The sequence below is a fragment of the Lucilia sericata genome, unplaced genomic scaffold, assembly GCF_015586225.1.
Source record: "Lucilia sericata isolate MDLA Ls3-8-SP2 unplaced genomic scaffold, ASM1558622v1 Contig000116F_arrow, whole genome shotgun sequence".
Classification (NCBI taxonomy): Eukaryota; Metazoa; Arthropoda; class Insecta; order Diptera; family Calliphoridae; genus Lucilia; species Lucilia sericata.
Genome location: NW_023994148.1, coordinates 499,522 through 571,090, shown reverse-complemented (window position 1 = coordinate 571,090; position 71,569 = coordinate 499,522). Strand labels below are relative to the sequence as shown.

General features: G+C 29.7%; 8 protein-coding genes across 38 annotated transcripts in view; 4 read left to right on the top strand and 4 right to left on the bottom strand.

The window, feature by feature from the left end:
• LOC119600534 overlaps positions 1-2,124 on the top strand; it is a 6,526-nt gene extending 4,402 nt beyond the window's left edge. The window contains exons 2-4 of the mRNA XM_037950799.1: positions 459-852; positions 1,253-1,709; positions 1,947-2,124. Coding sequence (XP_037806727.1) covers positions 459-852; positions 1,253-1,556 — 698 coding nt within the window. The 3' untranslated portion in view covers positions 1,557-1,709; positions 1,947-2,124. The remainder of the gene's footprint in view (positions 1-458; positions 853-1,252; positions 1,710-1,946) is intronic.
• Positions 2,125-9,932: 7,808 nt separating this feature from the next.
• LOC119600533 (ATPase family AAA domain-containing protein 3A homolog) lies at positions 9,933-13,755 on the bottom strand. Its single transcript, XM_037950798.1, has 7 exons — positions 13,414-13,755; positions 13,034-13,188; positions 12,853-12,965; positions 12,584-12,790; positions 11,679-12,503; positions 11,016-11,214; positions 9,933-10,952 (listed from the first exon to the last, which is right to left on the bottom strand). Exons 1-7 carry the CDS (start codon positions 13,619-13,621, stop codon positions 10,887-10,889), a joined length of 1,773 nt encoding a protein of 590 aa, XP_037806726.1. The 5' UTR covers positions 13,622-13,755; the 3' UTR covers positions 9,933-10,886.
• A 2,881-nt stretch (positions 13,756-16,636) lies between these two features.
• Positions 16,637-29,647, top strand: LOC119600506. Its single transcript, XM_037950756.1, has 20 exons — positions 16,637-17,233; positions 17,295-17,677; positions 18,090-18,624; positions 18,703-18,731; positions 19,702-20,051; positions 21,091-21,233; positions 21,296-21,657; positions 21,709-22,811; positions 23,414-23,452; positions 23,554-23,717; positions 23,775-24,097; positions 24,657-25,624; positions 26,117-26,149; positions 26,218-26,387; positions 26,449-26,602; positions 26,676-26,827; positions 27,048-27,052; positions 27,451-27,598; positions 27,654-28,021; positions 28,330-29,647. The coding sequence occupies exons 1-20, from the start codon at positions 17,075-17,077 to the stop codon at positions 29,528-29,530; spliced, it is 6,789 nt and encodes a 2,262-aa protein (XP_037806684.1). The 5' UTR covers positions 16,637-17,074; the 3' UTR covers positions 29,531-29,647.
• On the top strand, positions 18,386-20,204 carry LOC119600514 (zinc finger protein 2-like). 2 transcript variants are annotated; one of them, XM_037950773.1, is made up of 2 exons: positions 18,386-18,525; positions 19,449-20,204. In XM_037950773.1, exon 2 carries the CDS (start codon positions 19,538-19,540, stop codon positions 20,090-20,092), a length of 555 nt encoding a protein of 184 aa, XP_037806701.1. In that variant the 5' UTR covers positions 18,386-18,525; positions 19,449-19,537; the 3' UTR covers positions 20,093-20,204. The 2 variants fall into 2 exon arrangements, with proteins under 2 accessions (XP_037806701.1, XP_037806702.1); XM_037950774.1 differs by having other exon boundaries at positions 18,414-18,525; positions 19,452-20,204.
• Positions 23,422-26,975, top strand: LOC119600513. The gene is made up of 7 exons (XM_037950772.1): positions 23,422-23,717; positions 23,775-24,097; positions 25,958-26,052; positions 26,117-26,149; positions 26,218-26,387; positions 26,449-26,602; positions 26,676-26,975. The coding sequence occupies exons 1-7, from the start codon at positions 23,565-23,567 to the stop codon at positions 26,867-26,869; spliced, it is 1,122 nt and encodes a 373-aa protein (XP_037806700.1). The 5' UTR covers positions 23,422-23,564; the 3' UTR covers positions 26,870-26,975.
• A 1,133-nt stretch (positions 29,648-30,780) lies between the features above and the next one.
• On the bottom strand, positions 30,781-33,561 carry LOC119600512. Of its 2 annotated transcripts, none has more exons than XM_037950770.1 (9): positions 33,404-33,561; positions 33,246-33,335; positions 33,097-33,189; positions 32,775-32,903; positions 32,627-32,704; positions 32,024-32,569; positions 31,781-31,980; positions 31,552-31,714; positions 30,781-31,481 (listed from the first exon to the last, which is right to left on the bottom strand). In XM_037950770.1, exons 1-9 carry the CDS (start codon positions 33,462-33,464, stop codon positions 31,000-31,002), a joined length of 1,842 nt encoding a protein of 613 aa, XP_037806698.1. In that variant the 5' UTR covers positions 33,465-33,561; the 3' UTR covers positions 30,781-30,999. The 2 variants fall into 2 exon arrangements, with proteins under 2 accessions (XP_037806698.1, XP_037806699.1); XM_037950771.1 differs by having other exon boundaries at positions 30,783-31,481; positions 31,781-31,968.
• A 1,253-nt stretch (positions 33,562-34,814) lies between these two features.
• LOC119600550 (vacuolar protein sorting-associated protein 45) lies at positions 34,815-37,022 on the bottom strand. Its single transcript, XM_037950828.1, has 3 exons — positions 36,792-37,022; positions 36,529-36,727; positions 34,815-36,470 (listed from the first exon to the last, which is right to left on the bottom strand). Exons 1-3 carry the CDS (start codon positions 36,882-36,884, stop codon positions 35,035-35,037), a joined length of 1,728 nt encoding a protein of 575 aa, XP_037806756.1. The 5' UTR covers positions 36,885-37,022; the 3' UTR covers positions 34,815-35,034.
• A 23,874-nt stretch (positions 37,023-60,896) lies between these two features.
• The window catches only part of LOC119600552 (casein kinase I), a 90,885-nt gene continuing 80,212 nt past the window's right edge, over positions 60,897-71,569 (bottom strand). For 12 of the 29 annotated variants that reach the window (XM_037950832.1, XM_037950834.1, XM_037950844.1 and 9 more), the window contains 2 exons: positions 63,484-63,590; positions 61,174-61,542 (listed from right to left, as the gene is read on the bottom strand). In XM_037950832.1, coding sequence (XP_037806760.1) covers positions 61,491-61,542; positions 63,484-63,590 — 159 coding nt within the window. In that variant the 3' untranslated portion in view covers positions 61,174-61,490. Of the gene's footprint in view, positions 61,543-63,483; positions 63,591-64,169; positions 64,450-71,569 lie in introns of all 29 variants that reach the window. The other 17 variants (XM_037950839.1, XM_037950850.1, XM_037950838.1 and 14 more) reach the window with 5 other exon arrangements.

The window sequence follows — 71,569 nt, the reverse complement described above, 5'->3', positions numbered from 1 at the left end:
TCGGATAATTTTAATCGATTATTCGAATAACATTCTAAAGCGTTTTCCGTTATATTTGCCGAAAATTCAAGTTGTTTAATAAATTCGAATAGTATGAAGCGATTAATCGAATAATTTTTATTCATTATTCGCATTATAAAGGGAAGTTTAAGTATTCTTCACATTTTTATTTTATTGTAATTTTAATCGATTACTCGAAAAAATATTAATTTTATTTTGATTATTTTTTGCAAAAACTGCTACATATTAATCGATTAATCGAATAAAATTTTACACATTTTTAATTTAATTTGCAAAACATGTTTAAAAGCGATTATTCGAATATTTTTTTAAACATTTTAGGATAGTTTCAAATGAATAGACGGAAATATATTATTCGATTATTCGAAAAGTTTAATAATAATTTCTTTTTAATTTGTTCAAATATTATTATTAAATATTTTTATTATATCTTCCAGAAATTTGGGAACAAGATCTAACCGATACCTTTAAAATCGAAGGCTCCGATCAGGGCATACAGAAAGTCAACCTCAAATGTGGTTCCGATTCCATGCATGTCATGTTGGAAACCGAAAAACCCTTCACCGGTGTCATGTATACCAGAGGAAGTTTCTATAAACAAGCAGCTCCCTGTTTCGTTAAACCCTCAACGAATAGTGCCAAAACTCTAGAAATGAATTTCAGTTTAGATCAGTGTCAAACCCAAAAGGAGGGAGAACTCTATTCCAATATCGTGGTCATACAAAATGATCCAGAGCTCATAACACCCGGAGATTCGGCTTTCTCGTTGGAATGTGATTTTAGACAACCACGCAGTGTGGATGTAGAGGCCAATATGCAAACCAGAGACAGGTAAATATTAGAGTTTAAAGCTGTTTAATTGTAATGTAAATATATCAATAAAACTTGCTAAATTAGACAACCACAAAAGCTACGAGGAGCAAGCCGACAACGCCAATAGATATTTTCTAAAAAGCAAATAAACTATAAAAGCTCAACTAGTTAATTTAAGCACAAAACAAAAGCTTGTTGTATGTTAAAAAAAATGAAACGATAAAATATGCCTTGAAATTGAAACTGTAAATATGAAAAGGTATTTGAAACTTGAAAATTACCAAAAAAGTTTTATAAAGCTAAACTTAGCTAAAAAAAAGCTTTAAATTTAAAAGCATGTTACTAAACTTAAACTTAAGTTATAAGCTTAACTGTATAACTAATAATATATTTTTTAAAATTTATTTAAAACTTACAGAATAGTTTATGCTTCAAAAATCTCCCTAACCAGTCCAGATCCCTCACAGGCTACACAAAAGAACACTTTACACACCACCGTCACTAGTGACACAGAAACAGTCACTTATATACCCAAACACAAGAAGTCCACAGCTAAACCAAAGAACACTAAACCAAAGTTGCAAGAAATTAAAATTAAAAATCATGATCATAGTCTTTTGGACGATGAGAATGATAATCTTGAAGATGAGAAAACTTTACACTTGGGCACCGTAGAAGATGTTACACATTTGTATTCGAATTCCAGAAAAGAAGAATTGTAGACTTGTTTAAAGAAATTTAACAAGATTCAGAAATAATACATACAAACACGCACATTTACTGGTAGTTGTAGTAAAAGCATGTCACTTTTAAAAGCTTGCACGTAGAGCTTTATCCCTTATTTTAAAACTTTATTTTAATTAGTAAATTTTAAGGTGAGAGGTGTTGATTTTATTTTTTTTTAATACTTTAAATTTATTACAGAACGTTTAATCTTGAAAATTATTAAGAATTCGATTATCCGGCAAAAAATTACTCAAAATAATCTATCAAAATTGGAATTCTTTCTGCAATAAATTTTCAAAATTTTATATAATTTTACTTTTGCCTTTACATTTAATAAGTTTTAATCGTTCTTTTATCTTTTTCATGCCGTTCTTTTTCCCCAACAGAAATTCTACAACCACAACTTCAAAGCCCGTTAAATCGAAATCATAAAATTGGATTTGGATTTTTTTTTTAATTTAAATATTTAATTTTGTAAAATAATTGTTATTCTTTTCTATGTATTATTTCTAATCCTGTGATATCTCTAAGTTTCAAATCCAAATAAAACAAATGAGAAAATTAAAGAAAAAAACTCTTGGTATTTGTGTTTACTTTGTACAAGGAATGGGCTTTTAAAATGCAATTAAATTATAAGATTATTGCTCCAGAACGACTAGAGGCGAACAAAGTTCAAACATTTTAAACAGTTGTACCAAACCCTATCTATCTATCTATCTATCTATCTATCTATCTATCTATCTATCTATCTATCTATCTATCTATCTATCTATCTATCTATCTATCTATCTATCTATCTTCTATCTATCTATCTATCTATCTATCTATCTATCTATCTATTATCTATCTATTATCTATCTATCTATCTATCTATCTATCTATCTTCTATCTATCTATCTATCTATCTATCTATCTATCTATCTATCTATCTATCTATCTATCTATCTATCTATCTATCTATCTATCTATCTATCTATCTATCTATCTATCTATCTATCTATCTATCTATCTATCTATCTATCTATCTATCTATCTATCTATCTATCTATCTATCTATCTATCTATCTATCTATCTATCTATCTATCTATCTATCTATCTATCTATCTATCTATCTATCTATCTATCTATCTATCTATCTATCTATCTATCTATCTATCTATCTATCTATCTATCTATCTATCTATCTATCTATCTATCTATCTATCTATCTATCTATCTATCTATCTATCTATCTATCTATCTATCTATCTATCTATCTATCTATCTATCTATCTATCTATCTATCTATCTATCTATCTATCTATCTATCTATCTATCTATCTATCTATCTATCTATCTATCTATCTATCTATCTATCTATCTATCTATCTATCTATCTATCTATCTATCTATCTATCTATCTATCTATCTATCTATCTATCTATCTATCTATCTATCTATCTATCTATCTATCTATCTATCTATCTATCTATCTATCTATCTATCTATCTATCTATCTATCTATCTATCTATCTATCTATCTATCTATCTATCTATCTATCTATCTATCTATCTATCTATCTATCTATCTACTATCTATCTATCTATCTATCTATCTATCTATCTATCTATCTATCTATCTATCTATCTATCTATCTATCTATCTATCTATCTATCTATCTATCTATCTATCTATCTATCTATCTATCTATCTATCTATCTATCTATCTATCTATCTATCTATCTATCTATCTATCTATCTATCTATCTATCTATTCTATCTATCTATCTATCTATCTATCTATCTATCTATCTATCTATCTATCTATCTATCTATCTATCTATCTATCTATCTATCTATCTATCTATCTATCTATCTATCTATCTATCTATCTTATCTATCTATCTATCTATCTATCTATCTATCTATCATCTATCTATCTATCTATCTATCTATCTATCTATCTATCTATCTATCTACTATCTATCTATCTATCTATATCTATCTATCTATCTATCTACCTATCAGCTAGTGGGATCTTTTGCATTACCGGTACATCTAATCCGCCGGGATTATAAACTGCCCGCAAGTTATTGTCAATATTTCGCATATGTTCGTTGCTATAGCCCACAGTGGGGCAGAATGGAAATTTTTTGGAAATAAATCTGGCATTTCTAAACGGCTGATCCGATCGGGATAAAATTGGCGTGAGCGTAGCCAAGGAGTATTCGAGTTTAAGTTTTGAAGATGAACCCTGCAGATGCCCCAGGGACGGCGCTGTGGCGGCTCAAAGTAGGGTACCTACGACATGTAAAATTTTTAAACTCGTGCCATTTTTTTTGTTTTTCACCCAAATACAAAGATTTTTATATTTTGTGAAAGCGCTCGACGAGATCTTGAAAAAACATGCTTGGACATACTACTTATCTCTTATAATATCCGAGTTATAGGCATTTAAAAATTTAGTGATACAAAATTTACCATACCTTGGTCCGCCTTTTTTTGAATACCGGGCGTAATTTTGGACCAAATGGACTCAATTTTTTCTTGTTAGTTAGACAACAAAATTTCCAATAATATACAAAAAATTTCAGATCAATATCGTTTACAGATCCAAAAATATACGTTTTTTAATTTAAAAATTCAAAAATTTTTAGATTTTTGGCGTTTTTTTGCCAAAAATGTGTCTTAACTCTTTTATTAATAAAATAAAATTTTTATTAAGAACATATAACAATTTTATAGTTTTCTAAAAGGTATCTTTACGCAGAACGCTTTGGCGTAAAAAACTAGTCCTATTTTTTGAAAATGTTGCCACTGCGTCCTTCCGAATATGACCTATTTTTTATCAAAACTTCAACTTTGGGCGACATGTTCTAAAATCCCAAAGCTGGGATCAGAAAACTGAAAGCAGTTCTGGAAACCTCAATATGTTTTCTATTTACTCCAAAAGTATTTTCCCAGCCCTGAAAGAAATGTGGACCCTATGGGCAAAAAAATAAAAAATCCCATTTTTGGGATTTTCATTCCTATTTTTGGGAATTGCGGGATGCCCTTTGACCTTTTCAATTTTTTTTTTGTATATTCTTATTTGAAATGACAAATTTAACAAGCGTTGAAAATTTCATTGAGTTTTGTTCATAAATAAAGATTTTGTCATATATTACATATTTGTTTAATTTCTAAAACTATGATTTATATCAAAATTTTAATAGGATCGCAGATAGCTACAACAATTTAGTCCATATTTATCCCTTAATATAATTTTTTAGTTAGATATGGAAATTCTCGACCCTTTACAAAAAATTTCAAGCCAATATCTCAATTACATTCAAAAATATGTTCATTTAAACCTGTGTCCTTTAATTTCATCTTTTTCATATTTTAGTATTAAGTATGACAGAACATACATTTGGTGTTGAATAAAATATTTGGACAATTTTTAAAAATTATTTAGTTAATTATTTTATTATAATATTGTATATTAAATAAAAAAAATTATAATTTTATTATGAGCCACGCACAACAACACCTAAATCACCCCACACAAATTACCTTTCCCGCCCACCGAAATATAAAACACAATTTAATACAATATCATCAGTTAGTATAATAGCTTTTTTTATTTGAACTGTTTATCTTAAACATAATACAAATAATTCTTACAACCTACTTATATAGTTAATTCCTAACACTACTTATTTTCTATAAAATAATCTGTCATATCGGTATACATATCCAGAAGGTAATATAAGTCCTTTAAATCTTCCTTGTTTTGAGATGATAGAGTTTCATAACAAATCCATCTTTTTCGCATAGTTGAAAGAACAGGATCAGAAGATAGAAGTAAACTATTAAAAATATCTTCATTCTGTGATTGCCTGGAGCATTTTCTTGAGCTGAATAGTTGAACATGCTTAAAATCTCGATTCCTCGCTTCCTGGGCTTCTTCTGTTAACTCTCCAAGTGGAAGAATATTCGATTCAATTATTATTTGACCATGACACAATACTTTGTGTACTGTTGGTGTTAGTTCCCTCCATGGATACAGAGATACAAGTAATTTAGAAATTTCAGATATATATTCCCCAAATCGATTTCCATTAATTTTATGTTTACTATTCAGTGCCATTAAAATAGTGTTAACTCTTCGAAGCAACTCCTTGTCGATTCCAGTTATTTTTGAAGTAATTTCAAAATCACGAAAAAACCTTCTCGACGTATTACCGTCATTTGTACTACCGCAACTTGAAAGTGGTTTGTCGATGTTTAATCCCATCTGAACTTTAAATTCTTCTTGGATTCTGCTTTTTTTCGCAGCTCTCAGTTCTTTCAATTCTTCATTATTTTTTGTTGATTTAGTAGGATAGTTTGTTTTTTTTTCCTGGATCGCCTTGTATGATGGTAATATATTGTGTCCTTTTTCATGCAGAGCTTTTCTTAATATTTGGTACTTATTTCGACTGAGACCCAGTTCCAACATAAGCGCTATTGCTTCCTCTTCAGTAAAATTTGATTATGATGTTGGAGTTGGTATACTTTCCACAATTCGCTTAAGTCGTTTTGGTGATGCATTAGGAAGAATAGTTGCAATATGTACGACATCCATATGTTGGTTTTCCTTTTTCAGCATTTCGTTAAATGTATCAGCAATTTCCTCATTTGAGATTGAAAAAAGTTTTTGTGTGACCCTCTTTTTTTTGACCTTGAACATAAGTCTTCGTATGACTTGCAAGGCGCTCCTATTGATGTGTTGTAAGTTGAGATTTCCGTAGTAGTTTCCGTCCAACTACAAAATTTTAATCGAAATTTCTTTTGATTTCCATCCACAGACTTACTTTTTACATCAAAAAGTTTTAAAAAGTTTTAAATTTTTGATATGCCTGTTTTGTCTACTATATGTAGTTTCTATATAATTTGAAATGTCTTCAATTCTTTCTGGCCCTTTTGAAGATATACTCCATAAAACGGAACACAACTCTTCGTACTTTAATGTAATCTTCATTGTAGATTTATTAAATATCAGAGAAGTTTACTTATATACCAATTCTTGTCATTTCCGATACAGGTATTCCAAAGTAAAAAATTACGAATTGTCTACCTATTAACATTTAGGACTATATTACTATAACCTGTAATTCAGTCATTGATATTTCTTATTAGTGAATGAATCGAAATTATCATTACCTGTACATTTTTACCTACATGATCATAAACGAAACAGAACGAAATGATCTGTCGAAAAAATTTAGGTAAAAAATAGTTATAAATTTTTGAAAATTTAAGCATAATAGGACCTTTCAATTATAAGGATAAGCAAACAAATAGAAAATAGGTAAATATAAGATTTAAATATGTGCTGTCATACTTAATACTAAAATATGAAAAAGATGAAATTAAAGGACACAGGTTTAAATGAACATATTTTTGAATGTAATTGAGATATTGGCTTGAAATTTTTTGTAAAGGGTCGAGAATTTCCATATCTAACTAAAAAATTATATTAAGGGATAAATATGGACTAAATTGTTGTAGCTATCTGCGATCCTATTAAAATGTTGATATAAATCATAGTTTTAGAAATTAAACAAATATGTAATATATGACAAAATCTTTATTTATGAACAAACCTCAATGAAATTTTCAACGCTTGTTAAATTTGTCATTTTAAATAAGAATATGCAAAAAAAAATTGAAAAGGTCAAAGGGCATCCCGCAATTCCCAAAAATAGGAATGAAAATCCCAAAAATGGGATTTTTTACTTTTTTGCCCATAGGGTCCACATTTCTTTCAGGGCTGGGAAAATACTTTTGGAGTAAATAGAAAACATATTGAGGTTTCCAAAACTGCTTTCAGTTTTCTGATCCCAGCTTTGGGATTTTAGAACATGTCGCCCAAAGTTGAAGTTTTGATAAAAAATAGGTCATATTCGGAAGGACGAAGTGGCAACATTTTCAAAAAATAGGACAAGTTTTTTACGCCAAAGCGTTCTGCGTAAAGATACCTTTTAGAAAACTATAAAATTGTTATATGTTCTTAATAAAAAATTTATTTTATTAATAAAAGAGTTAAGACACATTTTTGGCAAAAAAACGCCAAAAATCTAAAATTTTTTGAATTTTTAAATTAAAAAACGTATATTTTTGGATCTGTAAACGATATTGATCTGAAATTTTTTGTATATTATTGGAAATTTTGTTGTCTAACTAACAAGAAAAAATTGAGTCCATTTGGTCCAAAATTACGCCCGGTATTCAAAAAAAGGCGGACCAAGGTATGGTAAATTTTGTATCACTAAATTTTTAAATGCCTATAACTCGGATATTATAAGAGATAAGTAGTATGTCCAAGCATGTTTTATCAAGATCTCGTCGAGCGCTTTCACAAAATATAAAAATCTTTGTATTTGGGTGAAAAACAAAAAAATGGCACGAGTTTAAAAATTTTACATGTCGTAGGTACCCTACTTTGAGCCGCCACAGCGCCGTCCCTGGGGCATCTGCAGGGTTCATCTTCAAAACTTAAACTCGAATACTCCTTGGCTACGCTCACGCCAAATTTTATCCCGATCGGATCAGCCGTTTAGAAATGCCAGATTTATTTCCAAAAAATTTCCATTCTGCCCCACTGTGTAGCCGTAAAAAACAACAGACACCCCTCAGAGTAATGTATGTAGGGCTAAATGTTTGGAATGGTTAGTAGTTCTCCGGATATTTTTCGGGTTTCTAACTGATTTCCCACAGTGTATCCTATGTATTAATGAAGATCGTACTCCTTCGACCAAATACAACAGGAGCCATACCAACAGTGTAGTTGTGTGTATGTTGGCGCTGAAGGAGTCAGATATTTCCTGAAGATTGGCGAACATTCCACAAAGAAACTTCAGTTGCCAGATATTGTAAATGGACCGGAATCTACCAAGTATAATTGCAACCTAAGAATACTTAAATGGACGTCTCTAACTCACTTTGTAGTTGGAAAAGTACCAGCGTAAAATAGGGCTACACTCTAGGTACTCACGTAAAGCACTCAGTTAATGCAGAAAACACATAAAAAGTAATAACACTACGTCCCACATCAACATTCATCTAGGAAATCTTAATAATATTGAATCATAGGCTTTAAATAGGTTCCGGCACTTAATTTCAAAGATTTATCTTAAAAATTTTCATATACATATGTATGTACCTATATTGTGGTTAAAAACATAAAGAAAGTTAGCCCGAGCTTATTGCTGCACTTTAAGGTGATTGCAACTAATCAAACTCTCCACTTTATAGTATGTATCATTTACGAACAATTCCGGCTGGATATTTACTGCCTTAAAATAAGATTCTACACTTGAATTAAGAGATTTCGTGATCCTGAGCTCATAGCTGCACTTTATAGTGATTGCGGTACACATCACTTTAAATGTTGCAAAAGTGTCTAACCCATTTCCCCACTGTGAAGATGTGAGGTACAAGAAAAGTTATTAAACTCAAACTTTACTTAAGAATTTACAACATAATGAAACATTTTAAATAATATTTATTTAATAAATAGTGAAAATGTTTGTCTACTTACGGCTTAGTTTAGGTTTCCAGGTACTCCATGCTGCATGTTCTAATTTGATTGAATTTACCTTTTACCTTTTACTTTAATGATTTTTGTAAATTTATTATATATTTAAAGACTTTTATATGTTTTCTTACAAAATCACACACATTTTTTTGTGAAAAATTAATAAAACGTAAACTTACTACAAATAAAAGCAATCGGCACTACTCTTCACTTCTCTACATTTTGTTTAACAATTACTTTATTTTGATTCTTTTATTGCTTTTTTAGTATTCAACATAATTTATTGACTTATTTTGCCTTTTAAAACACAATTTTTAATAAATATTTGCACAAATGAAATTTTTTCACACTTTTACTTCTTTTTTCTCATCTACTACTGTTTTAGCGCCAAATACAATTTTCTTACAACAATTTTGACATTTCTAATATTCTTTTACATTTCTCAGTAATGCATGTACATTTGCCAAATGTTGTTGTTACTATTTCCGTTTTATTAACAAATGTAAACAATCAGTTGTGAATGAATTTTTTCCGTTATTTTCTTGTTTGGCTTTAAAAAAGTGCTGCCAGTTGGGTGGTTTTTAGTAATGTTTAGCGGTTTTAGCAAGGAATTAAAGGATATTGTGCCGTTTATTCAGTGGCATAGAAAATTTAATACTTTTAAGGGTTAAATTTGTATAAAACTTATGAAATTTATTTTCGCTTTATTTGAAAGACAAACTTTAAAAGTAATTGTAAAAAAATTTGAGATTTACCAAATTAAAAATTCATAAAGCTTATATGTTTATTCTTTGGCTTATATATTAAGTAAAAGAAACCACAATTTCTATTATTTTCATAAATTTCTTTATTTCTTTTTAACAATTTCTTTATTTTTTCCATTACGACGTGTACAACAAAGTTTTCCAATATATTAATTTGAAATTAATAATTTCACTAAAATAAAATACAAATAATAATAAACACAGAAAAAAATAATTGAATAAAATAAAATTTATTTATAACATTTTTGTAATATATAAAAAAAAAAAAACAAAATTAAAAATCACTTGATTTTAAAGCTAAAAAAGGCCATATAAAACAGATCCCTGCCACTATTCTCTCTGTTACATGTGTAAGAAGTTTAATATAAATTTCTTTATATACACACAATGAAAGAATAAAAGGCTTAGGGTTAAATAAAAATGCAGTTTCTTTAAAAACAATTTGTTTTACCAGCAGTCAACTTAACAACTTAGTCTTTTTTCCGCGTTACAACTTTAACTTAAACGAAGCCAGCTTTCTTTATAGAAATGTAAATTACACTTGAAGTGCATATTTGAGGGATTTTAGAAATAATAATGATGCCTTAAACAGTTAATAAAAATCTTAAGTATATCACTATTATTAGTATTTACATGTTGTATGTATAGCAGAAATTAGGGAAATTTTGTAATAATTTAAAGTCGGTAATAAAAATATCTTAAATTATACTATTTCCCTGTTTTATGCTGTTATTGGCAGTTTTGTTTTTTTAACTTAAAAAGCCTGAGTTTTTAACAAAAAGAAAGCTTAGCTTTTTATGTATGAATGTTGAAATGTTTTTTGGTAAGTAGATATTTTTTCAAAAGTTTTGTTTTTAGATGAGAAGGTGTCACGGTTTTTTCTTGTTTGTTTCTTAACTTAAAACTTAAATACGACCAGAGCAGTGTTATGTTTACATACACTTATATAAGGAAAATTTTTGTTTTTAGTAAATAGTAACCTGCTGTTTTTACTACAACTAATCAAAGGTATCGAACTTATTCCCCTTTGCCACCAGTTATGGATTTATGATCTAAACGTTCTTGTTCCGACAACCAGGCCATCTGTAAAGAGAATATAATATTAGTTGTTGACACCATTATCTAAGTCTTTTTTTTAAGTTTTACCTTTTGTTTGTGTTGAGCAGCAGCAGCTTCAGCCTTGTCTAATACCATTTTTTCGGTTAAAACACCATCTTCGGAAGCATAGACAGCAGCCTGCCAGGAAACGCCCAATTTGGAAATTTCACGACCAGACATACCCGCACAAATCTTGGCCATTTTCGAACAAGTGGCACCATAATCGAATTGTTCCAATTTAAAGCGTCTAAAAGGATTAAAATAATAAAATTTAAGTGTTAAATTTATTATTTAAGCTAAACTAACAAAATATATTGCTATTGTATTAAATATTTTCTAAAAACAAGTCTAATTTAATAAAATTTAAGTAAAATTGCTTAAAATATACAAAACATTGGGTTAAAATGGAATAAATCTACCGATAACAAACTTAATAATCTGGCAACACAAGTGTTAAACGCATTTCCGTCTAACGTTATCATTGAACGATGAATGTTTATAATGCATTTTATAAAACGGAGTAAAAACAACAATAGTAAAAATTAAGTACCGTTAAATACAATGTAAACAAAATGCTATCAATGTAGAATGAATGAAAATATTAAGGTGTAAAATCAAGAACAAATTGCACATTTTACCGAATAAATTGCAAACTATTAAATCCAATACAAGTCACTTTTAAATAAGAAAATAAAAATGTTCACTACTTACTTGGCACCTTCAGCAGCTGGTTGCAAAACATATTTATCAAAGTACAAACGCAACAAACGTTCACGTTCCTCAAGACCGGGTAAGGTAAATTCGACCATTTCATCCAAACGATCATTGATGGCATAATCAAACTGTTCGGGTGTATTGGAGGCCAAAACCAACATAAATTTCGAATTTTGTTCAGAGGTTCTATACAAGAAAGCATTTAAAGCGGCACGCAAATCTTCAGAAATATGTTCCGAAGAACGTTTACGCAAGAAAGCATCAGCTTCATCGACAAACAACAGCAAACCACGACGACTGGTTTGAGACCAATCGAAAACTTTGTGTATAGCAGTAACAGCTTCTTTGCCCATTGGAGCTACATCACCACCAGTCATAATGGCATAATCCATGCCAGAGTGTTCGGCCAACTTTTTGGCAAACATAGTCTTACCGGTACCGGGTGGACCGTGCATCAAAACATTACGATACATGCCCTTATTAATGCGTGTGTTCTTGGTGGCAATAGCAACATCACGTAGACGTTCTTCCAATTTAGGATTGAGTACAACACCCTGTAAAGCATCGGCAGGTTTGGATTTAAGTTTCTTGATGTATTTGACAGGATGTCTGACAGCATCGAGCATGGCAAAACGAGAGGTTTCACCCACCAAAGTGGGTTTGCCAATGCGTGATTCGACATAGCGTGAGGTAACACCGGTAGCTCCCTTGGCAGCATAAACACCCAAAGCCAAAAGGGAAAGACCACCAGCAGCGGTTAGAACCTTATCCCAATCTGTAAGCATGGCCTCAACACCGGCACCAATAACAGAACCAGCAGTTCTAAAGTGAAGTAGAATGAAAAAATTACACATAGTAATTGAAAACTTGATAAAGAAGGCAAATAAATAATTGTTACTTACTTGATACCCTCCAAAACGGTGGTACGTTGTTCCTGGGCTCTCAAGCGGATTTGTTCCAAATTAATATCACGATTTTCACGATCTACTTTAGCCTTGACACGCATTTCATGTTCCAAAAGTTTCAAACGATTCTTTTCTTTCATTTCAATTTCATGTTCAATGGTTTGACGGCGCATAGCTTCCTGGCGAGCAACACTTTCCTCTTGTCTAAGAGTTTTAATAAAATATTCAGAAAAATAAGAGCTATTAATATAAAGGATTTAACATACTTTCTTAGATTTTCCTCTTGGACACGTTGTTGTTGTATCAATTGATCTTCATAACGTTTACGGGACAACTGATCTTGATATTGGGCACGTTGCTGTTGTTGTTTGGTTTCTTCCTAAAATATTTCAAATCGATTTTAGTTATTTATTTTTCATTTTATTTAATAGTATGGCAAATACTTACTATTAAAGTTTTTCTTCTTTCCTCATGGTCAATACGTTTTTGTTCCACCTTGGCTTGCTCGATATGAGCCTCATACTCTTTAACTTTTTGTTGATATTCCTGTTGGCGTGTTATTTCCTGAGCCTTAGACAATTCTAAAGCTTCACGGGCATGTTCTATGGAAAATAAAAAAAAACACAAACAATTTAATTATCATACATACAATTTGCTACTTAATTGCCTTAGAAACTATTGTTATCATCATTATTACAGCACATGTAGTTTTGTATGTATGTACATATGATTATGCAATTACTGTATGTGCGTAAACCCCCCCTCCCTTTTCTAATTTCTTCAATATATACACGATTTCATCATCTTTTACAAATAAATTAACTTACTTGATCTTTCCAAAGTACGAGCAGCTTCTGCGGCTCTTTCTAAAGCAGAGGAATCAAAACGATAGGCCTCCATGGCCTTGCGTTCAGCTTTGGACAATTGAGCATCACCAGACCTTTCTCCGGCTGTGTTACCATCTGGATTACCACCATCGGCACCAGCCATTTCTTGAGGCTGTTGTGGCCTATTTCTACCCAATAACCAAGACATGATCCAAAAAACTTAAAGTCACAATTTTAATTGATAAATTCCGAAAGTTTCCGTAATTTTTTTGCCAGTTTTCATGCACGATGTGAAAAAAAAACGTGATAAAGACGTAATGATGATGATTATATTGTATTTAAAGTGTATATATACAGTGGCGACAAAAGCACAGCTGATTAATTTTAATATAACAAAAACAACAGGATAATTTTGACAACTTGTTTAATATAACAAGAACAACAGGCAAAATTTGACAGAATGGTATATTTATAACACAAACAATTGCTTGTGGTTGTTGTAGATGTTCCCTCCCTGCCAGCAACTCAACTAACTTTAAATGCATTAAAAGCCGGCTTTTTCATCAACTAGTTATGGTTGATTCTTGGATTATTTTTAATGGAGCCAACTGACTATTTTAACATGGTGATGTCATACGCAGTAGTCAATTGTCCGACTCTGCATGACTTTTCAACTAGCTTAAAGTTAGTTACTAAAAAATTAGCTTAAAGGTAACTCTTTATTAACTAACTTAAAGTTAGTTGCAGAAAAGTCAAGCAATAGTTTTCTTTTGAATTCCCTACTGTATTAATTAATTATATTTTAATTAAATATATTTAAAATTTAACTACTAGTTATCTAAATTACATTTCGGTTTAATACAAGTTCTGATATTAGTTCGTTAAAATTAATAGACATCAGTTTTCTGCAGGGGAACTAATAATAACACCGGTACCCATAAAATTATGAATGATTTGTTCATTATTTCCATGATTCCCATTGATCCAAATCTAAAATAAATTTGAAAATGTTTTGTGTAATGTTAACTGTTAATGTATTATATTTACAGTATTAATCAGCAGAATTTAGAATTTAGGGACCGAGTTTTAAAATATTTAACCTTTTATGATTAATTTTTCCAATTTACTGACTCAAATTTCACAACGTATAGAAGAAAATGACAAAAATGTAAAACAAATTCCAAATAATAAAGAAACATGAGAAAACATGTCGAAACAAAATGCTCTCCAGATAATTTTGGGGTACTCCCGCATTATATGATAGTTAGCTTGTAGCTAGTCTTTAAAAGTCGGTTGTTTACGTTAATAAATACCAAATTTTGGAACATTTCTGCATTACATTGTTGTTCGTTTATAGTCAGTCTACTAAAGTTAACAAATAAAATCATAATAATAGAGAAACAAGAGAAAACATGTTGAAATACAATTAATTCTCTCCAGATAATTTTGAGGCACTTCTGCATTACATTATAGTTAGCTTGTAGTTAGTATTTAAAAGTCGGTTCTTTACGTTGCCAAATACAAAATTTCGGGACAGCTCTGCATTACATTGTAGTTAGCTTATAGTCAGTCTGTAAAAGTAAACTAGAAGTGAATTTTTCTCGTAGTCGACTACAAAATTGCTGGCAGGGCTACAAGAAATGTATGACCGAAACTAACACATACAAAATGATTTCACTAACACTCTTGCAACATTTTTTTTATAAAATTGCTAAAAAAAAAAATAGTTAATGGATAATTCCATCAATAATGACAGTCAAATGACCGGTAAAATGACTGTTAATGTACCCAATGTGTGGTAAAGTGTTTCATTTGCATATGAAAGAGTGAAACAACTACATTTGACTGTACTGTGTTTTAGAGTTATATACAAAGTAAATTTATAAAGTAGACTCATTTGAACAGCTGACTATTTTTTTTAAACTTGCTATTTGTGGACTTACTTGTCAAAAATGTTTATGTTGCCATATTTGTTTTCATTTTAACGCTTGCTTTTGTACAAATTTCTGAGTAATTTGTTGTATTTAATGTGAAAAAGTGTATTTTAAGTGTATAATATTTTTAAAAATGTTCTAATTTTTAAAAAATAAAGAAAACTCTGTGACTTTTAATATAAATAACAACATATTTTTGGAAGGTACAACAATAATGCCATATTTTCCATTAATTATTGGTTCATTTTTGTAAACAAATTTTGACAAGTGAGTATTTCGAACAAAAACAAATTGCCTGTGGTTTTTGTAGACGTTTGTTGTACAACAACTCGTGTCGCTACTTTATTAATTTACTTTGGTTATATATTTCGACGTTATAAATTAATTATTTCTGTAAAAGCCAAAGATCAAGAAGCGAAAAATTTCAAAATTTACAAAGTCTATAAATTATTGAAAATAAAGAGAATTATTATAAACAGAATTTAAAAATAGTGCAGGAAGTGGAGCTGAAGATAAACACTTCGGAATTTAATCAATCTATGGTAACATGATTACTTACTTTTAATTTTTATATTTCGATATTTATATGTATTTCTTACAGACAACTTATTTCCACAAATTAAAAGGAGCATCAGCGGATTTAAGATCCTGCGAGGTATGTAAAATGGTGAAATGATTGTTAATTTATGTACATGCTTATTATATTAATAAAATTAACAAATATATATCTTATAATAATAATAAATTGTGTTTTATTATAAATTGGTATAGCCGTCACATTTGACGGATATATTCATCACATATGATTAGTCAACAATGACCGATAAATACATCATTTTTAATTTGTTAACTGTGATGGATATATCCATCAAGCATGATCAGTCAATCCTGACTAATATTTATGTCATCCTTGGTTAGTAAACAACAAAAGAGTGAGGAGCTCAAATATATGTTTTAAAGTCGATAGAATTCATAAGTGCAAGGGAGAAAAAAAATCACATGTACACAAATGTTTCCATCACTTTTGTCCATTTGCCTTAAGAAACTGATAGAAACTTTGCTTTACGCTGTGATAGAAATAATACATCAGTAGTGCCAGTCAAATGACCTATCAAATGACTGTCACTGTTCTTGTAGGGTTTGTTGTGCAGCAAGTATTGTTGTCACCTCATAAATATACTTTGGTTGTATTAAAACGAAACAGAGTTGTAAAATATGTTAGTAATAGAAAATAGTACTTTTATTTTGAAGTAAAGCAAAAGCTATTAATTTACAGTGAATGCCAGTAAGAAAATGTAAACAAGTTGTTCACTAGAATATAAACGGCTAACGAAAAACAATGAACGACAGAGGATTTTTTAAATTTAATTAAAAATTAACAAAGTTTTGTTTTTATTATACATACATATTTAAAAACAAATATTTCTGAATGATAAGGGACTCTCTCGAGATAGCAACAAATTTAATTTTAGCAACAATGCTAAAGTTAGTCGTCCGCGGTTGTGTTGCCAATTGTAAATAATCGGCTTTTACAATTTATTGTTGTTGCAAATAACTGTCAATTTTATTTATTATTTGTTGTTGTCTATTTGTTTTGTAAACAATTGTATATATACAAACTGTACGTTTTTTAGTTATTTATAGGAAAAAAACTGTAAATTTTTAAGAATTCTATGAAAATTGAATGAAACAATTATATCCTAATTATTTATAAGTTTTCGCACAAAATGACTACTCAAGATCCATTAGAAAGTCAACAACATTGTCGTACTTGTTATAATTCAAAAAGTAATTTACAATTACTAAAATCTCTGCCAGAATCCTGGACAAGCCGAAATGAACCTAAAACCTATGCCGAATTATTAACAGAAGTTTGTCAAATAGATGTAAGTTATTTTTTAGAAAAATTTATAAAAGTTTTCTTATGGATTCTCTGTAAATTTGCAGTTTATGGAAGCAGTTTCTCCCTTAGACCTTTGGCCGCAATATATTTGCTTAACGTGTTGTGAAAAACTTAAATCTGCTTATGATTTTATACAACAAACGCATACAATTAATAAATATTTAAAAACACTTGCTGGTCAATTACAAACTAAACAGAATCACTTTATAGAAATACCTGAATTGAATATTCCTTTGGAAATTAAAATGGAAACAGACAATGATGTGGAGATAGCAGTAAATGTAGCGGTATTACAGAATAATCCCTTGGAAAGGAAAGAAGAAACTGTTGAAACCGAAACTGTAGCAATTAAAGACAGTCTCTTGGAAAGGGTAGAAGCTGTTAAGTGCGAAACAGTTGCCTTCACAGACAAAGACTGTGAAGATAGGTAAGTGGGAAAATAATTTAGAAAAGGGATAGTAACAATGTTTAGATACATTTGTTTATAGTTGTGCAATGATCTTTTAGTTTGGGCAAAAACTAAAATTGAATTTGTTGTATTAAGTCGTTATAAATAACGGTATTGTAAATGTTAAATCGATTTTGTTCCAAAAAAAATACTTCCAAAACTTTAACTCTAATTGTGTATGCCTCCGGTAGGTTAGAAGGTAGTGTTCAACTCTGTCAGACCAAAGGTCGTAGACTCGATTCCCCCCAGAGGCACTGGTAGTATGTTACTAACTAACCTAGACCAATTCCGTAACTAAATATTATTCTAACAAAATTCATTTAACAATCTGTTATAGAAACAAAACGAAATCAATTTTATTAACAACCGTTACTTTTCTTCTTTTTTTTAGTACAAACAATAGAAATGAGAACTTTAGAGATAAGAATGAAAATAATACAACACCAGGCCTAGAAATTAATAATAATAACATCGAATTCCAATGCGATAAATGCAAAATAATATTTCCAAATGCCTTAAAATTAAAACGCCATAAATACAAACATTGTCCTCATTGCGATTTATTTTTTAAAAAATCCTCTAGTTTAAAATACCACATATCGACTAGGCATACAGCCGAGAATAATGCAAATATTTTAAAAGAAAAAAAATTTATCTGCAAAAAATGTTTGTATAAGTTTAAAACTTCTGGACAATTAGGTCATCACAATTATCGTTTTCACATGCCATCAGAATGTATATTTCTTTGTTCGCAATGTGGTCACACGTTTGAAGAATCCGACGAATTTAAAAAGCATATGCTAGACGAACATAATAAAAATGTGCTGGTACGGAATATATTTAAACTGTCCTGTAATAAATGTGATTTTAAGGCCTTAGGTCGATATCATTTAAATAAGCATAATCATAAAATGCATAAAGATCAATAATTTCATTTATTTGTTGTTATAAGTAAAAGTTTTTTTAATAAGAAATTCTGAAATATTTTTTTATTTTCTATTTAGTATCCTTATAAAAGTTCTTTGCCAGAATGGTATTCATTTAATTGTTTAACTACTTTTTAGTGTTATTATTTTTTATATATTTTTTAAAAACTTGAATTTAAGAAAATTATTTTATGTTAAGAAAATAAATGGTTTAATATGAGAAAATTAAAAAAATATCGTTAAAATTTAATAAAGATTTATATAGATAGATAGATAGATAGATAGATAGATAGATAGATAGATAGATAGATAGATATAGATAGATAGGTAGGTAGATAGCTCGCTCGCTCGCTCGCTCGCTCGCTCGCTCGCTCGCTCGCTCCTCGCTCGCTCGCTCTCTCGCTCGCTCGCTCGCTCGCTCGCTCTCTCGCTCGCTCGCTCTCGCTCGCTCGCTCGCTCGCTCGCTCGCTCGCTCGCTCGCTCGCTCGCTCGGTCGCTCGCTCGCCCGCTCGCTCGCTCGCTCGCTGCCGCTCGCTCGCTCCTCGCTCGCTCGCTCGCTGCTCGCTCGCTCGCTCCTCGCTCGCTCGCTCGCTCGCTCGCTCGCTCGCTCGCTCGCTCGCTCGCTCTCGCTCGCTCGCTCGCTCGCTCGCTCGCTCGCTCGCTCGCTCGCTCGCTCGCTCGCTCGCTCGCTCGCTCGCTCGCTCTCTCGCTCGCTCCTCGCTCGCTCGCTCGCTCGCTGCTCGCTCGCTCGCTCGCTCGTCCCTCGCTCGCTCGCTCGCTCGCTCCCGCCCCCCTCCCTTCCTCTTTCTTTTTTCTACTTATAGCAGTAATTTCGATGACACGGAATATAGAAATGAGGCTACAGAAGATAGTATGGATTATATAAACAAGAACCCCGTAAAATCCCATACAAATGAAAACTGCCCTCCAAATGTTAACCTGTTCTGAATGCAATAAATTATTTACTACCGTGCATAAATTAAATCGCCATAAACGTTTCACCCATGTTCCTGAAGAAAAGAAACTACCTTGCCATCTATGTGATTTGAAATTTTCACGAACCTATCACCTAAAAAGGCACTTAAAAACTGTACACACTCCTAGTAAAAAAGTTGAAATAGCTAAAAAAGATAAACCCAAAATAGTGAATGACATCAATACAGCTGTGCCCTGTAATGAATGCGGGAAAATATTTCATAATTTACGGAAATTGACACGACACCAGCGTCATGCTCATGTGCCGGACGAAAAGAAGTTCGTTTGTCATATGTGTGGACAAAAATTTGGACGATCTGATCATTTTCGTAGACATATGCGTAATTTACATCAAACGGATGTAAGTGTTTTAGAGCCAAAGCGTCAAATACGCCTGAAGGATAATCGCTTCGCATGCGATAAATGTGATCGCAGCTATACGAGACGTTGTCGTTTGTATAAACATGAAAGGGAAATGCACCATGACGAGTGAAAAGTTATAGTATTATAAAATAGAATTATTGTAAAAATTTATTTATTTAAAAATGTATTATTTATTTTTTAAGTAAAAAAGGAAAATGTATGTTTGCAATATTATTCGAATTGATTTGTGACAATTTTAAAAGGAGTTATTTGGTAAGTTTCTATCTATCTATCTATCTATCTATCTATCTATCTATCTATCTATCTATCTATCTATCTATCTATCTATCTATCTATCTATCTATCTATCTATCTATCTATCTTATCTATCTATCTATCTATCTATCTATCTATCTATCTATCTATCTATCTATCTATCTTCTATCTATCTATCTATCTATCTATCTATCTATCTATCTATCTATCTATCTATCTATCTATCTATCTATCTATCTATCTATCTATCTATCTATCTATCTATCTATCTATCTATCTATCTATCTATCTATCTATCTATCTATCTATCTATCTATCTATCTATCTATCTATCTATCTATCTATCTATCTATCTATCTATCTATCTATCTATCTATCTATCTATCTATCTATCTATCTATCTCTCTATCTATCTATCTATCTATCTATCTCTCTATCTATCTATCTATCTATCTATCTATCTATCTATCTATCTATCTATCTATCTATCTATCTATCTATCTATCTATCTGTCTGTCTATCTATCTATCTATCTATCTATCTACAAGAGTCCTTCCCAAAAAATCTACTTTATAACCCAAAGTCTTATTAAAATTCCTTTAAGTTGTTTCAAAATTACAATAACATATCAATTTAAGAATTCAGCCCATTGTGTTTCAATGATTTCGTCTAAAATGAAGTATTCGATTAAACACTTCTAAGTACCCGATACATTTCTCAAAAACAACAACACTAATTTCAAACAACAACAAAAATAAACAAACAAAAGTATATGTAAACAAAAATTTGCACAGGAAAATTAAATATTTGTTTATCTTTTTAATAAAAGTTAAGAAATAATGGATTTTATAGAAAAATTAGAAAAAGAACAATGTCGAGCGTGTTATAATTCCACCAAAGGTTTAAGATACCTAACAAGTCTAACCAAATGTTCGGGCGAGGATCAACAGCAAAAATCCTATGCTGAACTACTAAAGGAAGTGGCCAATATAAATGTAATTTCTTTGGTTTTATTTATTTTGGTACAATATCACTTTTTGTTTAAAAATTTCCATAGATAAGGGAGGATTTTTATAAAGAGCAAATGCCCCATTCAATATGTGAAATTTGTGTACGCAGACTAAAAGCTGCATATACTTTTATACAACAAACCCAGGAAGTTAATGAACGTTTGCTAGCCATTGCCGAGCAATTGGAAACTGATAAACAGCTTAAGTGTTTACAAGAGCCACCGGTAGATATAGTTGTTACGGATACTATTAAAGCAGAAAAAGAAGAGGAAATGGACTATTTGGGACAGATCGAACCGGAATGTTTTGTAGAATTAAAGGTAGAGGAACCGGAGCATAAAATGGCCATAGATAACTGCAGTGAAGATGTTTTAAGTTTGAAAAAGGACAAGGAAACTTTAAAAGAAGAGTAAGTTAGGTTTTTTTTATAATTTCAAAACTTAAGGAGTTTAAATTTTAGCCTTAGTTTAACTTTAAGGGAAGATAAACGTCCTCTTTCGGCAGAATCTGATAATGAAAATGTTAAAACAAGAGACCAGGTTGATACCAAAAATGATTCTAAAGACAGTAGTGAGTTTTCTAATGATGATAAAAGTGTCAACAACTCAGATTCAGATTGGAAAGATGACAAAGTTGCTGTTGAGAATACAAAAGTTAAAAAGAAAACCCGCACAAAATGCAAAAAATCCTCCTATAATCCCGATGATGATATTGCTGTACCCTGTGAAGAATGCAATAAGATATTTAACAATTCCAAAGCTTTGGCCCGACACAAACGCAATACACACATACCGGAAGAACAAAAATGTACCTGTCCACTGTGTGGCCGTAGATTTTCACGTTCTTGTAATATGTATAAACACATGCGTACATTTCATGGTCCCGATTCAGTTCCTCTAATACGTAAACCTTCCACTAAAGAACGACAGTTTCAGTGTGATAAATGTGAACGAAATTATACTAAAAAGAGTCATTTGAACTTACATATAAAAGAAAAACACAGCAATAATGAAGAGGGGACAGAAAAGCAAACATCGACTAGTGAGGAAACTGCGCAGGCTACTGGAGAAGATTCTGTTAAAAAGGATAAACCTAAAAAGAGATATGAAGTACGTTCCTTATGTTCCATATGCGGTTCTTCATTTGCCAGTCGTACTCATTTGGTAGTACATATGCGCCGTCACACAGGAGAGCGTCCCTTTAAATGTGATCTCTGTGATCGCGCCTATCCGCGTCCCTCGGAACTCGTGTGTCATCGACGTATACATACCGGCGAAAAACCGTTTAAATGTAAGATTTGTGATAAAGCTTTTCGTGTCTGGAGTAAAATGAGCAATCATATGCGTTCCCATACGGATATAAGACCCTATAAGTGTACACAGTGTGAGCGAAGTTTTAAATATTCCAAAGATTTAAATATTCACTTTCGTATACATACGGGAGAGCGTCCCTATAAGTGCAATGTTTGCGGCAGTACATTTACTCAAAGTAATACATTAAAAGCTCATCGTTCAAAATTGGGCCATATGGATGAGGTGGTCGTCAATAAGGAGCCAGTAGTTTAGGTGTATTTTTTGAGTTTTAGTAATAATATTGTTGCAATATTTTGCATTTTTAAAAAATTTTATATTTATTTTAAATTAAATTAAGTTTAATTTTAATGTCTTTTACAAATAACTGGAATCTAATTTATTAATTATAATTAATTATTAAAATTTATACATCAGTATTTCTTTTTCCTTGTGTAAAATAAAAATACATTTAAATATTTCATCTGTGTTTATATTTAAAAAAAAACATTCGGATAAATAGGAATAAATTTGCAAAATGTTTGATTTATCTGACAAAGTTTCAAATCTAAAACGATTCATTTAGAATAATGATATCAACAAAAAACATTAATATATTTTTAATTAATTTTTATTTCCTTTTTAAACACTTAGGACCGGTTATACAGTTTTCACTAAAGGAAGAAATTATTCTTAGGTTTTGAAAACTTCATATAATTTTAAAATAAATACATACAATCTACGTAAAAATCCGAAAAATGTTATTTCTTTTGATAAGTAAGCTATCACGCTTTTCTTCACATTCTCACCATTAACAGAAATTCACCACTTCAAAATAAAAACAACTCACTAACTTTTGGTTTGTTCGTTTTACAGGCATTCTCAACATTCGCTCCCAAACAACAAAATATAATAGTAAATAAAACAGAAATAACAAATTTGTAAAAGGAAAATAAACAAAACATTTTCTAAATAAAAATAAAATAATTGTTTTTACATTTTAATACATTTTAAAGAAAAGAAAAAAATGAATACCACTGAACAATTAGAAAAGCAACAATGTCGTACATGTTACAATGCCACCAAAGGCTTAAAACCTCTGACAGATCTGACCAAATGTGGTGGTGGCAGTCAACAGATATCCTATGCTGAACTGCTGGCTGATATTTCCAATATAAATGTAAGTAATTTAACTTAAACATGAAGCTTATTTGTGGCTAACACTTTTTTCGATCAGATAATGGACGATTTTTACAATGAATTGCCACAATTCATATGCGAGACCTGTCAACGGAAATTGAAAGCAGCCCAGGCATTTATACAGCAAACCCATGAGGTGAATGAACGTTTAATAGCAATGCTGAGTAATCAAAAGGATACATCCGCTGTAGAATTCACATGTTTGGAGGAGGCTCCGGTGCAAGTTAAAATGGAATTTGAGGACAGCTTGCCAGAAGTAGAACCTGAACCACAATGGCATGATGAACTGAAAGATGATGGTGACGAAATTCCTGCTGGTTTAGTGAGCGGTGTGAGAGAGGGCAATGATAGCGGGGACTTGTAAGTTATTTGATTTTTATTTATTATTAATAGTCAAAATATTGAATGTTATCCAAAGCGTGCATAGTAAATTTTTCTAGTCTAGTCTAAAGTCTAGTGTATAGTCTCTAGTATATAGTTTAGTCTGTAGTTTAATCTATAATTTAGTCTATAGTCTAGTCTATACAGTTTAGTATGTAGTCCAGTCTATAGACTAGTATAAAGTCTAGTCTGAAGTCCACTCTATAGTCTAGTTTAGTATAGTATTGTCCTAATTTTTTCAGAAGAATCGATTTTTCAATATTTCAAATGCTGCGGTTCATTTCACAAATTGTTCTATGCGAACTTGTTCATTTTTTTTACACAATTTCTTTCGAACTAGTTAATATGAACATATGAATCGTTAAATGTGTCACAATATTCGATAGGAGTCGGTTAATTTCCCCTCAAATAGTATTTTTGAAAATATAAATGAGTTTATGCAAATGTTGCTGAACGGACGATAAATTTTCTCCTTTGATTCTAGAGCAAATGTTAAAGGGAGGATCGAATCCAAACCAGACATTTATATTATAAAAAGTGTTAAAAAAGAAGATGATAAATCTATAAATAATTTAAAAACAAACAAAGATTCACTAAATCAAGAAAGCGAAAGCAACAATGAAAACGAAAAAGATTGTGAAGAAAAGCAATCAGATAATATTGAAACACAAGAGGAGGAAATAAAGAAAAATAATGAAGAAAACCCTCTTGAAACAACCACAAGTGATGAGGATGATGTGGCTGTTGCCTGTAAAAAATGTGATAAAGTATTTAATAATTCCAAAGCCTTAACAAGGCATTTACGCACCACCCACATACCAGATGATCAAAAATGTTCGTGTCCAATATGTTTTAGAAAATTCACAAGAGCCTGCAGTATGTATACACATATGCGTACATTTCATGGTTCCAATACTGTGCCCTTCGTACGAAAACCCTTAACCCAGGATAGGATGTTTCAGTGTGAAAAATGTCCCAAAAATTATACACAAAAGAAATATCTTGATGTTCATGTCAAAACTAAACACACACAAGATAATGAGCAGAAGGAGGAAAACAAGGAAATACTGCCAAAAATATACCATAAACCTTTGTGTTCCATTTGCGGCAGTTCATTTCCCAATAAAACTCATCTAATGGTACACATGCGTCGTCATACGGGTGAGCGTCCATTTAAATGTGATCTCTGTGAACGTGCCTTTCCCCGTCTGGTAGAGTTGACTTATCATCGACGCATTCATACGGGTGAAAAACCATTTGAGTGTAAAATTTGTGGTAAAACTTTTCGTGTTTCCAGCAAAATGACCACACATATGCGTTCACATACGGATATACGACCCTATAAATGTTCACAATGTGAACGCAGTTTTAAATATTCCAAAGATTTAAATATACACTTTCGTATACACACTGGTGAGCGCCCTTATAGTTGCAATGTTTGCGGCAACACTTTCACCCAGAGTAATAGCCTTAAAACTCATCGTGCCAAATTGGGTCACATGGAAAGTATTTCGGAATCTACAGATGTTATAGTTTAGATAAATAGTTTTACAAATGTTTTGTTGTAAAAATTGTAAATAAATTGTAAATAATGGAATTCTATTCGTTGTTAATGGTTATAGACTATAGACCTTTAAAAATAGTTTAGGCTTTGTACTTTAGTCTATAGTATATAGCCCAGACAATAGTCTATATACTAGACTACACTACACTATAAACTAGACTATAAACTAGGAAATTTACTGAACCCGGTTTACTTGGAATATATTAAAAAATAAATCAGATTCTAAATTAAATTTTTAAATTGTCCTAAATATTTTTTAATTTCTTGTATTACAGTTTTAAAATTAGTAAAGTAAATTCTTCAAATGATGTACAAAATGATATAACACAAATGCTGGCACTACTGAATAGAAAAATGGATCTATTAACACGTAAGTTACACTGTAAAAAAATTTATAATATTTAATTTTATATTAAACAATTACAATTTTTCAGAAAACAATGAAATTTTGAAGCATCAAATGAGAGGTAAATTACTAATATTTTAAAATTGAAAATTTCTGCTTAAACTCACATTAAACTCTTTTCCTTTTTAGATATCAAAAATCAAAATACTTTAGTGCTAAATGTTTTAAGCGAAAATACTGATGCTATAGAAAAGTCATTAAATAAAAATCCTAGATTTTTAAAAATATTTCCGATAAGTACTATAGAACAATTAAATGAAATAGAAGAGAATATTAATGAACAAAATGAAAAGGATTATGTGAGTATTAATGAAAAAATCTAAAAAAAAAACTATATATTTATTAGTAGTTATGATTTAGATTTCTTCCATAAGAGCAATAGCTGGTCAACGTGGCCTAAAAAAAGGTCTATCCGATATAATGACGCCCAAACTTTTGGTAGAATTTAATGTTGATGGCAGTCATAATAAACAGCGTCTTTTAAATTACACCAAATTTGTTAATGTTTTGTTTCGTGAGTATGAAGTTTTTATTTTAAACGTTATTTATGTGTCTTTAATGGGATTTTTTTTGTAAATTTCTCCCAGATGGTACTTATGATGAAAATTGTACTGAAAAGTCGTTTAAATGTCATTTAAGAGATGCTTTAAAATTAGTTAAAAATCGTTATTTTAAAGAAAAATGTGTATCTAAGGATAAGAATGATAATGTAGCCAAGGAAATTGCAGCTTCTAAATTGGTTGATACACAAGATGTTTCACAAAATGAGATCATTATATAATTATTTAATTTGATATGTATTTTTCTTCTAGTATTTAAATATAGTTTGTAATTTATTTATAATAAATTATGTAAAAAACCCAAAAATTAATTATGTAGTAGTATATTTTTTTCTTAAACAATAAATAAAAATTATGTATTTTAATTTCGCAATTTCATATTTTCTAATTTAACTTAAGCAAAAGCACTAAATGTACCAAACTAAAGCAAAATATAAGTTTTATCTAAAAAAGACAATTTTGGCATCATTTTATGTCAACGTAAATTTAGTATATCTACAAACCCACTATTGATTGTTTCTGATTAATATATATGTGTGCGTGTCTTCACTAAATTGGTTTAAAAATTTGCTATTATAAATTACACACACTATAGGTTTCCTTTCAAATGGTTGATAACCATACTAATACTATTTTTTTTACAACACTGCACACATTTAATAAATACCCAACAAAACAGAGTCCTGTGCCGACAAACATTAAAGGCTTTAAGCAGAACCGGCGCAGGTCTCTGCAATAAAATCACAGAAAAATAAACAAATTTATGAGGAAAATATAAAAATTTGTTTTTATGTAAATAAAGCGAACAAAATAACATGGAAAAATTGGAAAAGCAACAGTGTCGTGCATGTTACAATGCCAATAAAGGTCTTAAGCTCCTAACCAAATGTATTGGCGGTCTGCAAAAGAAATCCTATGCAGAACTCTTAAGGGAGGTGTCCAATATAAATGTAAGTTTTATAGAAACTTGGATAAAAACTTTTGGTAATTTCCTATATTTCCAAGATAATGGATGAAGCTTACAAAGAATTGCCACAATTTATATGCGACAGCTGTTCACGCAAACTAAAAGCCTCACATGCATTCATACAACAAACCCATGAAGTCAATGAACGTTTAATGACCATGTTAATGGGACGAGATGAGACAAATAATCAATTGGATTGTCTGCAGGAGGCTCAGGTGGATATACAGTCTTGTTTGGAAATAAAAATGGAACATGATGAGGCTGGGGCTGAGGCGAAAACTGAAGAACCTTGTTCTGTTGAACTAAAGCTCGAGGAGCCGGAAGATTTTACGCAAATTAATCACTTAAATGTTCAGGAATTGTGTGAAAAAAAGGATGGTGATGAGGAAAATGATACGGTGGAAATGTAAGTAAGAATGGAAATGATTTAATTTGAATTAATTGGTTTTAGATTAGTTTGAAAAATTTACCGATTCATATAGAATGAAAAATGAAACGGGTCATCGAGGGTAGAATGAAAAAACAACGGATTCGTCTTGAATATAGTAAAATATATTAACCAGTTTATTTGGAATAGAGTGAAAAACGTGAAGTTTTATATAGGATAGTAAAATTTATACAATTTATATAGAATGGAATGAATAATTACACGGCTCATCTAGAATAGAGTGAAAAATTAACTTCATTATAAAAATTGAACCTTTTTGATTACAGAGTAACTTTAAAAGAAACAAATGAAGCAAAAACTAACTTAAATGGTCCTGAACATCAAGTTAATGAGGATATATTGAATGTGGATACAACAAAGGAGGATGATATAACCCTTTTAAATACAAAACCTATAACGGATTTATTCCTAGATGACGAAGAGGATGACGATGATGGCGCCGGCGATAAAGATAGCGATACTGATGATGAGGATTATCAAGACGACCCAACAGATGATATGGACTGGCAAAAAGAGCAAAAATCCAACAGCTCAAATAGTAAAAAAGATGATAAAAAGAAAATTACGAAAAAATCGAGAAAATCTGAAGAAACCACCGAAGATGATGATGTGGCCGTGCCCTGTAGTCAGTGCAATAAAATATTTAATAATTCCAAAGCTCTAGCTCGACATCAACGCACTAGTCACATACCTGAAGATCAAAAATGTACTTGTCCATTGTGTTTTCGTAAATTTTCCCGCTCCTGCAATATGTATACACACATGCGTACCTTTCATGGTCCCGATACAGTGCCGCTCATACGTAAACCCTCAACACAAGAAAGAATCTTTCAGTGTGACAAATGTCCTAGGAATTATACAAAAAAGAAACATCTTAATATACACATAAAAAATAAACACAGTCAAGAGAATGAGATTAAAGAAACTAATGCAGAAAATTCTACAGAAGAGCTAAAGGAAACTAGTGAAGAATCACCTGTCAAACCCAATAAACCGAAAAGATACGAAGTACGCTCTTTGTGCTCCATTTGTGGCAGCTCATTTTCCAGTAAAACTCATCTCATAGTGCATATGCGACGACATACGGGCGAACGACCTTTTAAATGTGATCTCTGCGATCGTGCCTATCCTCGCATCTCCGAATTAACCTGCCATCGACGCATACATACGGGTGAAAAACCTTTTGCCTGTAAAATATGCGGTAAAACTTTTCGTGTTTCCAGTAAAATGACCACCCACATGCGTTCACATACCGATATACGACCCTATAAATGTACACAATGTGAACGTAGCTTTAAATACTCCAAAGATTTAAGTATACATTTTCGTATACATACGGGCGAAAGGCCGTATTGTTGTAATGTTTGTGGCAGCACATTTACGCAAAGTAATACTCTAAAAGCTCATCGTGTTAAGTTAGGTCATATGGATAATGTTGTGGAAAACAGTGCAACTAATTTAGTTTAGAATTAAGTTAATTAGTTTACAGTACAGTAAGTTAAGAATTATAAAATTTTCTTTTTATTTATTAAACAAACTTAAAACTAGAATGTACATATAAAATAAATTAAATTTAACATCAAATTTAATTCTAGTTGTTGAAAATTTTCTTTACAAAAACGTCTTTGAAGAGCATACTTTTCCTTAGAACCTCTTTAGCAAAACACTAAAGATGTTCTAAGGAAAATTTCTTTAACAAGATTTTAGTATTATAGTATTATAAAGAAAACATGTTTAGTGCTAATAAATTCCTATACATACCATCATTAAAAATTTCTATAGATAATTTCTTTAACAGACGCAAGATAATTTTCTATAGAAAACTCCCTCAAAATTTAATTTTCTACAGAAAACTACATGAATGAAATTGATTTACCTTCTTTTATTGTTATAATGAAAATATATCATTAAATGAATGAATATTTCATCAATGAATAGAATCAAAAACATTATATTTAACATAAACAAGAACCTTTTTATAGAAAACTTTCTTTAACGAGACAAATTTCTATTGAAAACCTACTTTAAGAAGAAATTTTCTATAAAAAACTTCTTCAACTATGTTCCTTACTTTAGAAAACCTCTTTCGTTATTAATATGAAATATTTCATTAATAAGAAAGAATGTTTCATCAACGAATAGAATCAAAAATATTTTATTTAACATTAACAATAAACTTTCTAAAGAAAACTTCTATAAAAAGACAATTTTATATAAAAAACTTCTTTTTAAACAATCTTTTATTAAAAAATTCAGTATTTTCTATAGAAAACTTCTTTATCAATACACTTTTCTGTAGAAACTCTTCTGAATAAGAAACTTTCCATAGAAAACATCTTAAACTAAATAATTTACTTAAGAAAACTTGTTTCGTTACTTTAATGAAAGTATTTCATTAATTGAAAGAATCTATTATCAATGAAACGTTTCAGAGACATACGATTTACCATTAACAAGAAGCTTTTTATCGTTTTTCTATAATAAACTTCTTTGTTAACTCTTTTTATAGAAAACTTCTTTAACTAAATACTTTACAATAGAAAACTAATTTCATTAAAGTAATGAAAGCATTTCATAAATTAAAATAATCAACTACTTCAGAAAACTTCTTTTGTTATTATAATGAAAACACTTCATTAATTGAATGAAAAATTTATCAAAAACATCAGTAAATTTCTATGTTAAAATTTTCTATAAAAAAACTTCTTCATTAAGAAACTTTTCTATAGAAAACCCCTTAAAAATAAACTTTATATGTATTGAAATATTATTTAACTAAATTATTTCATTACTGCTATTAAAAGCATTTCATTAATTAAAAGAATAATTTACTTTAGAAAACTTTTTTCATTATTATAATGAAAACATTACATTACATTTAATAAATTAATAACTTCAATATTTCCTTATGGAAATTTAAGGAAAAATAAAATTTTTTACATTTTCGATAGCTGATCTAAAAGTATACACACTTTTGTATACGATTTAACATTTTTGAAAATGCCATAAAAATAATTTTCTACAAATATCCAAAATGGTTCAGACGCCATTGGATAAGAAACATTAAATACATGAAAAGATTTAAAACATGTTTCAAAAGCTTCCATAAAACTATCGCATATTATAAGTTTGTCATCTAAATATATGAAAAATTTATCAATTTCTAAGGTATTCACATCGCCTAAACCTAAAATAAAAGGCGGAATGGGGTCGTCTTTTGCTGCTAAAGCTGCCAAGTGATCTTTCAAAGACTGCATTGTAGAGTTTATATAAATAAATGATTCTTGAGAATCTTTTATGGTAAATTTGCCATATTCCATTTTACCGTTTGTATTTTTTCTGGCACATTTTTTTGTTTGAAACAAAATGCTATGCAGACACCATAGTAACTTGAGGTATAATAGCGGTTGATCTTTATCTGTAAAGGCAAAGAAGTTGCAATTTAAAGATCATTATAGATGTTATTAAAACATAAACGAAATACATACCTTCATCAGATTGAGGTACCTCTATAGTCGTTAGAATATCAGTAATAGATTTTTCCCTCGTGTTATTATGATCTTTTAGATATTTAAAAAGTTTTAGAAACTTTTCGTTCCAGTTCACAGTAGTAGCTACTTTATGGTATAATCCATTAAAGTCACATTCAATCTGAAAAAAAAAATAACAGTCCTAAATGTAGAAAAAGTAAATAATTACTCCAAAAAAGTAACATACAAATTTACATGCACTAGGTCCCTTATATTCAGGCCACAGTTTTAAGACCTCTTTAATATTATGACACTCGTTTCTTATTTGATTCAAGCGATAATTAACACAGCTACCCCATGCTAAGCTATATGCCTGAGTTCTAAAATCTTGGGTCTTTAGGACATGGATATACACTTCTGCATCATCTTCTGGTACTAAAAAACAAACTTTAATACAATTTTTTGTTTAACTCTATATACATATAAATACCTAGTGCGTCTTCTTTTGTTGTAACTGAATTGCTTTCGCTAGTTTTTAAAGATTTCAACAGTTTTTTCTTGTTATAATACTTTGAATATATCTTTCCCCTGCGTTCTATTCTATAGTATTCTAATTTTTCTGTTGGAAAAATTTTTAGTATTTGATTTTCTAATTGGTAACTGGTTTGCAGAGACATATGCAGATCTTTTGATTCAAAATGTTGTACTATTATATTCATTATGCAGGAACGATGTTCTTCAGATATTTTTTGCGATTTTTCGTAAAATTTTAAAATTTTACAACCATTTTTGTGTAGTTTTAAAATATCCAAAACATTTACTTTGGGATTTTCAACTTCGGTACCAGAATAATGAGATTGAGCTTCCTGTGCTTCACTTGTGCTTTGTTGCAAGAGTACGGGTAAGTTTCTATCCTTTCTCCACTTTTCTAAATTATGTTTGAATAGGATTTTGTCGCCTATTTTCATTTGCTGTGTAATTTCCATTAAATCGTTAGAGGTCAATAAGGAAAGCGTTTTAATTGTAATGTTTTGTTCTAGAAGTAGTTGATTTTTATAGTTTTATAACTTTTTTTATAATTTTTAATGTTTACCTTGAAAAAATTGCAAGAGATGTTTCAAGTCCCAGGAAGTTAATAGGCCTACCAATGTAGTATCTTCCAGCCCTGCATCTAAAAGTAAAATTAGCTCACATTGTTGAGTTTTAAAAAGAAAGATAGGTATTAAATATTTCTTCTTTACCCTTCCTATTTATGGATTTTGTACAATCTTCTACGACCTTCTCAATCGATTGAAATAACTTATCCACCATCAGTTTACTGTTCACCAAATGCTTCGCTTTTAAAGTATTCAAAACTTTCTGGACATTTACTGTAAATTTAGAAACATACATACATATATGAAATACAATATTTCTGCACAAAATGAAAACCTTTCATTGTACAAATGACAAATTTTCACTGTAATAATGTTAAAATCATAAGACATTGGGAAGGTGTCATTCCGATTATGAAATTCTATTCTCTCAGTGATTTCTAACAAGTAAAAGAGCAAAATAACTTACCATTGGTCTCACAAACAGCGTCCGTTTGAATGCCAATGCTTCTTGTTAAAGGTTGATCCTCTATAGATAAGCTATCATCATTCATTTCTAAAACTAAAGATTTATTTTATGTACCATAAAAAATGTACAAATAAAGATTTCATCTTTACCTTCATATGGCTCTATTTTTATTTCGTTATGATCCATATCAGATTCCTCATCATCAGATACCAGCTGGGTTTTTATTTTTACTGGAATATCTTGGGTTTTATAAAAAAGGGAAAATTCTTAAATTTTTTCACTTTGGTTTATTTTAATTAATACAAACCATTATCGAGAAATTCCTCCATGACTTTTTCCGTAAAGATATCATGTTTTCTTTTCGGCATACTTTTCAGTTTGTTTTTCGCTATAAACTTAAATATGGATAAATTTGTAAATAAAATTCATTCACAAAATAATTTTAATTGTCCTTTGGTTTGTAAACAAAAAACTTGTATCATAGTGCTGCCATATCTTTAAGAAAACTTAAAACATATGTTGGTGCTATCAATTATTTGTGAATGTGCGAGAGATGAGATTACCAGAAGAAATAGAGCAGGTATTATTGTTATATATTTACAAATTTAAAAGTTAGCATATTACATATTTAAAAAAATTAAAGAAATATATTAATTAAAACTAATTATTCGTCTATTTTGAAAAAATTCTCTATAGAAAACTTTTTTATGAAAACAATTTTCTATGGAAAACTTCCTGAAGAAGAAACTATTCTACAGTACACTTCCTAAAATAAACTTTTCTATGAAAACTTCTCAAAAATCACGCAATCAATTAACTTCATTAAGTAAAAACCGTTTTAAAATTAATCATCTTATTTTTCTATAGAAAACTTATTGGAGATTTCAAATAGAACAACAAATTATAATAAACTTTTCTATAGAAGATTTCTAAGAGATCATGTAACTGGTATTGTTGCAAATATTTTTAATATTTTCTGTAGAAAACATCTTTCAAAAGAAATTTTTGAGAAAAAACTTTATTAGTTAATAAAAATAGAATAGTAAATTATGTTAATATTGTAATTTTTTAAGGTTTCTTTACATATTTTTCACATGCTAACAATTTTACCGTTATATTTATGTAAACATTGTAAAGTCAAAGTTTTTCTGTTAACATTCATTGATGAATGACTGTAAACACACGCACATACAATCAAAAAGGACGCGCTGAAGAATCAAGTTTAGTTTTGATTTTAGAAGTGTTTTAAATTTTGTGTTGCGTATAATTAAAGTCAAATTAGTGAAAATAGTGAAAGAAAAAGTGTATATTGTTATAAATAATATTTTATATAATATATTATAAATATGATTAACTTTAAAAGGATAATATAAAGCAAATTACATTAACAAGTGAAAGGTAAGTGTATTTTTTAATATTAAAGTCGCCATTTTTGGTAAAATACTTTGTTAATTATACAAAAATATTTGCGTTACTAAATGCAGAACTTACCGCCGGATCCAGTTTTGACTTATACATATCAGAATTTTTCCAATAAGAAATACATAGTTGATACGAAATTTGTGAAAAATTAATTTAGTTATTAAAAAAATCAAAAAGTATTAATGTTACCAACTCCAATAAAAAATACAGGGTCTACTTTTGATTCATAACAATAATTTCCAATAAGAAATATTTTAAAGAAATTAAATTATAAACTTGATTGATAGATTGAGTAGTTTGATTTTATAGTATGTTTTTATTAACTTTTACTTGGGGATTATAAATAATAGTTTAATTGATATTAATAGTTTTAATAATAACATAAATACACCAAGGTATAGATTTATATTTTGGAACTATACCTACACAGTACAATATATATAAAGAATCAATATTAATTATCTAAAAAATCTTTTATAAATAGATATATGTATATGGTACGACTGCCTAGAGAACTTAATAATTTTCAGTTGAAGCATAATGTTTTAACATAGATTTGGTATGTTTAAATTGCATACCATCGGTGGCAGCCAAAACTTCAGTAATAAAACTTTGAGAATTGTGTATGGTCGTACCACCCAATATAACGCGATAACCCATATTGTTCAATTGATGCACCGATAAAGCCTCTTCATAGGTGGTGCCACCGACAATAAAAACTACCACCTCTTGAGGTGGACGACGGAATGGTACTAGTTCTGAGTTAATAGCAGGATAGGTGGGATCTAGTTCCCTACCCTTGAAAACATCCTCCAAAGTTTCCTTTAGCAACGGGGTATGTTGGGTAAAAACATTCTCTACTCCCTTAAGGCCTTTAATAAGATTACGTGTCAATTTGACGGCATCGGTAATGCGCACCAAATTAAATAGTTCTCCCTGGCGCATGTGGGTGCCTGCATATTCTATTAAACTGGGTATTATGTGTGTTTGTGCTGATCTCATTTTTAAAATCTGCAGTAAACTCGAAGTATCACAATTGGCATGACGTTCATAGCGCAAGGCATATAAAGCCACTAGTTTTAAAGCATCTTCTAGGGAAATGCGTTCATCTGCTATTAACTTCTTAATACGTTGCAATTGTTGGGAATGTTCTGCTTTACAGGCTATTTCCTGTTCCAATTCTGATACCTCAAATAGATTCCTTTTTGTTGTCATTGTGGACAATTCACCCATTATGCATAAATGTTTTTGCACCGTACCGGACATTTTCTTAAATTGTGGATAAGTTTCTATAAAATTTTTCATATCCGCAATACTTTCCACCTTTTTTTGATCTTTTGCCTTACGTTGAAATTCTTCCATAAGATTTTTAATGGTCGAACCAATTTCACCAAAATTGGCATACATATTTTTGGCATAAAATTCATCTTGGTCTCCCGATAAGACCAATTCCTTAAAATCTTTGGGTACTGCCTGATTTTCCGACAAGTCCACACGATTATTGCGTATGGTTAAAAGTTCATGAACCATGGCCTGATAAGTCCATTGGTGTAGTAAAGGTGTCACTGGATCATCACGGCGATCTAAAATTAATAGCAATGGAGGAGCAGCTCCATTTTCATGAGTACGAAAATCGAATAGAGAAGATTCTTTGGTTATTTGTTCGTACACTTGTTTGGCTAAAGTTTGTGTAACCGTCGAACCTGCCCTATATCGTATTACAGGATTTAGTTTGAGGGACAGCAATACCGAGATTATGCCCTGTACAGAACGTGTTAATGCATCGGGCAGCCAATTAAGTCTTTGCATGCAAGTGGGAATGTTAAGGGAAAATAAATTGGGATTAACACCCATATAGTCGGCATACAACTCTTTTACTTCACGCACCGATTCACTTTCATCACACTCGGCCAAATATTTAATATCGGTGCGGGGTATAATGTTGCTGAAATCTGGAAAAAACATAAATTTCAGTAAATTGTGCTAATTTTTCCCCATAATCTTTCTTACACAAAAAATATGAACCATATTTAGGGCTTCTTAGCTCCTGCGCCAACAATTGTACATTCTGCTTGGTTGGCCTTATGAAAACTATACATTTTAAATATTTCATGCGCTCATTGGAACGTCCCGAATCAATGCGTTCAAATAAATAAACCTCCCGCTGCAGCATATCCGACTGAGAAAATGCCATTGATATAATACTGGTCTAAAAATTTCCAAAATAAATTGTAACAAAATCTACAAATTATCTATTTTTATACTGCACCCACTGTTTCCTTATCCAATAGCATTGTTTTCATGCCCGGCCCCGATTCTGAGCACATCTTTTCTATATACAATTTAATGCCATTTATTAAATTCATTTTTATTTATTATTTTTAGGCAAGATTTTTAATAAAATATGTTTATTTCGCTTTTTTCTAAAAAAAATTATGTATTGTTTTCGTTTCTTCTGCAAATAATATATTTTCCTTACACACCTACACACTCAAACGCAAATGTCAAAAACCAGATGTTTTTATCAATAGGGTAGAAAAAAAGGAATGCCAGATGGTTTATTTCACAAATACGGCCACTTGGTTTTATAATAGTAATTAAGCCTAAAAATATGTTAAGTGGAAATATAAGAATTTGTTATAAAATAATTAAAATATATATAATTATACATTTTTATTCCCTTCATCAGAGGCGTAAAGAAAATTTTCTGAAATAGTCAGTGATCACAGATTATAATTGTTTTGGCTCTATCTCTCCTGGTTTCCAAGATAAATGGACTTTTATGTTTTCACTCAAAAAATCCATTTCTGGTGAGATATAAAAGTGATCACAGATTATCAGTGTTTTGGCTCTATCTTTTCTAGTTTCCAAGATAAATGGACTTTTATGTTTTCACTCAAAAAATCGATTTGTGGTATGAAATAATGGTGATCACAGATTGTCATTGTTTTGGTTCTATCTCTTCTAGTTTCCAAGATAAATGGACTTTTATGTTTTCAATCAAAAAATCGATTTTTGGTATGAAATAATGGTGATCACAGATTATCATTGTTTTGGCTCTATCTCTTATAGTTTCCAAGATAAATGGACTTTTATGTTTTCAATCAAAAAATCCATTTCTGGTGAGATATAAAAGTGATCACAGATTATCAGTGTTTTGGCTCTATCTCTTATAGTTTCCAAGATAAATGGACTTTTATGTTTTAACTCAAAAAATCGATTTTTGGTATGAAATAATGGTGATCACAGATTATCATTGTTTTGGTTCTATCTCTTCTAGTTTCCAAAATAAATGGACTTTTATGTTTTCACTCAAAATATCCATTTTTGGTGCGATATAAAAGATAAATGGACTTCTATGTTTTCACTCAAAAAATCGATTTTTAGTATGAAATAATGGTGATCACAGATTATCATTGTTTTGGTTCTATCTCTTCTAGTTTCCAAAATAAATGGACTTTTATGTTTTCGCTCAAAAAATCAATTTTGGTATGAAATAATGGTGATCACAGATTATCATTGTTTTGGTTCTATCTCTTACAGTTTCCAAGATAAATGGACTTTTATGTTTTCAATAAAAAAATCGATTTTTGGTATGAAATAATGGTGATCACAGATTATCATTGTTTTGGCTCTATCTCTTATAGTTTCCAAGGTAAATGGACTTTTATGTTGTCAATAAAAAAAATCGATTTTTGGTATGAAATAATGGTGATCACAGATTATCATTGTGTTGGCTCTATCTCTTATAGTTTCCAAGATAAATGGACTTTTATGTTTTCACTCAAAAAATCGATTTTTGGTATGTTATAAAAGTGATCACAGATTATCATTGTTTTGGCTCTATCTCTTATAGTTTCCAAGATAAATGGACTTTTATGTTTTCACTCAAAAAATCGATTTTTGGTATGAAATAATGGTGATCACAGATTATCATTGTGTTGGTTCTATCTCTTATAGTTTCCAAGATAAATGGACTTTTATGTTTTCAATCAAAAAATCGATTTTTGGTATGAAATAATGGTGATCACAGATTATCATTGTGTTGGTTCTATCTCATATAGTTTCCAAGATAAATGGACTTTTATATTTTCACTCAAAAAATCGATTTTTGGTATGAAATAATGGTGATCACAGATTATCATTGTTTTGGCTCTATCTCTTATAGTTTCCAAGATAAATGGACTTTTATGTTTTCACTCAAAAAATCGATTTTTGGTATGAAATAATGGTGATCACAGATTATCATTGTTTTGGCACTATCTCTTACAGTTTCCAAAATAAATGGACTTTTATGTTTTCACTCAAAAAATCGATTTTTAGTATGTTATAAAAGTGATCACAGATTATCATTGTTTTGGCTCTATCTCTTACAGTTTCCAAGATAAATGGACTTTTATGTTTTCAATCAAAAAATCGATTTTTGGTATGAAATAATGGTGATCACAGATTATCATTGTTTTCTTATCTCTCTCTTATAGTTTCCAAGATAAATGGACTTTTATGTTTTCACTCAAAAAATCGATTTTTAGTATGTTATAAAAGTGATCACAGATTATCATTGTTTTGGCTCTATCTCTTACAGTTTCCAAGATAAATGGACTTTTATGTTTTAACTCAAAAAATCGATTTTTGGTATGAAATAATGGTGATCACAGATTATCATTGTTTTCTTATCTCTCTCTTATAGTTTCCAAGATAAATGGACTTTTATGTTTTCATTCAAAAAATCGATTTTTGGTATGAAATAATAGTGATCACAGATTATCATTGTTTTGGCTCTATCTCTTGTAGTTTCCAAGATAAATGGACTTTTATGTTTTCACTCAAAAAATCGATTTTTGGTATGAAATAATGGTGATCACAGATTATCATTGTTTTGGTTCTATCTCTTCTAGTTTCCAAAATAAATGGACTTTTATGTTTTCGCTCAAAAAATCAATTTTGGTATGAAATAATGGTGATCACAGATTATCATTGTTTTGGTTCTATCTCATACAGTTTCCAAGATAAATGGATTTTTATGTTTTCAATCAAAAAATCGATTTTTGGTATGAAGTGATCACAGATTATCATTGTTTTGGCTCTATCTCTTACAGTTTCCAAGATAAATGGACCCTTTATGTTTTCAATAAAAAAATCGATTTTTGGTATGAAATAATGGTGATCACAGATTATCATTGTTTTGGCTCTATCTCTTATAGTTTCCAAGATAAATGGACTTTTATGTTTTCTATCAAAAAATCGATTTTTGGTATGAAGTGATCACAGATTATCATTGTTTTGGCTCTATCTCTTATAGTTTCCAAGATAAATGGATTTTTATGTTTTCACTCAAAAAATCGATTTTTGGTATGAAATAATGGTGATCACAGATTATCATTGTGTTGGTTCTATCTCTTATAGTTTCCAAGATAAATGGACTTTTATGTTTTCACTCAAAAAATCGATTTTTGGTATGAAATAATGGTGATCACAGATTATCATTGTTTTGGCTCTATCTCTTCTAGTTTCTAAGATAAATGGGCTTTTATGTTTTCACTCAAAAAATCCATTTTTAGTATGTTATAAAAGTGATCACAGATTATCATTGTTTTGACTCAATCTCTTCTAGTTTCCAAGATAAATGGACTTTTATGTTTTCAATAAAAAAATCGATTTTTGGTATGAAATAATGGTGATCACAGATTATCATTGTTTTGGCTCTATCTCTTATAGTTTCCAAGATAAATGGACTTTTATGTTTTCTATCAAAAAATCGATTTTTGGTATGAAGTGATCACAGATTATCATTGTTTTGGCTCTATCTCTTATAGTTTCCAAGATAAATGGATTTTTATGTTTTCACTCAAAAAATCGATTTTTGGTATGAAATAATGGTGATCACAGATTATCATTGTGTTGGTTCTATCTCTTATAGTTTCCAAGATAAATGGACTTTTATGTTTTCACTCAAAAAATCGATTTTTGGTATGAAATAATGGTGATCACAGATTATCATTGTTTTGGCTCTATCTCTTCTAGTTTCTAAGATAAATGGGCTTTTATGTTTTCACTCAAAAAATCCATTTTTAGTATGTTATAAAAGTGATCACAGATTATCATTGTTTTGACTCAATCTCTTCTAGTTTCCAAGATAAATGGACTTTTATGTTTTCAATAAAAAAATCGATTTTTGGTATGAAATAATGGTGATCACAGATTATCATTGTGTTGGTTCTATCTCTTATAGTTTCCAAGATAAATGGACTTTTATGTTTTCTATCAAAAAATCGATTTTTGGTATGAAGTGATCACAGATTATCATTGTTTTGGCTCTATCTCTTATAGTTTCCAAGATAAATGGATTTTTATGTTTTCACTCAAAAAATCGATTTTTGGTATGAAATAATGGTGATCACAGATTATCATTGTGTTGGTTCTATCTCTTATAGTTTCCAAGATATATGGACTTTTATGTTTTCACTTAAAAAATCGATTTTTAGTATGTTATAAAAGTGATCACAGATTATCATTGTTTTGGCTCTATCTCTTCTAGTTTCCAAGATAAATGGACTTTTATGTTTTCAATAAAAAAAATCGATTTTTGGTATGAAATAATGGTGATCACAGATTATCATTGTTTTGGCTCTATCTCTTATAGTTTCCAAGATAAATGGACTTTTATGTTTTCACTCAAAAAATCGATTTTTGGTATGAAATAATGGTGATCACAGATTATCATTGTTTTGGCTCTATCTCTTATAGTTTCCAAAATAAATGGACTTTTGTGTTTTCAATAAAAAAAAAATCGATTTTTGGTATGAAATAATGGTGATCACAGATTATCATTGTGTTGGTTCTATCTCTTTTAGTTTCCAAGATAAATGGACTTTTATGTTTTCACTCAAAAAATCGATTTTTGGTATGAAGTGATCACAGATTATCATTGTTTTGGCTCTATCTCTTCTAGATTCCAAAATAAATGGACTTTTATGTTTTCAATCAAAAAATCGATTTTCGATTTGATCACAGATTATCATTGTTTTGGCTCCATCTTTTATAGTTTCCAAGATAAATGGACTTTTATGTTTTCACTCAAAAAATCGATTTTTGGTATGAAATAATGGTGATCACAGATTATCATTGTGTTGGTTCTATCTCTTATAGTTTCCAAGATAAATGGACTTTTATGTTTTCACTCAAAAAATCGATTTTTGGTATGAAATAATGGTGATCACAGATTTGGTTTCCAAGATAAATGGACTTTTATGTTTTCACTCAAAAAATCGATTTTTAGTATGTTATAAAAGTGATCACAGATTATCATTCTTTTGGCTCTATCTCTTATAGTTTCCAAGATATGTGGACTTTTATGTTTTCACTCAAAAAATCGATTTTTAGTATGTTATAAAAGTGATCACAGATTATCATTGTTTTGACTCTATCTCCTCTAGTTTCCAAGATAAATGGACTTTTATGTTTTCAATAAAAAAATCGATTTTTGGTATGAAATAATGGTGATCACAGATTATCATTGTTTTGACTCTATCTCTTCTAGCTTCCAAGATAAATGGACTTTTATGTTTTCACTCAAAAAATCGATTTTTAGTATGTTATAAAAGTGATCACAGATTATCATTGTTTTGGCTCTATCTCTTCTAGTTTCCAAGATAAATGGACTTTTATGTTTTCACTCAAAAAATCGATTTTTAGTATGTTATAAAGGTGATCACAGATTATCATTGTTTTGGCTCTATCTCTTATAGTTTCCAAGATATATGGACTTTTATGTTTTCACTCAAAAAATCGATTTTTAGTATGTTATAAAAGTGATCACAGATTATCATTGTTTTGACTCTATCTCTTCTAGTTTCCAAGATAAATGGACTTTTATGTTTTCAATAAAAAAATCGATTTTTGGTATGAAATAATGGTGATCACAGATTATCATTGTTTTGGCTCTATCTCTTATAGTTTCCAAGATAAATGGACTTTTATGTTTTCACTCAAAAAATCGATTTTTGGTATGAAGTGATCACAGATTATCATTCTTTTGGCTCTATCTCTTATAGTTTCCAAGATAAATGGACTTTTATGTTTTCACTCAAAAAATCGATTTTTAGTATGTTATAAAAGTGATCACAGATTATCATTCTTTTGGCTCTATCTCTTATAGTTTCCAAGATATATGGACTTTTATGTTTTCACTCAAAAAATCGATTTTTAGTATGTTATAAAAGTGATCACAGATTATCATTCTTTTGGCTCTATCTCTTATAGTTTCCAAGATATATGGACTTTTATGTTTTCACTCAAAAAATCGATTTTTAGTATGTTATAAAAGTGATCACAGATTATCATTGTTTTGACTCTATCTCCTCTAGTTTCCAAGATAAATGGACTTTTATGTTTTCAATAAAAAAATCGATTTTTGGTATGAAATAATGGTGATCACAGATTATCATTGTTTTGACTCTATCTCTTCTAGCTTCCAAGATAAATGGACTTTTATGTTTTCACTCAAAAAATCGATTTTTAGTATGTTATAAAAGTGATCACAGATTATCATTGTTTTGGCTCTATCTCTTCTAGTTTCCAAGATAAATGGACTTTTATGTTTTCACTCAAAAAATCGATTTTTAGTATGTTATAAAAGTGATCACAGATTATCACTGTTTTGACCCTATCTCTTCTAGTTTCCAAGATAAATGGACTTTTATGTTTTCAATAAAAAAATCGATTTTTGGTATGAAATAATGGTGATCACAGATTATCATTGTTTTGGCTCTATCTCTTATAGTTTCCAAGATAAATGGACTTTTATGTTTTCACTCAAAAAATCGATTTTTGGTATGAAATAATGGTGATCACAGATTATCATTGTTTTGGCTCTATCTCTTCTAGTTTCCAAGATAAATGGACTTTTATGTTTGCACTCAAAAAATCGATTTTTGGTATGAAATAATGGTGATCACAGATTATCATTGTTTTGGCTCTATCTCTTATAGTTTCCAAGATAAATGGACTTTTATGTTTTCACTCAAAAAATCGATTTTTGGTATGAAATAATGGTGATCACAGATTATCATTGTGTTGGTTCTATCTCTTATAGTTTCCAAGATAAATGGACTTTTATGTTTTCACTCAAAAAATCGATTTTTAGTATGTTATAAAAGTGATCACAGATTATCATTCTTTTGGCTCTATCTCTTATAGTTTCCAAGATATATGGAGTTTTATGTTTTCACTCAAAAAATCGATTTTTAGTATGTTATAAAAGTGATCACAGATTATCATTGTTTTGACTCTATCTCTTCTAGTTTCCAAGATAAATGGACTTTTATGTTTTCAATAAAAAAATCGATTTTTGGTATGAAATAATGGTGATCACACATTATCATTGTTTTGGCTCTATCTCTTATAGTTTCCAAGATAAATGAACTTTTATGTTTTCACTCAAAAAATCGATTTTTGGTATGAAATAATGGTGATCACAGATTATCATTGTGTTGGTTCTATCTCTTATAGTTTCCAAGATAAATGGACTTTTATGTTTTCACTCAAAAAATCGATTTTTGGTATGAAGTGATCACAGATTATCATTGTTTTGGCTCTATCTCTTCTAGTTTCCAAGATAAATGGACTTTTATGTTTTCACTCAAAAAATCGATTTTTGGTATGAAATAATGGTGATCACAGATTATCATTGTGTTGGTTCTATCTCTTATAGTTTCCAAGATAAATGGACTTTTATGTTTTCAATCAAAAAATCGATTTTTGGTATGAAGTGATCACAGATTATCATTGTTTTGGCTCCATCTTTTATAGTTTCCAAGATAAATGGACTTTTATGTTTTCACTCAAAAAATCGATTTTTGGTATGAAATAATGGTGATCACAGATTATCATTGTGTTGGTTCTATCTCTTATAGTTTCCAAGATAAATGGACTTTTATGTTTTCACTCAAAAAATCGATTTTTGATATGAAATAATGGTGATCACAGATTATCATTGTTTTGGCTCTATCTCTTATAGTTTCTAAGAGAAATGGACTTTTATGTTTTCACTCAAAAAATCGATTTTTGGTATGAAATAATGGTGATCACAGATTATCATTGTGTTGGTTCTATCTCTTATAGTTTCCAAGATAAATGGACTTTTATGTTTTCACTCAAAAAATCGATTTTTGGTATGAAATAATGGTGATCACAGATTATCATTGTTTTGGCTCTATCTCTTATAGTTTCTAAGATAAATGGACTTTTGTGTTTTCACTCAAAAAATCGATTTTTGGTATGAAATAATGGTGATCACAGATTATCATTGTGTTGATTCTATCTCTTATAGTTTCCAAGATAAATGGACTTTTATGTTTTCACTCACAAAATCGATTTTTAGTATGTTATAAAAGTGATCACAGATTATCATTGTTTTGGCTCTATCTCTTCTAGTTTCCAAGATAAATGGACTTTTATGTTTTCACTCAAAAAATCGAATTTTAGTATGTTATAAAAGTGATCACAGATTATCATTGTTTTGGCTCTATCTCTTCTAGTTTCCAAGATAAATGGACTTTTATGTTTTCACTCAAAAAATCGAATTTTAGTATGTTATAAAAGTGATCACAGATTATCATTGTTTTGGCTCTATCTCTTCTAGTTTCCAAGATAAATGGACTTTTATGTTTTCACTCAAAAAATCGAATTTTAGTATGTTATAAAAGTGATCACAGATTATCATTGTTTTGGCTCTATCTCTTCTAGTTTCCAAGATAAATGGACTTTTATGTTTTCACTCAAAAAATCGAATTTTAGTATGTTATAAAAGTGATCACAGATTATCATTGTTTTGGCTCTATCTCTTCTAGTTTCCAAGATAAATGGACTTTTATGTTTTCACTCAAAAAATCGATTTTTAGTATGTTATAAAAGTGATCACAGATTATCATTGTTTCGGCTTTATCTCTTCTAGTTTCCAAGATAAATAGACTTTTATGTTTTCAATAAAAAATCGAGTTTTGGTGATCACAGATTATCATTGTTTTGGCTCTATCTCTTATAGTTTCCAAGATAAATGGACTTTTGTGTTTTCACAAAAAAAATCGATTTTTGGTGTGAAATAATTTTGATTACAGATTATCATTGTTTTAGCTCTATCTCTTCTAGATTCCATTTTTGGTGTGATGTAGAAGTTACACTTACTTTTAATACAGTTTTGAAAAATAATAATTCTTCTCAATTTTTTTACATTTTTTAATACTTTTCTTTATTTTTTATAATTTCTTTTTTCTCTTAAATGGTTTATTTTTTCCAATAATTTCACGTTTGTTTTGTTTTTATTTAAGTTCAAAATTTTCAGTTATAATTTTTTGGTTTTATATTTTTTAATATTATTATAATTATTTATATTTAAAGTTTAATTTGTTTTATTATTTTATAATATTAATAATATATTTAATTTTATTTTATTTATATTTAACTTATTACTTAAAAATAATTCTATACACAGTGTTGTATTTTTTTATATTTTAGCTGAAAATGATTTAAAATTAAAAATTCGTAAGTTTTAAAATTAGGCAGGGCTTTATAGATAGGTGAAGTAAACAAAAGAAAAAGTAGATTTTTTTAATTACAAACTAAAATTTTTAAATTCTATAACTATCTAAAGGAATAGGAAATATGTTTTTTTTTTAATTTAAGTTCTTTTTTTCTTAAATTTCTTTAAATGATTTTCTTTTGTGTTGAAAAAAATTAAAAATTTGAAAATAATTTTGTTTTTTGTATTTAAACATCTATATTTTTTTATTAATGTTGTTTTAATGTTACGCGGGTTGTTTTTTTTAATTATTTATGTTGTTATTTTTTTACAATTATGTATATAAATTAAATATGTTAATAATTGCTTTAGAGCTCACTTTTTTATATAAATAATTGTTTGTTTTTCCTTTTAAGTTATTAAATTGTTGTAATATCGTTTTTTTATAATTTTGCCTTATATTTTCTGTTTAATATCATTATATATCTTTTTTTCAATTAATTTAGTCCAAAGAAAATGTATTTATGTTTGAAGTTGATTTGAGTGGTTATGGTGGTCGTTAGAAAATTTAATTTTGAATAATTGTGAGGTTATGAAATATCTGCTCTCTTTTCGATTTGTCGGCTGATTGAGCTCAGATCGCAGAAATATGATCTGCATTGAGCGCTCTTTATAAAGTAGTTCAGTATTGCGAAGATGGCTGACTGTTTAAAAAAAATTTAGATCACTATTTCTTGGCTAGAGATTGGGAAATTAAAAAAAAAAAAAAACAATTTTGAAAGCAGAGATCAGAAGGTCTTTCCAAGAGTGTGAAGCAGTTATATTGTTTATAGAACTTCAACTATACTTTCAACTATTAGTGTTAGGTGTTCTAGTAAGATCTAGTTTCTCTTTAGAAGAGATATCTAGTTTCTTCTACAGGCAGATAAATACAAAATTTGGAATAATATTAACCTATTTCAAGAAGAGTCCTGTTTAGAATTTAAAGTTCTAAGAATATTAAAAATTTTGTATGACAAGTGTCTTGACAAGTCTATGGACTAGTCTATAAACTAACCTTTAGTCTAAGAACGAGTCTATTAATTACTTTATGGACTGGGCTATTGATTAGTCTATCTACTAGTCTATGAACTAGTTTATTGACTAGTCTATTGATTAGTGTGTTGACTAATTTCTTAACTTGTCTAATCTATTGATTAGCCTATGGACTAGTTTATTAACTAGGCTATTGACAAGTCTGTTGGCAAACCTATGGACTGGCCTCTAAACTACTCTTTACCCTAGGAACGGGTCTATTAATTACTTTGTAGACTGGACTGTTGATCAGAATAGACACTATATATTATATAGTCTATGTACTAGTTTGTTGGATTGTCATATGACTACTCTATGGACTAGTTTATTAACAAGTCTATTAACTGACTAGTCGAGTGATTTGTCTATGAACTAGTTTAATATATAGTCTATTGATTATTCTATGGCTAGCATATTAACAATTTTCTAGTCTATTTACTAGTCTTGAACCAACCATCCGATCAGAGTTCCTTTCAGGAGAGTTCAGGAGCGGATATATACCACCAGAATCTTTACAGATGGTTCGAAAATGTACTGTGGTGTTGGTCCTGGTGTCTTCTGTGAAGAATCTCACCGTTTTCCCAACAACTGTAGTGTCTTTCAGTGTGTTTATTGGCGATAATGTCAGCTTGTAGGGTACTATACGACCTCAATATTCGCGGCAACATAGGAATTTTTGTCGATAGTCAAACGATACTTCTCTCACTAAATTCTTATACTATCACTTCCATATTAGTTAGACAATGCAAGAAAGATCTGTCAAGACTGTCTGGCATAACCCCTGTTGGGGTCCCTGCGCATAGGGACTATTATGGAAATGAACAGGCAGGTCAGCTTGCCAGAACGGGATCTGCTCTTGTTATCTCCAACGCCGTTCTAGTAGAGTAGTATCCCCATCTTCTATCTTCAGTAGCAACCCCGTTAGGTTTTATCAAAAGTAATATCCTCACATTCTATCTTCAAAAGGCTGAAAATAGGTAGAATAACCTGGGTGCTAGGCAGACATGCAAGTAGGCTTGGGCTACCTTTCAATGAACACTGTCGCAGTTGCAAAGACAAGGAAAAGGAAGAAACGGTCTTCTATCTTATCAGCGAATGCCCTGCTCTATCAGTGAAAAGAAACCGTTTTCTTGGCAGTTACTTCATATCTAACCTTGTTGAGAAATCTGCAACTAAGCTTAATGATATCCTGAGATTTCTACACTGCTACAGGCTCGATATAAAGCTCTACAATACTTACTACATCGGACGAGTGGAGTTGTACGGCCAAATCTCTTCGACTCTACTTGACTGTTCGCGCGCTACGGACTAGTTTATTAAAAAGTTTATTAACTATTCTATGAACTGCTACTAGTCTACATACTGATATATTGACTAGACTTTGGAGTAGTCTATTGGCTAATATACGAACAATTCCATGGACTCATCTATAGACTAATCTACGGAATATAATATTGACTAGTATATGAAATAGTCTATGCGCAAGACTATAGACAAGACTATTGAATAGCACAGGCCGATAAAATTTGAAAAAAGTCAAAACCCTAAGAACAAGTTATAGTTTTTTTAAATGATTGAGCAGCGCTGAATCCAAATCTGACCTCAGATTTCCTTTATCACAGAGGAATTGAAATATCGTATCCTGAAAACATTATTTTTGCCCCCTTTTTGAGACGTTATAACAGCGCCAAGACAACTTGATTTATAAAATGTTTTATGTCATCTGAAAGTCCACTCTATCATCTTGCAAGTAATGGCTTAACATCTGACATATATTCTTTATTCTTCGTGATATCTTCAGATAATGAAAGTGTTGATAAAAGAAGGAAATAAATCTGTAATTTCTAAAAGTTTAGAACTCTAAGGTGTTACCACATATCGGGAGATATATGTATATGAACGGACAGCAAAGCCGCGATCCGAAATCTAGCGGGTGTCTTCACTAATCTAAGTTAGGCGAAGAATGCCGGGTATCTTTAAATGAGATAGTGAGACATTCCAGGATATAGCTAATATGAGTCCCTGGACATAACAACTCTTAGAGAAACCATATAGGCTGACGAACTCGCCAGGAATGGTGCTTTCCTTACAAACTGTAAGGAACTTGTTCAAACTGAACAACCTGTCTTACTTCGACCTGACCACTCGGTCAAGTTTACTGTTAAGATTTCGTAGGCAGTAGATAAGAACTCGGTAATAACGGGATATTGTACTACACAGTGGGGCAGAATGGAAATTTTTTGGAAATAAATCTGGCATTTCTAAACGGCTGATCCGATCGGGATAAAATTTGGCGTGAGCGTAGCCAAGGAGTATTCGAGTTTAAGTTTTGAAGATGAACCCTGCAGATGCCCCAGGGACGGCGCTGTGGCGGCTCAAAGTAGGGTACCTACGACATGTAAAATTTTTAAACTCGTGCCATTTTTTTGTTTTTCACCCAAATACAAAGATTTTTATATTTTGTGAAAGCGCTCGACGAGATCTTGAAAAAACATGCTTGGACATACTACTTATCTCTTATAATATCCGAGTTATAGGCATTTAAAAATTTAGTGATACAAAATTTACCATACCTTGGTCCGCCTTTTTTTGAATACCGGGCGTAATTTTGGACCAAATGGACTCAATTTTTTCTTGTTAGTTAGACAACAAAATTTCCAATAATATACAAAAAATTTCAGATCAATATTGTTTACAGATCCAAAAATATACGTTTTTTAATTTAAAAATTCAAAAAATTTTAGATTTTTGGCGTTTTTTTGCCAAAAATGTGTCTTAACTCTTTTATTAATAAAATAAAATTTTTATTAAGAACATATAACAATTTTATAGTTTTCTAAAAGGTATCTTTACGCAGAACGCTTTGGCGTAAAAAACTTGTCCTATTTTTTGAAAATGTTGCCACTGCGTCCTTCCGAATATGACCTATTTTTTATCAAAACTTCAAATTTGGGCGACATGTTCTAAAATCCCAAAGCTGGGATCAGAAAACTGAAAGCAGTTTTGGAAACCTCAATATGTTTTCTATTTACTCCAAAAGTATTTTCCCAGCCCTGAAAGAAATGTGGACCCTATGGGCAAAAAAGTAAAAAATCCCATTTTTGGGATTTTCATTCCTATTTTTGGGAATTGCGGGATGCCCTTTGACCTTTTCAATTTTTTTTTTGCATATTCTTATTTGAAATGACAAATTTAACAAGCGTTGAAAATTTCATTGAGTTTTGTTCATAAATAAAGATTTTGTCATATATTACATATTTGTTTAATTTCTAAAACTATGATTTATATCAAAATTTTAATAGGATCGCAGATAGCTACAACAATTTAGTCCATATTTATCCCTTAATATCATTTTTTAGTTAGATATGGAAATTCTCGACCCTTTACAAAAAATTTCAAGCCAATATCTCAATTACATTCAAAAATATGTTCATTTAAACCTGTGTCCTTTAATTTCATCTTTTTCATATTTTAGTATTAAGTATGACAGAACATACATTTGGTGTTGAATAAAATATTTGGACAATTTTTTAAAATTATTTAGTTAATTATTTTATTAAAGACTATTTTAAGTACCATATTTAATAAATCTACAATGAAGATTACATTAAAGTACGAAGAGTTGTGTTCCGTTTTATTATATAAAAACTACATATAGTAGAAAAGTAGACAAAACAGGCATATCGAAAATTGAAAACATTTTAAAACTTTTTGATGTAAAAAGTAAGTCTGTGGATGGAAATCAAAAGAAATTTCGATTAAAATTTTGTAGTTGGATGGAAACTACTACGGAAATCTCAACTTACAACACATCAACAGGAGCGCCTTGCAAGTCATACGAAGACTTATGTTCAAGGTCAAAAAAAAAAGAGGGTCACACAAAAACTTTTTTCAATCTCAAATGAGGAAATTGCTGATACATTTAACGAAATGCTGAAAAAGGAAAACCAACATATGGATGTCGTACATATTGCAACTATTCTTCCTAATGCATCACCAAAACGACTTAAGCGAATTGTGGAAAGTATACCAACTCCAACATCATAATCAAATTTTACTGAAGAGGAAGCAATAGCGCTTATGTTGGAACTGGGTCTCAGTCGAAATAAGTACCAAATATTAAGGAAAGCTCTGCATGAAAAAGGACACAATATATTACCATCATACAAGGCGATCCAGGAAAAAAAAAACAAACTATCCTACTAAATCAACAAAAAATAATGAAGAATTGAAAGAACTGAGAGCTGCGGAAAAAAGCAGAATCCAAGAAGAATTTAAAGTTCAGATGGGATTAAACATCGACAAACCACTTTCAAGTTGCGGTAGTACAAATGACGGTAATACGTCGAGAAGGTTTTTTCGTGATTTTGAAATTACTTCAAAAATAACTGGAATCGACAAGGAGTTGCTTCGAAGAGTTAAAACTATTTTAATGGCACTGAATAGTAAACATAAAATTAATGAAAATCGATTTGGGGAATACACATCTGAAATTTCTAAATTACTTGTATCTCTGTATCCATGGAGGTAACTAACACCAACAGTACACAAAGTATTGTGTCATGGTCAAATAATAATTGAATCGAATATTCTTCCACTTGGAGAGTTAACAGAAGAAGCCCAGGAAGCGAGGAATCGAGATTTTAAGCATGTTCAACTATTCAGCTCAAGAAAATGCTCCAGGCAATCACAGAATGAAGATATTTTTAATAGTTTACTTCTATCTTCTGATCCTGTTCTTTCAACTATGCGAAAAAGATGGATTTGTTATGAAACTCTATCATCTCAAAACAAGGAAGATTTAAAGGACTTATATTACCTTCTGGATATGTATACCGATATGACAGATTATTTTATAGAAAATAAGTAGTGTTAGGAATTAACTATATAAGTAGGTTGTAAGAATTAATTGTATTATGTTTAAGATAAACAGTTCAAATAAAAAAGCTATTATACTAACTGATGATATTGTATTAAATTGTGTTTTATATTTCGGTGGGCGGGAAAGGTAATTTGTGTGGGGTGATTTAGGTGTTGTTGTGCGTGGCTCATAATAAAATTATAATTTTTTTTATTTAATATACAATATTATAATAAAATAATTAACTAAATAATTTTTAAAAATTGTCCAAATATTTTATTCAACACCAAATGTATGTTCTGTCATACTTAATACTAAAATATGAAAAAGATGAAATTAAAGGACACAGGTTTAAATGAACATATTTTTGAATGTAATTGAGATATTGGCTTGAAATTTTTTGTAAAGGGTCGAGAATTTCCATATCTAACTAAAAAATGATATTAAGGGATAAATATGGACTAAATTGTTGTAGCTATCTGCGATCCTATTAAAATTTTGATATAAATCATAGTTTTAGAAATTAAACAAATATGTAATATATGACAAAATCTTTATTTATGAACAAAACTCAATGAAATTTTCAACGCTTGTTAAATTTGTCATTTCAAATAAGAATATGCAAAAAAAAAATTGAAAAGGTCAAAGGGCATCCCGCAATTCCCAAAAATAGGAATGAAAATCCAAAAAATGGGATTTTTTACTTTTTTGCCCATAGGGTCCACATTTCTTTCAGGGCTGGGAAAATACTTTTGGAGTAAATAGAAAACATATTGAGGTTTTCAAAACTGCTTTCAGTTTTCTGATCCCAGCTTTGGGATTTTAGAACATGTCGCCCAAAGTTGAAGTTTTGATAAAAAATAGGTCATATTCGGAAGGACGCAGTGGCAACATTTTCAAAAAATAGGACAAGTTTTTTACGCCAAAGCGTTCTGCGTAAAGATACCTTTTAGAAAACTATAAAATTGTTATATGTTCTTAATAAAAATTTTATTTTATTAATAAAAGAGTTAAGACACATTTTTGGCAAAAAAACGCCAAAAATCTAAAATTTTTTGAATTTTTAAATTAAAAAACGTATATTTTTGGATCTGTAAACAATATTGATCTGAAATTTTTTGTATATTATTGGAAATTTTGTTGTCTAACTAACAAGAAAAAATTGAGTCCATTTGGTCCAAAATTACGCCCGGTATTCAAAAAAAGGCGGACCAAGGTATGGTAAATTTTGTATCACTAAATTTTTAAATGCCTATAACTCGGATATTATAAGAGATAAGTAGTATGTCCAAGCATGTTTTTTCAAGATCTCGTCGAGCGCTTTCACAAAATATAAAAATCTTTGTATTTGGGTGAAAAACAAAAAAATGGCACGAGTTTAAAAATTTTACATGTCGTAGGTACCCTACTTTGAGCCGCCACAGCGCCGTCCCTGGGGCATCTGCAGGGTTCATCTTCAAAACTTAAACTCGAATACTCCTTGGCTACGCTCACGCCAAATTTTATCCCGATCGGATCAGCCGTTTAGAAATGCCAGATTTATTTCCAAAAAATTTCCATTCTGCCCCACTGTGTACTATTAGCAATCATGTCAGTAGAATGGGTCTCAAGCACAATATAATGTAATGTAAAAGTTGTCATAATGACGTGGAAGAGGAGACTATATCTCGTCTTCTTTGCTACTGTCCGATATTCACTGAGGACAGAGATCATGATCTATTTGAAAGGCTCACGTGAGCACAGTGACCTAGCCCCTGACAGAGTGACTTAGACCACAAAAACTCAACTTATGTTGAGCTTTCGTCTTTTTACTATTTTGATATTGTTGTTCGATTTTCGTAAGTCGACTTATAGAACCCTACTTTGTAGTCATCTGCAAACAGTGTTACCACCTACTTGCCTTATTTAAAACCTAAATCGCTTAATTTTATTAAAATATTTTAAGCAGATAATGATAGATGAGTTATATAAATGACCAACTTTTACAATTCAATTTTGATAAAAAAAATAAATGCATTTTAAATGAAATTCTTCTTCTTTTTGTTTCTGTTCAAACTACATACCATATGATTTTCTGGAAAATGTTTTGTGTTTTGTTTTTTATTTGATAATAATTTATATTTGTGGTAACTATAAATTGTTTTAAAAAAATTGTGTTTTTTTATATTTTTTGTTAAATTTTTATTTTTGAATAATTTAAATGTCTATAATGTGTATGTAAACTGTGTGTTTTGAGGTGTGTTTTGTGGGTGTTTCTTTTTTGTAAAGGCTTGATTTTTGTTTAAATATTTGTTTTTTTTTTTTTGTTTGTTTTAATCATTAGTTTAAAAAGGTGGTTTAGTTTAGTTGACTTTTAAGCGTTAGAGAGAAAACTAAAAACTTGTGTTTAATTTTAAATAAAAAATAAATAAATTAACCTTTAAGGCCTTTTTCTAAAAAGAAAACAATGCTAGATGAATTTATTTATAAATAAAACTTAAACATTTTATTTTTTGTTTTCATTTTACAATATCATCCTTATTTTCATGGTTTAGTTAAGATTAATTAATATTTATTTATTTATATGTATGTATATTTTTATATATATTTTTTATATATTATTTTTTTTTATTAATTTATTCAAAATAATATTTACAATTGCATTGCCGAAATAATTAAAAAATTATTTAAATTCAATTAAAAATTGGTTTCTGTCAATGTAAGCAGTTGTTTAGCTGCCTTTTTATTTTGTTTTCTTTAACATTTTTTTCTTTGAGTGTAAGGATTTAAGCTTTTTTTCTTTTTTGTTTTATTTTTTCTTAATTTATTATTTTTTAATTCATAATAAATTTGTTGTTTTAATTTTTATTTTTGATGTTTTATGTATATATAGTTTTTTGTTGTTGTTGTTTGTATGTTTTAATGCTAAATTGTTGTTTTTTAATTAAAATTAAGTAAATTTCATAGAAAAAATTGTTTTGTTGGTTTTAAATTTTATAGATTTAATATAATATTGTTGCTGTTGTTGTGTTTGCATAATGTTTTGTTGTTTCTTTGTCAAAATCATAAATAGTTGCAATTAAACTTAAATATTATAATGTTTCTTATTTCGATTTTGTATTATGTATGCAATTATTTTAATTTAATTTTTATTTATAAACCATTAGTAGTTGAGTTGAGAAATGTTGGTTTTTCAAAAAAACAAACAGTTATGAAATAATATTGGAATACATAACAACATTTAAGCGTTATGACAGTTTAGTAGAGTTGGCATCATTTAAAATAAATAACAACAATGTATAACAGAGATGCCATATATTTTTAAAAGTGACACCTAAGTAATAATATGTTTTTATAGAAAAATTTGCATGTTACAAATGTTTCTATAGAATACTTGGTGTATAACACAATTATGTATGGAAAACTTGGAGTATAACACAATTTTCTATAGAAAACATGTCGTATAACACATTTTCTACAACACATTTTTCTATAGAAAACTATTTTTATATAAAAACTTGATGTATAACACATTTTTCTATAGAAACTTTTTGATTAATAAATTTTTCGATAGAAAACTTTGGGTATAACACATTTTCTATAGAAACTTTGTGTATAACACAATTTCCAATGGGAAACTATGTGTATAACATATTTTTCTATAGAAAACTTGGTGTATAATTAATTTTTATACAAAACTTTGTGTATAACAAAATTTTCTATAGAAAACTTTGTGTATAACAAACTTTTCTATAGAAAACTTTGTGTATAATACAATTTCCTATTGAAAACTATGTGTATAACAGATTTTTCTATAGAAAACTTTCTGTTTAACACATTTTTCAATAGAAAACTTGGTGTATAACACATTTTTCTATAGAAAAATTGGTGTATAACACATTTTCCATAGAAAAGTTTGTTATACATAAAGTTTTCTTTGTGTATAACAAACTTTTCTATAGAAAAATTTATGTATAACAAACTTTTCTATAGAAAACTTTGTGCATAACAAACTTTTCTATAGAAAATTTTGTGTATAACAAACATTTCTATAGAAAACTTTGTATATAACTTTTTTATAGAAATGTTTGTGTATAACACATTTTTTTATGGAATATTTGGCGTATAACATATTTTCTAAAGAACACTTTTATCTACATATAAAAGATTTTCTGGTGTGCAACACATTTTTCTACAGGAAAACTTGTGTATGACTTATTTTTCTATAGAAAACTTGGATTATAACACATTTTCCTATAAAAAACTTAGTGTATAACACATTTTTCTATAGAAAATTTGGTATATAACACATTTTTCTACAGAAAAAATTGTGTATGACTTATTTTTTATAGAAAACTTGGAGTATGACACATTTTTCTATAGAAAAATTTGTGTATAATATTGTATAAAAACTTGGAGTATACAATTTTTTCTACTAAAAACTTTGTGTATAACTAATTTTTAAATAGAAAAGTTGGTGTATAACACATTTTTGTGTAGTAAAACTTTTTGATTAATAAATTTTTCGATAGAAAACTTTGGGTATAACACATTTTCTATATAGCAAACTCATTTTTCAATAGAAAAGTTGGTCTATAATATATTTTCTACAGAAAAATTGGTGTATAACACATTTTTCTATAGAAAAGTGTGTGTATAACACATTTTATATAGAAAACATTGTGTTTAACTAGTTTTTCTGTAGAAAACTTTGTATATAACACATTTTTCTATAGAAAACTTGGTTTATAACTCATTTTTCTATAGAAAATTTAGCGTATAACAAAGTTTTCTATACAATAATACATTTTCTATAGAAAAATTTAAAACTTCTATAGAGAATTTGTGTATAACACTTTTTTCTATAAAAACTTTGTGTGTAACATATTTTTCTATAGAAAAATTTGACTATAACAGTTTTGTGTAAAATACTGTAAAAAAACTTGGAGTATAAAATTTGTTCTATGTATAACACATTTTTCTGTAGAAAACTTTATATATAACACATTTTATATAGAAAAATTTGTATATAACTCATTTCTCTATAGAAAACTTGTTCTATAACACTTTTTCTATAGAAATTTAGCGTATAACAAAGTTTTCTATACAATAATAAATTTTCTATAGAAAAATTTGTCTATAACAGTATTTTGCCCTAGAGACAAATTTTCGTATAACTCGTTTTTCTATAGAAAAATTGGTGAATAGCACATTTGTTTATAGAAAACTTTGCGTATAACATATTTTTTTATAAAAATCTTAGCGTATAACACATTTTTCTATAAAACAATTCTGTATAACACATTTTTCTATAAAAAAGTAGAAAAACTATATTTTTGTAAAATTTAAAAATTTTCAAACAATTTATTTTTTACAACTGTTTGTTTTTTTATATTTTATTCAACTTCTTTTCTGTTTAAATATAATTTAGTTATTTTTCATTTATATTACAAATAATAATAATAAAAAATTGATTTTATTTCGCTTTAAATTTACAATTATTTAGCTTATATTTTCATCTGTCATTAAATTTTATTTGTAATGCTTTTGAGAGAAGAATTGTTTGGTTTTCTTTAAATTTATTTAATGTAAATTAAAATTTTGACGTTTTGAAATGTTGTTGAAATTGTTTCTTATTTTGTTTGTGAGTTTGTTTTAAACTAGATTTGTTGTTTGTCAAATCCTGTATCCATACACCTTTAAATACAGGATATTTGTTTTCTTTTTCCTTGTAGTAGTTTTGAAATTTTGAAAGAGGAGTTGTTTTGTTGTTGCTTTTACATTTGTTACGATTTTACGATTTTTTTGGTTACATTTTTTTTTTTTTTGTTTTTTTTGTTTTTAAAGAAAATTAAATAGTTAGGAAGAAAGTTTAAGGGAAAAGTAATAAAAAGAAAAAAAAAACAAAAGAAATGAAAAGTAAAAGCAATAAAAAGAAATGAAAAGAAAAAAGTAGTAAATAGAAAGAAAGAAAAAAAAAAATAATACAAAAAATCTCTCAAATGAAATGATGAAGCATTTTTCATTATTCGCCTGCTATTGTTTTCAACATGGTTTGGATACGCTGAAAAATGCAATAAAAATATACCAGTAAAAGTCTTATTTGGCAACACTGTTTTACGTTATACGAAAATGTTTGACAGTGATGCCATGTGCAGTAAGTTGTAGGATCTACAACCCTAGTAATACCGAAATTCATTGCATTAACGACCCTATCCTGAGCGGTTACTACATATTTCGATTTCCATTTAATACAGAAATTTAAAAGGCTTTATTCTCGAATCAAGTGATTCTAGGCGAATTAGGGTATACGTAATCGAATAATCATTCGTATAAAAACACATTTCGAATTTAAATTAAAATCTCTTAGATCTTTTCTTTTTTTCATTAATTCAGACTCTTTTTATGTTAAATACACCGTGTTTCGAAAGTGTTTAGTTTCTAAACGAAATACGTTTTTTTTCAAATGGGTTTCTTTTGAATCGCAATGTTTTTAGGATTTATTGCTTAATTTCATTCAAACGAGTTTTCGAATCGAATAGATCTTTAGTTTTAGCTAATTTTGAGAGGTTTTAAGGATTTTAAGCAAAATTTTTATTCTTTGTTATTCTTCATTATTAGTAATTCTATTCTTTTAAAACTGTTTACCTTCGAAAAAAAGTTTTCTTTTAAATCAACTTATGTATATTTTAAGCAGAAGTATTTCTTTAAAATATTGTTAGTATAGTTTTCTAACATACCTTACCATTAGGAGATAATTTATTTATATATACGGTTTATAGTCATCAGCAGCTTCGCATGGTTATACGATTACCGTTATTTTCCTTTTTGAGATATTTAAGACAAAATACTAATTTTGTTGTAACTATTCGAAAACCATATTTTTGATAAAGCTCGAAAAGACTAGATAGCCATTTTAGCCATTGTAATACCCTTAACATTATAAGGAATCCTGTTATTATTATTGTCACCGAGAGAAACGTGTCACGCTCACGTTTCTCTCTACTTCTAAACAACTTCTGCAATACTTGGGCTTTAGTTGACCATATGGACTTACAATGCCTAGTGATTATTCCTATAAGAACTGAAATTTCTATGAAGGGGCAGGATTTTCAGGGTCCTTTTCGTGAATACAAGGAAGATAAGTTTGGATATTCTCCATGACTATTTTTTGAATATCCTTTTGAGAAACTGCATTCTGAACCTGGAAACCATTTCAATTAAGTTGTGGCAGGGATTAAACGAGAATAGTATGAATGGAATGTCTCTTGCAACCGAATCGTAGAAAATTTCATAGCTAGATTTTCTGACGGCAAATAAACGGAGTTGTTTCCGGCAATCCGGCCTAGTAGAATATGGGTTATTGATCACAGATAGATGATCTAGAGCAAGCGGTATGTTAGAGCAAACCTCTGGGGGAAGCTCTTGTTATACGGATAGCTCTAAAAGGGCACAGAAAGTTTAAATGTCCGTGCTTTTATATAATATATAAAATAGGTTGCAATATGGCGCCCACAGATAAATGTTATCATTTCGCCTAGAGGCCGGTACAGCCAGAAGGTATAAACCGGCCTCTAGGCGATAATTCGCAATGAAAATGCGAATAGAAGAGAACTTGATAAAGTTAACATGACGATTACCAAACCATTTGGACAAATAAGTCTCATACGTATATGGCTACTAAGATCCTACAGGTTAACCCAAACGAGAAGATTACGGGCACAACTATACAAAATTGGATTCATATGAATGTAGAACATGCGGAGAGTACACTTTGTGTCATTACCAGGCTTTCCAAATAACTTGGAAACGATGTTATTCCACATATTAGATACCTCAAGAACACTAATTTTAACATTTAAATGAACTACGTTCTGGCAACTTAGTTTCTGAACATTGAAAGATCATTTCATTCATAGATCTCTATATAAGGCACAAAATAGACCTATTAACAGCCTAAAACCTTCTTGCAACCTAACCTAATAGATGCTATGTTTCTTTATTGATCGTGTAATTCATTTTGGAAGAAACATTTTTTCGAAACGATTTGCTAAATAACCCCTTGTCTTTACATACAATACAATAATGTATTTCTAGAATTTACTTAAGGTTCTGAGAGACCTAACTCCATTGTTTCTCTCATTCGAAGATTGTATAGGAGAAGTCACAGTCACACACAATCGTAAAGCATTCAAATTGAATTTTCATACGATTCCGTTTTTTGTTGGAATACCAATTTCCGATCGTAGCTTAACTGAATGCGGAAACGTAACCGAAATGCAGAATAGGGGTGAATGTCTGTGGTAAAGAACAACGCCCGCGTTATCGTTGATTAGGTCGTTAACTGTTGTCTAGCATTCTTCGTGTAACTGTCCTGGTTTTTACGTTGTGTGCATTAAGAGCATGCTTTCGTTTTAATTCAAAGTGAGGGGTTTCATTAAAAAACTAAACTCAGATATTTACTGAATTGTTTATAAAATTCTGGCACCTTAACATTTCAGAATTGAGAAAACTATTATCCGATGATCGACCAAAATACAACTCTGAGATATTTAACTTTTTTGGACTAATATGACAAAAATACTAGAAAATGATTTCCAATCTTTTCAAATCCCTTATATCTAACAAATTGCCAGTTTTTCCCAAAATGTACTAAATGTTTTCATTTTAAAAACTTAAATTTTCACAGCTCTTGTGTGAAATAAGAAGAAGAAAAAAATGTGTTTTCTATTTTTTTAAATAATTTTCTTTTTATATATATTTTTCTTTCTTTTTTTTTTTTTTTTGTTGGTTTTGTATTACAAATTAATATTTTCGCCTATTTTCTTTGTAGAGTGTTTTTGTTTTTATTTTAAATGTTTTATTTAAGGCTTTTTCATGTTTTTCTTTTTTAAATTAATGTTTTAGTTTATAAAGTAAATTGTAGATTGTGATTTTTCTTTTCTTTTTTTTTTATTACTTCATACTTTTTGCTTGAAAACTTGTTGTTTTGATCATCATCATCATTAATTAATTAATTAATCATTATCAATCATTTTTGTATTAATTTATAATAGAATTATAATAATTTATAATAACGCAAAATAATAAATTGGTAAATTAAAAAAAAATAATAATAATAAAATAAAAATAAAAAAAAAATATTTTTTTAAATGTTTCTTTTTTAATAATAAATCATAATAATAATGCTAATTAATAAATGTATAATATACGATTTTTTATGGATTTTTTTAAATGTTTTTTTTTTTTTTAATTTTATTATTTTTTTTTTTGCATTTTTTTTGTTGTTTGTTTAGAGTTTTTTTTTTTGTTTGTTTTTCTTTTAAATGTAAATTACAACGGAAGTGTCGGTGTATTAGTAGTTGGTGTAGGCGTCAACATTGACGCGGATGGAGGATAACGCAACGTATGCTGTGACGTTGCTTGTTGTATATAATCCTGGCTAGGATTATTTAAAACGCTATCCCTTGAATTTGAATGTGAAGTGGCGCGTAGCAATGTAACTGCTTCGCGTTCTGGACTACATTGGACACCATCTAGTCATTTTTGACGTGATGATTTCTTCTTCTTTCGTTTAAAGAAACAACAACATCTGAAAGGAGAGATAGAGAGAAACGGCGGGGGGTAGATTTAGTAGTATTCAAATATTTATTTCGAAATTTAGAAAATAACGTGAAATTTTTAAATTTTGGTTCTTAGATGAGTTAATGGAATAGTCTACAGACTAGACGATGGACTAGTCAAAAGATTAGTTTATGGACTAGCATGTTGACTAGTCTATTGATCAGTCTATTGTCTAGTTTATGGACTATCTTGTTTACAAGCCAATGAACTAGTCCATAAACTAGTAGACGGTCTAGTCCATAGTCAATCGACTAGTTAATAGACTATTCAATAGACTGATCAATAGACTAATCCATAGACATGTCCAAAGCCTATTCGATAGATTGACAATTGACTAGTCAATAGACCAGTCCATAGTTTAGTCAATAGCCAAGTCTATATACTAGACAATACTCTAGTTCATGGTCTAGTCCATAGTGTAGTCAATGGAAAAGTCCATAGACTAGACAATAGACTAGTCTGCAGACTAGCCCATAAAGTAGACAATAGACTTATCCATAGGCTACACAGTAGACTGATCAATAGATTAGTCACTAGACTAGTCCATAGAATAGACAATGGAGTAGACAATAGACTGGACAATGACTATTCCATAGACTAGTCAATATCCATGTCCATAATCTAGTCCATATACTAGTTCATGGTATAGTCCATAGTGTAGTCAATAGAATAGTTCATAGGATAGTCAATGGACTAGACAATAGACTAGTCCATAAAGTAGACAATAGACTGGTCAATAGGATACACAGTAGACTTATCAATAGATTAGTCACCAGACTAGTCCATAGACTGGTCAATAGACAATAGACTAGACAATTGACTGGACAATTGACTAGTCCAGAGACTAGTCAATAGACCAGTCCATAGTTTAGTCAATAGAATAGTCAATAGGCAAGTCCATAATCTAGTCCATATACTAGTCAATAGTCTAGCTCATGCTCTAGTCCATAGTGTAGTCAATAGAAAAGTCCATAGGATAGTCAATGGAATAGTCCATAGACTAGACAATAGACTAGTCTACAGACTAGTCTATAAAGTAGACAATAGACTGGTCCATAGGCTACACAGTAGACTGGTCAATAGATTAGTTACCAGACTAGTCCATAGAATGGTCAATAGAATAGACAATACACTGGACAATAGACTGGATAATTGACTAATTTATAGACTAGTCAATAGACCAGTCCATAGCTTAGTCAATAGCCAAGTCCATAATCTAGTCCATATACTAGTCAATAGTCTAGTTCATGGTCTAGTCCATAGTGTAGTCAAAGGAATAGTCCATAGTATAGTCAATGGAATAGTCCATAGACTAGACAACAGACTATTATACAGACTAGTCCATAAAGTAGACAATAGACTGGTCCATTGGCTACACAGTAGACTGATCAATAGATTAGTCCATAGACTGGTCAATAGAATAGACAATAGACTAGATAATAGACTGGACAATTGACTAGTTTATAGACTAGTCAATAGATCAGTCCATAGCTTAGTCAATAGCCAAGTCCATAATCTAGTCCATATACTAGTCAATAGTCTAGTTCATGGTCTAGTCCATAGTGTAGTCAATAGAATAGTCCGTAGGATAGTCAATGGAATAGTCCATAGACTAGACAACAGACTATTATACAGACTAGTCCATAAAGTAGACAATAGACTGGTCCATTGGCTACACAGTAGACTGATCAATAGATTAGTCCATAGACTGGTCAATAGAATAGACAATAGACTAGACAATAGACTGGACAATTGACTAGTTTATAGACTAGTCAATAGCCAAGTCCATAATCTAGTCCATATACTAGTTAATAGTCCATATACTAGTTAATAGTCATGATCTAGTTCATAGTATAGTCAATAGAAATGAAATTTTATAAATAAACCTAAAGAAATAATCAAAACATACTTTGTTTCATCGACCAACTCGACTTCAGGCTGTTGTGTTATGGGAGTATTTGAATGACCAGCAGTGGGATCGTCCGCATTTAATTCACCATTTGTTGAACTCACAACCTAAAATTGCAAGAAAAAGACAAAAAAACATAAAAAATAAATTACATTTAGTTAGTTTAATTTATAAATGAAAATAAAAATACCATCGATATAAACAAAATGAAACATACATAAATGATTTGACATTTATTTGAGAGAGAGAGAGATATAGATAGAGAATAAAATGTTTGAAAACCCAATTTCTGCTGATTACAATTTTATACTAAATATTACACAACGATAAATTCTAAAATTAATAAATGGGTGTACAATATTATAAACTCACTGGTAACTACATAAAAATGTAAACAAATCTAACAAATATGAGTTTTTTTTTTATAAAAATAAACAAAAATCAAACGCACACAAATTAAATGCTGATTTAAGTTGTTGTTTAGAATTGTTTAATAAATAAAAAACTGCAATTAAAAATTTTGAGGGCTCTTTTACGGGAGGGTATTTCAGTTAAAATTGCTACTGCTTGAAAAGAAAAACCTACTAAATCAATTAAATCAGCATTTTCTTTAATCAAATCTTTCACAAACCACACAAAGTGAAAAAAACAAAACATACACTTAATAAAAAAAATATATTTTATACCTTTTTTCTATATATTATTTAAATAAAAAACACCTTCTCTAAACTTAAACAAAATTTTAAATTAAAAAAATTAAATTTAGTTTTTTAAAGAAAAACAATTCGTTTAATCTCTTTCGTTCTCTAACTAATCTTTGGAGTTTTGTGGCACCAAAGGTGGTCGTTCTGTTGCCAGTTGTTCAGCAGCAGTAGCAGCCTTAACTGATATTTCTTCATCCTTTTCGTTTTCATAATAAGCATCAAAAGGACTATCATCATCCGAGCCTGAATCTTCGGGTTGTTTCTAAATCAATTAAATTTTGTTTTGTTGTTTATTTTTAGTAAAATTTAACTACTAAAAAATTCTTTAAAATTTCATTTTTCTTGGTAGCTGTTTTAATTTTCTTGCAATTTTTTTTCTGTACTTTTTGAGTTTTTTTAGTAAAAAAAATTGTGTATTTTTTTTTAAATATATTTAGCATTTACCTTAATACACATGCACATTTATTCATAACAACTAAATTAATTAAAATAAACATTCCTTTTTTTAAATAATTATATAAATTATTCGCCAATGCCTTCGTTTATTCATGCATTTTTCCTTTTTCGTTTAACTATATATATATTTATATTTCCAACAAAGTGCTTAATTATGTTAAATGATGATTGGTAATAAGGGATTATGAAATGTTTTAATTTGGGACAGGTATCAAAATGAAATGGTTCCGTTTTTATGAAGTTTTAGAAATCTGAAAAGCCTTATATCTAAATATTTCCCATTAACCAATAAGTCTATCAATTCATATTAGATTCTAAAGAGAGAGTACTAGACTATGGACTAGTCTTCACATTATGCAATGGACTAGCCTGTAGACTGAACTAGTCTAATGACCAGAATATGGACTATTCTGTTGACTGGTCTAATGACTTAACTATGGACAAGTCTATAGACTGGACCAGTCTTTTGGCCAGACTATGAACTAGTCTATAGATTATGGACTAGGCTGTTGACTAGACTAAAGACAAGAGTATTGGCTAGACTATGGACTAATCTATTGACTAGACTATGAACTAATAATACATTAGACTATGGAATAGCCTCTTTACTACACTATGGACTAGTCTGTTGTCTAGGTTATGGTCTATAGTCTGGTCTAGTGTCTAGGTTATGGTCTATAGTCTGGTCTATGGGCCATTCTACTAGTCTGTAGACTAGACTATGGACTAGTTTATAGACTAGACTATGGACTAGTTTATAGACTAGACTATGGACTAGACTATAGACTAGACTATGGACTAGTCTAGACTAGACTATGGAGCTATAGACTAGACTATGGACTAGTCTATAGACTAGACTATGGACTAGTCTATAGACTAGACTATGGACTAGTCTATAGACTAGACTATGGACTAGTCTATAGACTAGACTATGGACTAGTCTATAGACTAGACTATGGACTAGTCTATAGACTAGACTATGGACTAGTCTATAGACTAGACTATGGACTAGTCTATAGACTAGACTATGGACTAGTCTATAGACTAGACTATGGACTAGTCTATAGACTAGACTATGGACTAGTCTATAGACTAGACTATGGACTAGTCTATAGACTATGGACTAGTCTATAGACTATGGACTAGTCTATAGACTATGGACTAGTCTATAGACTATGGACTAGTCTATAGACTATGGACTAGTCTATAGACTATGGACTAGTCTATAGACTATGGACTAGTCTATAGACTATGGACTAGTCTATAGACTAGACTATGGACTAGTCTATAGACTAGACTATGGACTAGTCTATAGACTAGACTATGGACTAGTCTATAGACTAGACTATGTACTAGTCTATAGACTAGACTATGGACTAGTCTATAGACTAGACTATGGACTAGTCTATAGACTAGACTATGGACTAGTCTATAGACTAGACTATGGACTAGTCTATAGACTAGACTATGGACTAGTCTATAGACTAGACTATGGACTAGTCTATAGACTAGACTATGGACTAGTCTATAGACTAGACTATGGACTAGTCTATAGACTAGACTATGGACTAGTCTATAGACTAGACTATGGACTAGTCTATAGACTAGACTATGGACTAGTCTATAGACTAGACTATGGACTAGTCTATAGACTAGACTATGGACTAGTCTATAGACTAGACTATGGACTAGTCTATAGACTAGACTATGGACTAGTCTATAGACTAGACTATGGACTAGTCTATAGACTAGACTATGGACTAGTCTATAGACTAGACTATGGACTAGTCTATAGACTAGACTATGGACTAGTCTATAGACTAGACTATGGACTAGTCTATAGACTAGACTATGGACTAGTCTATAGACTAGACTATGGACTAGTCTATAGACTAGACTATGGACTAGTCTATAGACTAGACTATGGACTAGTCTATAGACTAGACTATGGACTAGTCTATAGACTAGACTATGGACTAGTCTATAGACTAGACTATGGACTAGTCTATAGACTTCACTAGTCTGGACTATGGATCAGTGTTTTGACCAGACTATTAACTAGATACTAGTCTATTTACTAAACCATAGTCTAGTCTATTTACTATACTATAGACTAATATATTGCCTACACAATGAACTAGTCTATTGACTACTCTATGGAGTAGTCTGTTGACTTGTCTATTGATTAATCTTTATATTTTAACGCTATAAGTGAAAGACAGATATGAACACATTATAAACTAATGTACACAGGGATGGAAAGTTCAGTACTATTGTACTGACGGTTGCATGCATTTGTGTTTAAATAAAAGTTAACAATTGTACAGACATTTTTGTCTATATTTTTTCAAGCTGAACGAATCAGAGAATAGTTTTTAGTTGTTCTATCTTGTCGTCATAAGCTCTATATTATTTGTCATATCCTTCAATATACAGATGTCTAGATCATATTATAAGGACCTATAATGTAACAGTTTAATTACTTGCAATAATGAGAAGAAATTTTTAAGATTCATTCATAAACAACAACACCCCAATCTTTAAACATTTAATATTTTCCTTATTTTTTGAAAAATTCTTCAAGATTTAAAATTTATTCGTTGCATTTTTAACAATATCTCTTAAATGTTCTAAAACACTTAAACAAATTTAATGCAAATTTTATTTTAAATAGAAGAGATTTAAAAAAATTTACATTAAAATACCTTTAAATATAATTCATATAACATTTACTAATAATATTTACATAACTTTATTTAACTAGAAATAAATTTATGCAAATGTACTATATTAAACGTTTACAATTGAATAATGTTTAACACAAAAATTTTAATGAATCCTTGAAATAAATATGCAAATATATGTATGTGTTTGTGCAACAAGAAAAAACAAACATACATATTTTACTTAACAACTGTGAATACATTTCATTAAAATACTTTTACCCAAAAAAAGAAAACTAAAAAAAATCTTTAGTTAAAAGAAAACACAAAAATTATCTAAAGTTACGAAAAATGAAAAGATATTAAAAGGAGGAATATAGTATAGTATGTATGTAGTATAAAAACGTGTTTTTGTAGATGTGTAAAAAGCCAGGGATGCAATAAGAAACATTAATTACAGGTACTTTTTTAAGTATACAAATTATTGAAAAAAAAGTACGAAGGACTAGTTTATTGTGCATTAATATGGACTAGTTAGGTAAAAAGTCTATTGACTAATCTAATAAAGAGTTGATTGACTAGTCTAATGAATAGTCTAATGACAAATATATTGACTAGTATATTGACTAGTCGATAAACTAGTCTATTGGCAAATCTATTGAAGAGTCTATTGATTAGTCGATAAACTGGTCTAATGACTAGACGATGAACTAATCTATTAACTATTGACTAGTCTAATGAATAGTCTATTGACTAGTCTAATCACTATTTTATTGACTAGTGTAATGACTATTCTATTAACTAGTCTAATGACAACTCTCTTGACTAGTATATTGCCTAGATGATAATCTAGACTATTGACTAGTCGATAAACTAGGCTATTGACTAGTCGATAAACTTGACTATTGACTAGTCAATAAACTAGTCTATTGACTAATCTATTGACAAGTCTATGGACTAGACGAAAAACTAGTCTATTGATTAGTCGATAAACTACTCTATTGACTAGTCTAAAGACTAGTCTAATGACTAGTCTAATGACTTGTCTATTGACAAGTCTATTGACTAGACGATAAACTAGTCTATTGATTAGTCGATAAACTACTCTATTGGCTAGTTTAATGATTTGTCTAATGCTTAGTCTATTGACTAGTCTAACGACTTGTCTATTGACTAATATAATGATCAGTCCAACAATCAGTCACTAACTAGTCTAATCACCAGTCTTTTGAATTGTCGATAAACTAGTTTTAGGACTAGTATATTGTAGTCTAACAATTAGTCTATTGTCTAGTCTAATGACTGGTCACTAACTATTCTTTTGACTAGTCTAATTACCAGTATATTAACTAGTCGATAAATTTGTCTAATGATCTCTCTATTGATTACTATAGTACAAAATTTTCCATCTCTGGTACAAACCCAATACCCAAGCAAATATGGCAACGCTTTTACAAACATTGGTTTCCGTTATTTAACTTTCGCGAATGGATGGAAGAGAAATGTACAATATTCAGTGCAAAAAGAATTTTTACAACGTATATGTACATAACGCACAAATTTGAATCCTTGAAATACTTAGTACAAATTTCCCATTATTTTGGTACAATTTATAATTATTGTTTTGCATCACTGATCTGTGTACTATGTATGAATGTGTATTTTAAATGTAATGAAGTAAACGAAAGAAAAGAAAAATCATTAAATACTTCTTCCTACACAAACGACACACAGCACGTTTAGGTGTTCTATTTTTTGACGAATTGTGATATTTCTAACAGTACTCAGCAGTTAACAAATTACATTTATAATTAAAATGTACGAAAGATATGGAAAAACTACTAGAAAATAAATAATACTCAATATTATTAAGAAGTTAAAAGAAATAGAAAACTGCTTTGAAATGTATAGTATATGCTTAAAAAGTGTCTCATTCTACATTTTACTTTTTCCAAGATTAATACGATGAAAAAATCAATTTAAATGAAAAAAAATGCAATTAAATATTTGCAAATACTACAAAAATAAATCAAGTTATTAAGAGAAAATTTAGAGTATTTGTGTTTGAGTGTGTATGTGTGTTTTGGAGTAAGTGAAATTTAACAGAACAGAGAGGAGAGACAGAGTTACAAGGTACCTTGAATAAATGTAGAGTAAATCAAGTGAAAACATTAGAAATGAAAACATCAAAAATATAAGAGTCTGCATAAGGAAAATCAATCAAACAATCAATCAATCAACAGGTTTTTTTATTTATTTAAGTTCATATACATAAAAAAAGAGTAATAGTTGTAGAAGAAGAACAAGAATAATAGTTAAAAAAAGTAACGGAATAATAGTCAAAAGGAAAAAAATGTAAACAGAGAAAAATGTATTGTAATGTGAACGCAGAAATGTCAGGGCATAAAAGGATACTTTAAGAAAATATTTTTGTGCTTAATTACAATTGCGACGATGGACTTTAAACTACTAGAAGATTTAATTAAGTGGTATAGTCTGAAAATTTTTGAAATCACTGAGGACTGTAACCACATTCCAGTAGTTCCATGTAAAGGTGCTTAGAAATAAAGAGAAAAAATGTTTGAGAGAAGTTATTGAGTTTTCTCATGCCCAATCCTTATGATAATAATCGAGACCAAAACGTTTTTGTAAATGAATTATTTATGTATAAAAGCTATCATTAGCTCCATGGAAATGTACTAAGTAATAAATAGAAAAAATATTCAGTATTTCTGAGCATTCTCATGTTTAATCCTATTAGACATTTTGCAGTTGATACTGCTATTCGATTATCGATTGGCGTTATCTCTCCTAACCTATTTCTATTTTGATAACTTGGAACGTCTAGTCCTTTACTATACTAGAATAAACTTCAATGTCGGGCGACTATCGCCATCATTACTTCATTAAGTAGTCTTCAATATCTAAGTCCAGGGTATTATTATGATATTCCCCAGGAAATGAACATTATTAAGGCTTCAATTTTATAACAATGTCTTCATTAGTTCTCAATATAACGAACAATTTTCCAAACACTGTGGCCTGCAATAAATTTTGTTATCAATAAATTGCCTTCACTTAAAAGTTAAAACAGAGCTGACATTGTTAACATTTAGATAACAATGAAGTTGCCAGATAGTTTTTTGATGATATCCTTTCAATTGCAAGGAATGTTGTTAAAGTCCTGAGACACATTTAAACTATAAATTACTTGCAAATGTAAATCAACTGTCGAATTGGAAAACTGCATAATTAGAAACCATTAGAACGACAATATTCTGACAAATTCTGAGCATTCTCATGTTTAATCCGATTATTAATTCGATTATCGATTGGCGTTATCTCTCATAACCTATTTCTATTTTGATAACTTGGAACGTCTAGTCCTTTATTATACTAGAATAAACTTCAATGTCGGGTGACTACCGCCATCATTACTTCATTAAGTAGTCTTTAATATCTAAGTCCAGGGTATTATTATGATATTCCCCAGGAAATGAACATTTAGGCTTCAATTTTATAACAATTTTCCAAACACTGTGGCCTGCAATAAATTTTGTTATCAATAAATTGCCTTCACTTAAAAGTAAAAACAGAGCTGACATTGTTAACATTTAGATAGCAATGAAGTTGCCAGATAGTTTTTTGATCCTTTCAATTGCAAGGAAAGTTGTTAAAGTCCTGAGCCACATTTAAACTATAAATTAATTGCACATGTAAATCAACTGTCGAATTGGGAAACTGCATAATTAGAAACCATTAGAACGACAAATGGCATACAAACGTAAATCAACTTAATAACACCTCAGTTTAAACTTTGTCAACTTTTATACAAGCATTTTCAATAGTTCTAGCCCCCATTACGGTTTCATGGGGGCTAGGTGAAATAATGGAACAATATCAAACAAAATCATAAGGTTTCTTCTTTGTAAAGTAATACGTGTTTCAAATTTTATAGGATTATCTTCAAAATTGGTTTATATATACAGACGGACGGATCGACACAGAGAAACTGAGCCGATTGGTACATTTTAAGGATGGTATAAGACCATAAAACCAATGTACCCTTTCCACTAAAAGGGTGTAGGGTATAAAAAACATTGTTCCTAACTAAACGAGCAATCATATTTTTTCAATAAATAGACATCACTTATAAGTTAAAAGAGAGTTGCCAATGTTAACATTAACATGTGAATGAAGTTGCCAGATATTTTTTTGTTAATATCCCTTAAATTATAAGGAAAACAAAACTAAAGATTGGAA

What these genes read in the sequence shown, in the direction of transcription:
- LOC119600533 (XM_037950798.1), bottom strand. Translation starts at nt 13,621, where the DNA reads ATGTCTTGGTTATTGGGTAGAAATAGGCCACAACAGCCTCAAGAAATG. An exon ending in TCGTACTTTGGAAAGATCAA is followed by an intron (nt 13,189 to 13,413) that starts GTAAGTTAATTT and finishes TATTTTCCATAG; the next exon opens with AACATGCCCGTGAAGCTTTA. An exon ending in CTGCTCAACACAAACAAAAG is followed by an intron (nt 10,953 to 11,015) that starts GTAAAACTTAAA and finishes TTCTCTTTACAG; the next exon opens with ATGGCCTGGTTGTCGGAACA.
- LOC119600506 (XM_037950756.1), top strand. Translation starts at nt 17,075, where the DNA reads ATGACTACTCAAGATCCATTAGAAAGTCAACAACATTGTCGTACTTGT. An exon ending in TTTGAAGCATCAAATGAGAG is followed by an intron (nt 26,150 to 26,217) that starts GTAAATTACTAA and finishes TTTCCTTTTTAG; the next exon opens with ATATCAAAAATCAAAATACT. An exon ending in GAAAATGATACGGTGGAAAT is followed by an intron (nt 28,022 to 28,329) that starts GTAAGTAAGAAT and finishes TTTTGATTACAG; the next exon opens with AGTAACTTTAAAAGAAACAA.
- LOC119600514 (XM_037950773.1), top strand. Translation starts at nt 19,538, where the DNA reads ATGAAAACTGCCCTCCAAATGTTAACCTGTTCTGAATGCAATAAATTA.
- LOC119600513 (XM_037950772.1), top strand. Translation starts at nt 23,565, where the DNA reads ATGAATACCACTGAACAATTAGAAAAGCAACAATGTCGTACATGTTAC. An exon ending in GGCAATGATAGCGGGGACTT is followed by an intron (nt 24,098 to 25,957) that starts GTAAGTTATTTG and finishes CTTGTATTACAG; the next exon opens with TTTTAAAATTAGTAAAGTAA. An exon ending in AACAAAATGAAAAGGATTAT is followed by an intron (nt 26,388 to 26,448) that starts GTGAGTATTAAT and finishes GTTATGATTTAG; the next exon opens with ATTTCTTCCATAAGAGCAAT.
- LOC119600512 (XM_037950770.1), bottom strand. Translation starts at nt 33,464, where the DNA reads ATGCCGAAAAGAAAACATGATATCTTTACGGAAAAAGTCATGGAGGAA. An exon ending in GGAGGAATTTCTCGATAATG is followed by an intron (nt 33,336 to 33,403) that starts GTTTGTATTAAT and finishes ATAAAACCCAAG; the next exon opens with ATATTCCAGTAAAAATAAAA. An exon ending in GGTACCTCAATCTGATGAAG is followed by an intron (nt 31,482 to 31,551) that starts GTATGTATTTCG and finishes TTGCCTTTACAG; the next exon opens with ATAAAGATCAACCGCTATTA.
- LOC119600550 (XM_037950828.1), bottom strand. Translation starts at nt 36,884, where the DNA reads ATGAATTTAATAAATGGCATTAAATTGTATATAGAAAAGATGTGCTCA. An exon ending in TGCTATTGGATAAGGAAACA is followed by an intron (nt 36,728 to 36,791) that starts GTGGGTGCAGTA and finishes GGAAATTTTTAG; the next exon opens with ACCAGTATTATATCAATGGC. An exon ending in ATATGGTTCATATTTTTTGT is followed by an intron (nt 36,471 to 36,528) that starts GTAAGAAAGATT and finishes TGTTTTTTCCAG; the next exon opens with ATTTCAGCAACATTATACCC.